The 72,089-nt window shown below is 47.1% G+C and overlaps 1 protein-coding gene across 4 annotated transcripts; it reads right to left on the reverse strand.

Moving 5' to 3' along the window:
* Nucleotides 1-17,751: 17,751 nt before the first annotated feature.
* LOC137420855 (uncharacterized) lies at nucleotides 17,752-58,796 on the reverse strand. Of its 4 annotated transcripts, none has more exons than XM_068106307.2 (7): nucleotides 58,624-58,796; nucleotides 58,320-58,446; nucleotides 49,485-49,797; nucleotides 48,485-48,613; nucleotides 47,822-48,168; nucleotides 47,564-47,724; nucleotides 17,752-18,268 (listed from the first exon to the last, which is right to left on the reverse strand). In XM_068106307.2, the coding sequence occupies exons 3-7, from the start codon at nucleotides 49,650-49,652 to the stop codon at nucleotides 17,943-17,945; spliced, it is 1,131 nt and encodes a 376-aa protein (XP_067962408.2). In that variant the 5' UTR covers nucleotides 49,653-49,797; nucleotides 58,320-58,446; nucleotides 58,624-58,796; the 3' UTR covers nucleotides 17,752-17,942. The 4 variants fall into 4 exon arrangements, with proteins under 4 accessions (XP_067962408.2, XP_067962411.2, XP_078628379.1 ...); XM_068106310.2 differs by having other exon boundaries at nucleotides 58,546-58,673; XM_078772253.1 differs by lacking the exon at nucleotides 58,320-58,446 and having other exon boundaries at nucleotides 58,624-58,701.
* Between the last annotated feature and the right edge of the window lie 13,293 nt (nucleotides 58,797-72,089).

Here is a 72,089-nt window from a genome sequence, read left to right on the forward strand (position 1 = left end):
TCATCATCATTTTTTTATCAGTATTTGAGGAGGGCATCTTTTGATCATTTGATCATCATCATTTTTGATCAGTATTTGGGGAGGGCATCTTTTGATCATTTGATCATCATCATTTTTGATCAGTATTTGAGGAGGGTATTTGATCAGTATTTGATCATTTGATCATCATCATTTTTTTATCAGTATTTGAGGAGGGCATCTTTTGATCATTTGATCATCATAATTTTTGATCAGTATTTGGGGAGGGCATCTTTTGATCATTTGATCATCATTTTTGATCAGTATTTGAGGAGGGCATCTTTTGATCATTTGATCATCGTCATTTTTGATCAGTATTTGAGGAGGGCATCTTTTGATCAATTGATCATCATCATTTTAAAATCATTATTTGGGGAGGGCATCATTTGATCATCATCATTTTTCATCAGTATTTGGGGAGGGCATCTTTTGATCATTTGATCATCATCCATTTTTGATCAGTATTTGGGGAGGGTATGTTTTGATCATTTGATCATCATCATTTTTTGATCAGTATTTGAGGAGGGCATCTTTTGATCATTTGATCATCATCCATTTTTGATCAGTATTTGGGGAGGTATGTTTTGATCATTTGATCATCATCATTTTTTGATCAGTATTTGAGGAGGCCATCATTTGATCATCATCATTTTTTGATCAGTATTTGAGGAGGCCATCATTTGATCATCATCATTTTTCGATCAGTATTTGAGGAGGGCATCATTTGATCATCATCATTTTTGATCAGTATTTAAGGAGGGCATCTTTTGATCATTTGATCATCATCATTTTTTGATCAGTATTTAAGGAGGGCATCTTTTGATCATTTGATCATCATCATTTTTTGATCAGTATTTGAGGAGGGCATCATTTGATCATCATTTTTGATCAGTATTTGAGGAGGGCATCTTTTGATCGTTTGATCATCATCATTTTTTGATCAGTATTTGACGAGGGCATCATTTTATCATCATCATTTTTTGATCAGTATTTGAGGAGGGCATCTTTTGATTATTTAATCATCATCATTTTTTGATCAGTATTTGAGGAGGGCATATTTTGATCATTTGATCATCATCATTTTTTGATCAGTATTTGAGGAGGGCATCTTTTGATCATTTGATCATCATCATTTTTAAATCAGTATTTGGGGAGGGCATCATTTGATCATCATTTTTCATCAGTATTTGACGAGGGCATCATTTGATCATCATCATTTTTTGATCAGTATTTGAGGAGGGCATCTTTTGATTATTTGATCATCATCATTTATTGATCAGTATTTGAGGAGGGCATCTTTTGATCATTTGATCATCATCATTTTTCATCAGTATTTTGGGAGGGCATCTTTTGATCATTTGATCATCATCATTTTTGATCAGTATTTGGGGAGGGCATCTTTTGATCATTTGATCATCGTCATTTTTTGTTCAGTATTTGAGGAGAGCATCTTTTGATCATCATCATTTTTTATCAGTATTTGGGGAGGGCATCTTTTGATCATTTGATCATCATCCATTTTTGATCAGTATTTGGGGAGGGCATTTTTGATCATTTGATCATCATCATTTTTCATCAGTATTTGAGGAGGGCATCTTTTGATCATTTGATCATCATCATTTTTGGTCAGTATTTGGGGAGCATCACCAACTCCATAACTTTTCACGGCGTTACCAAAAAATACATTTTCATTGTAGATGAGCGAAGGAGATTTAAAGTTGCTTGCTCACAAAAACTGCAGGTGCCTCTTGTGAAGACAGATGATAATTATAAACTTTCTGTTTGGAATCCATCGTGGTCACCGACCGAGTATATGTGCTTAACGGCTGCACATCTGTGAGTGAGCTTAAAAACATCAAAATTAATGGATGCGATGTCGGTGACTTCGGGGAAAATGTGGCGTCAACAGATAAAGTTATTCGTTATAGTCTGGTTCCTTTTTCAATAAATAATAATGTTGGTGGCAAATTGGGGTAATACCCGGTATGGTATGCAAGTGTTTTAACCTAATTTTAGGGTGTTAAACCTGAATAAATTGTATGCCGGGCTCAATTTTCACACTTTCAGCCTCGAAAATGAAAAGACAAAATGGCCGTCATTATCTCCACCACCAAAGGTCTTTATGTTTTCACCCCTGTCTGTCAGTCTCTTTGTTTGTCCATTTGTGAACAAAATACCTTAAAAAGTGGTGGACTGATTCAGACGAAATTTAGCAGATATGTAGCGTATGTGACAAGGACGAAATGATTAGATTTTGGTGAAGATTCGGATTCGGATCCGGCTACTATAATTTTTTAAGTGATTCTGCACCATTGGGAGATTGGGCCAAAAATGATACATAGCAGGATATCTCAAAACGTTGTGGACGGATTTGCACGACACTTTGTGGAGAGGTTGGGTGTCTGACAAGGACGATTCGATTCGATTTTGGTGAAGATCTGAAGATGGATTCGGATATGAGAATTATTTAATTTTCTAAGTGATTCTTCACCATTGGGAGATAGGGCTAAAACCAACATATAGCAGGATATCTCAAAAAGTTATGGATGGATTTTGACGAAACCTGGTGGACAGGTTGTTTGTGTGACAAGGAAGAATCGATTCAATTTTGGTGAGGATCCGGATCCGGATCCAGCTCGTATAATTTTTTAAAAGTGATTCTTCACCATTGAGTGATATGGCCAACCAGGTGGAGGTATGTATGCTCTCTACTGAGTGCCGTTCTAGTTAGAAAATGATATTTGGCACGAGTTTGATCCATATGAGACCTATACTCTTGTATTTGGTGTCCAAATCCATTTCTTTATAGTCATCAGGTTTAATGATGATGTATGCATGTAATATTTTCTGGCGGCCATCTTGGATTGGATTCCAATCACCATTTTGGCCTTGCCTTTGCTATTGAAGATGTTCTCTCCTAACAGCGCATCTCAACTAGAGACACAATCGGCACTCAATTAGTGTTCTCCACAATCCGCGGACATGAGATGCATAAAATGTCCATGAACGTTCGGAACTGCTGTTGAGCTGAATTCCGCTGTTTAAATTTTGAAATTCGGTTCAGGTTAACTTGTAGGGCGTATCGCATTTTGGTTTTAAAACGTGTTCGGAAATTAAATAAAGGCACGAACACCGCCTGAAGAAGTCTGTATGAGAGTAGAGGGGGAAGTTGGAGGGGGGTTAGGAGGATGTAGTTCCCTGTACAGAGAGAGTCCAGACATGGCTAAACAGCAGTCCCAACTGCTAAAACAAACTAGATGGTACTCATAGAATACTTACCCTGTGCAGTCAACTTGGTGTGAGCCAACTCTTCTGTTTTTGAATGTTTCTGGTTTTTTTTGATCCAATATGGCTGCCAGACCAGGTGAGCGATGACATCATAAACTTATATTCTCCAAATAATTGTTGCATAGATCATGCTCAATAAATTTCAAACTGATCAGACTAAGCGTTGTCCCTGTCGAATGATGACGTCATAATTATGGCACCAATGACATCATCATTAACATCTTATTCCCTATGGTGCGTACTTGACAATGAGCCATGTTTCAATTTTTTCCATAGAGCGGTTTTGGAGATAGAGGTGCAACATTTTTCGGTTTTTCAAGATGGCGCCTGTAACACGCGACCTATGACGTCATGATTATCATTGAAATATTCTAAAGGAGGAGGTGCTCCTATGGTGAAAATTTCATGTCAATCGGACCAACGGTTGCCGAGAAAATGAATTTTTAAAATGCTGACACGGCATACACTTTACTGAAATGCAAACGCAAATGTTATATTTTCGTCAAAAATCGTCGGAATTTCGCCAAATCTGTTTTGGTCGTGTGTTAATATAGCTCAGCGATTGACAAATCTGAAATCAGAATTTTATTTGAGGTCAAAATGACCCCGTGAGGTCGCTCCGTACTTTTCCTGCTCGGCATGTGCAGTGTGATAAATTAATTACATGCCCACTCTAGAAGACTTCGTCTTCCTCACACATTAACAACTTCTAGCTTACAGACCGTACATCCAATCATCATGAAATTTTGCACACTTGTTACACTGCATTACCTCTTCTATAATATAAAGTTTCACATCGATCAATGAAGCGGTTCAAGAGATATACATTTTTTATATTTTCGTTTAATTAATTTATATCTGCCAAACCACGTGACCTATCGCAAATTCCAAAAGGTCATTTTAGTAGACTGATATTCTGAATACATCTGTGAAGTTTCCCCTCGATAGGATCAAAAATGAGGGAGGAGCTAGGTTTTAAAAGTTCATGCTTAAAAACGTCAAAACTCCAAAACCGTGTGACACATGACGTCATGCTCGCTGACTTTTTTGTTCGGCACGGGCATGCGATTCTGTCTGCAAAGTTTTGCCTTGATCTGTTCAGTCATTTTGGAGAAAATTTGATTTTAGTGGTTTTTCAGGCTTCTCACTCAAAACAATATGGCAGCCGAACCACGTGACCTACGACGTCATTATAATTTCATTTCTGCATCAATTAGAGCACCGAGAAATGCTCAAGAAATTTCATCATCGGATAAAGTTTTTTACTTGTAGAATGATGACGTCATAATGGCGGCACCTATGATGTCATCATTCACATATGTTATTCCGCATGGAGAGTTCTTTGCAATGAGACCTGTCTCAATTACTTCTATGGTGGTTTTTGAGATATAGAGGTGCAAAGTTTTTTGTTTTTTCCCAAGATGGCGCCCGTACCACGTGACCTGTGACGTCATGATTATCATTAAAATATTCTACAGGAGGAGGCCCTCCTGTGGTGAAAATTTCATGTCAATCGGACCAACGGTTGCCGAGAAAATGAATTTTTTTAATGCTTACACGGCACACACTTTACTTTACTGAAATGCAGACACGTACGTACGTACCTGAATGCTTAACCCTGCTTTTCACTTCGCAAGGGCAGGGTAAAAATTCATTTGCTAAAAAATGTCGCCGAGCATCTCCGGGTGGTGCTTAGTATGACCTCTTTTGGGGGGCAGCAAATTTGTTTTGTTGCACTATCATCTATCAACACTTCTGAGGACAATTCCCCATGGCACATTGAAAGCGCAAGCGAAGGGAGGGGCTGAACTGTGCAAATGGCCCCGCCCTCCGCTTGCTGACCAATGGTTGCAGTCAATGATGTCCCAGGGAGAGGGTTCTGACTAAAAGGAGCGCATTGCATGCCGGGAAACTAAACTCGAAGACAAGGCAGCAAGGCGTTCACGGCTCATTCCTGTGCTGGGAAGGCCTCGTGATGGTGGTAAGCGTGCGTTCGTTTACACTACACTCATCAAGTGTTCCATCCAACCTTCACGGTTTGACCTCGTCGTCATGGTCACGACAAAGTCGTCATTGCTAATCACCATTAAAGGGGAACCCAAAGACAAGAAAAATCTGAAAGCCATTGAAAATCATCACGGTCTAATTTGAAGGGGGTTTTCAATCACAAAGTGTCGAAAATAGCCCTAGAATATCGATTTTCGATTTCACCAGTGACGTCACATCATGATCTCACCTCAATCCAAATGGCGACTTCCATAGAGAAACGGCTTATTCCGAGCTCGGATTCCGATGCTGATTTCTCCATCATTAGCAACTCTGAAGGTTCTCAGTATGTTGAAACGGATCAGTGGGAGTGTAAAGAAGCTATTGGAGACAAGATTAGTGAAAGAAACACTTTTGGAGGAATTTGTGTAAAAGTCAGACCTCAAAACTGAGCATCAGGGTATATATATGGGTGGTAGTTTATGGAATGTCTAGGTTTTTGAGCTCTTCAGATGCGTAGGGCAACAAGGTGGCAGTGATGTTAGGCAGGACATCCAGTGAGGTGAGTTCGGTCGCCGGCAGACCAACACAGGTGTTCGATTCACCACTCAAATTGCCCGTGTCCATATGCTGGTAGCTCGGCAGCGACGGTGTTACAGTTTTGTGCGACGGCTGTTTCTTGCACTTAATCGTGGGAATGGCATCCTCTCACAATCGTGGCGAATAACCACAAGATATAGCCATCTCCATTTTATAACAGTTCTCTGTAAAACGTTCTGACCACAAAAGCGAACATTTTGTAGGCCCCATCCATACTCGGGTATTTCGAACAAACCTCGTCCAATTTCTGGCAACCCTCGGATCTTTTGGCCATTGATGTAGTATGAAATCATCTCGGTTTGTATTACTACAACCACCAAGGATGCATCATCGAGGATTATTTGTAGAAATTCGGAAATTATTCACCGTTTCAGTTAAATCGTTCGTTGATGTTATCCATAGACAATACAGAAGTGGCGGTCGCTTTCACTAGGTGACGTCACGGCTAATGCGAAGAAGAAGAAGATTCGACTTTTCATCGCAAAATTACCCACTTTATAAATTGAAAATAGGAAAAGACATCTATTTTGTAGGGTATCAAGGGATAGATTAGCGTCAAGGTGGTCTGAGCATTTGGTTTCCCCTTTAAGCCTCATCCCGACCCTTTATCTTAAGCATGAGCATTTTGTGCACCACTCTATATAAAACGAAGTTTCTACCACATAGCGTTTTGCCGGTCCTAGGAGACGCCATGACAGTCCAAAGAACCAGCGGCGGTTCCAGACGTATCAGACCAGTTACGGAAGGTAGTCCAGAGGCCCGTAAGGAACATACCTTGTTTTGGAACCGTTCCGAAGACGGTGCGGCCGGAAGTTCCAAGTTACGGGTTCGGTGTTTGTGCGTGAGAATTTGAGTTTTGTAAAGCCTGGAGGTGTTTGTAAAGTTTGCGGGCTCACAGCGCCTCAACCGGGACCCTCAGAGAGCCTCGTCCAGTACGGTCGCGTAGACCGCAGACGTATCTACGACCTCTGCCATTTAGGGGTACATCGGACCCTCCACTGGGGTGCCAGAACCCGACAAAGTCAGTGCCTGGTTCTACTTTTCCACTTCCGCGATCGCATCTATGACTCACGGCGCTCGGTTTGAGTTCCAACTACGTAGCGCAGCTCACGCAGAGCCCTCAGCGTGGCTCGGTGGGTATCTTCCGGTACACCGTATGTAGGACCTTCGTAATTTGGAGGTACCACAGTCACAGACCCTCCATGGAGATGCTATGAGCCACCAAAGTAGGTGCCGCGTTCAAGTTTTCCGCTCTCGGCGAGTTTCTAACTATGTAGTCTGACTCACCCAACACTGCCCTCAGCAAGGGTCGGTGGATATCATCATGTAGTGTGAACAGAATCTACGGGCTCCATAATTTACGGGTACCCCAGACCCTCCGTGGGAGCGCTGCAGAGCACCAAAATAGATCCCGCGATCACAACAACTTTCAGGTCAGGTCAGTGCCACTGGTAACATGTAACCCAGTGATACATGCCGCATGGTCGGGTAGTCGGCAACTAAGATGACTACTCTCACTGGCATGCCAGTGGGGAGGGTGACTGACACCCTGCAGGACTAAAAACAATACCTGTTAAAGGGTGGAAACCTCGGAGTGCATTGGTTTTTGTAGAATAGCTTATGAATAGTTACAAGTTTCCTTGTTTTGGTGTCTAAGTTGTTTATCTCCAATTGTGGCCAGTTTATAATTGCACAGCTATACTGGAATACCGGTACTGCAAGTTGGTTTATAGCTTTGATTTTGTTCATTGGTGAGAGGGCTGATTTCAAATTAGTCTTATTATGCGTAGGTACTCTTTGCTGATTATTTCACACATTTTTTGTGTTGTATTCTGAGGTATTTTAGATCATCCATGTACAGTAGATGTGTCACCTTTATAGGATCTTTGGCCATTTTCTGTTGCAAGTTAGATTGTATCCATGTCCTTGTTCATTGATGAGGTTACTCAGTGGGTCCAGAGCCAGACAAAACAGGCCTGGGGAAAGGCTGTCACCTTGTAAGATACCATGTCATATCTTTACCCCTGAGATTTCAATTTTTCCTTCCAAGTGAGGTAGAATCAGCGTTGCATTCCAGAGCATCATTGCTTTCTCTATCACTGTAACTATTTGGGGGTTAACTTTGTAAACTTGCATGCATTTTATAATCCATGAATGTGGGACACTAGCAAAGGCTTTTTATATGCCTCCGCCGACAAAGTCGCCGGAGGCATTATGTTTTCGGGTTGTCCGTCCACCCGGGATAAACCTCGTTTTTCTCAGCAAACATATGTCCGATTGAGATGAATCTTTCAGGGTATGAGTGACACCCATGCAGAATGTTTTGTTATGATAATTGTGACGTTATAGGTCACGTGGTATGGCAGCCATCTTGGATTAAAAGCAAATAATTAAAAAATTATTTATCAGAAACCGCTGAATGGAAAAATTTGAAACTTGCCACATTCTCAAGTACTCCCAATGGGGAACAAAAGCATGATAATGATGACATCATAGGTGAAGTGGTGTACCAGCCAAAAATCTTTTAATCGAATTCCTTATCCTAAAAATCTGAAATTGCATGCACATGATCTATGACCCATTTGTATTGAAATATTAAATTTATGACATCATTGGTCACATGGTTTGGTAGCCATATTGGATTGAAGGAAAATATTAAATAATTTTATCTCTGAAACCGCTCACCCTATCAATGCGAAATTTTACAAATATCATCTCACACCACTGTTGCATATAGTTTGAAAATGATTATGTCATTGGTCACGTGGTTTGGCAGCCATTTTGGATAGAAAAATGAACCTTATCCAATCAACACGAAACTTCACAAATGTGATCCACCACCCATACATATGCAGAGTAATGGCATTTACCCGTTGTGGGACTATGCGGAGGCATATTGGCGACACAGTCACATTGTTCTAGTTTCTAATCTATCCAGGCTGTGGATAGGTTGGTTTGTCAAATACTGGAATTTTCGAGTATGGTCTTCTTTAATAACACTAACATTAATTTTTGAGTATGGTCTTGTTTAATAACAAATGGTCTATCGTTCCATTACACCCTCTCTTACATCCTTTCTGTTCTGTCTCTAAAGCTCCTTGTTGAGTGAGGTGTTCGTAAATTTCATCAGTAATTAATCCTGTTAAAAGTTCGTATGTTGTTGGTAAACATGTTATTGGTCTATACTTGTGGGGTAGATGGGTTTCATTAGATTTTGGGATGAGAAGAGTGTTGCCTTCTGTGAACCATTGATCCATTGGCTGTTCCCCTTTGACGATTTCATTAAATGCTCGAGCATAGTGAGGGTGGAGAGCATACAGTTGCTTTAATCAAAAGTTTGGTATCCCATCTAGGTCGGGGCTTTTGAAGTTTGCAATCTTTGCAAGTTGTTGTCTTATCTTATCTGCATAAATTATTTACTGGGGGCATTTCCTCGAGATGTCGTTTCTTCTCTTCCAGGTTTTGGATCCAAACTGCTTCCTTGTGTTTTCTTTTGTCTTCGTATATCCCTTTCCAGAATTTTTCAAGATCCTCTTTTTTAGGGGGAGTTGCCACGTTTTGTTTGTTTCCCTAGTTCTCTGTATAAGTTTTTTGCTATCTTCTGTTGTTGGCCTCATCATAGTTTTTTTTTTCCCCCTGCTATTTGTTGAATTTGGAGCTTATTATGAGCAGTCCATGTTTGTAGCCAATTGGTTTCGATGTTGTATTTCTTTTTTTTGAGTTTTGGACATGTTTCACCTCTTCAATTGTCCTATTTGTCCCGTTTCCTTCCTCAGTTGATCTCTCTGCTGCCACTTGGCCCTGTAATAATAATAATAATAATTCATTTATTTTGTATAGCGCTTTTCAAGAAGCCCAAAGGCGCTTTGACAGAGTGGAAAACATAATGCATAACAATACATGAAAACAACAATTGCAAAAAGACAAGAATCAATAGGGAAATATTTAAAGCAAAAGGAGGGAGAAGGAGAAGAGATAGTCAGGGGTTAAATGCTGTGGGTTGAATGTTGAATGCAGTGTTGAACAGGTGGGTCTTTAGTGATGTTTTGAATGTGGTGAGTGAGGAGGAGTCTCTGATGGTGTGAGGTAGTGAGTTCCAGAGGGTGGGAGCAGCGATGGAGAAGGCCCTGTCCCCCCAGGATCTGAATTTGGTCCGGATGGAGGGGGTCAGGAGGTTGGTACCAGCAGTGCGGAGGTTGTGGGTGGGAGTGTGTCTGGAGAGGAGGTCAGCCAGGTAGGATGGAGCCAGGTTATGAAGGGCTTTGTATGTCAAGAGGAGGATTTTGTACTGGATTCTCTGGGGGATGGGGAGCCAGTGAAGCTTGTAAAGGACGGGGGTGATGTGGTCACGGGTCCGGGAATGGGTGAGTAGACGGGCAGCGGAGTTCTGAATGTATTGGAGTTTATTGGTGATTTTTGAGGGTGAACCATAGAGGAGGCTATTGCAGTAATCCAGACTGTAGTGGGGCAACTTAGCATAACAATTGTGCATTTTGTGAGGAAAGCACCAAATTTGGCACACTAGTAGACTATCATATTATGAAAAGATCTGGATATTGGGCCATCTCAGATTCAGAGATTTGATTTTTGCAAGATTTCGATTCGATTGGGATCGAAGAGAACACCTTCTTCGTCTTCTGTACAGTGAAGTTGCCAGCCCTGAATTTTCTGGCTACATCTGGGTGCTTCATTGGGAGTGCAACCATGTCCCTCAGGTGAACAGGGACCCACCTGGCATAGTGTGTGTGGTCTAAGGCATGGAACCATGGGACCAGTTCCGTCAGGGCATCAAGGTACATCGTGAATGAAGCCTGCCGCAGAGAACGCACGTAGACCAGTACCAACATCTCTAGTTGCCCAGTACTGAAATTTGGGAATGTCTTCTCCTCTCTGGTGACACCAGTCTTCGAACTCAGGCAGGTCTTCTGCATCATCAGCATATGTCATACAGTGGCGTTCATACGCACGGTGTTGCAGGATGTGCAGTGCCTCTGCAGTGATTTGTTGAGCTCTTCTTGTGCGGGTGACGTGGGCAGCTTGCAGGAAGGAGTCGGCCGTCCCTGGCGTTGCAATCTCAGCTTGCAAATCTGCAAAATCTGCAAATCTTGCAAAAATCAAATCTCTGAATCTGAGATGGCCCAATATCCAGATCTTTTCATAATATGATAGTCTACTAGTGTGCCAAATTTGGTGCTTTCCTCACAAAATGCACAATTGTTATGCTATATTTAGCTTAGCTGCCGGACTACTGAGGTCTCCTTTGAGGATACGACACAATAATTTATGTCCTTTCGCCGAGCACTTTTGCATTCCAATGGCTACCTATGTTTTTTGTATCGCTCTTGATCATCGCCCAATTGTGCTATTCTCTATGCTATCACTGATAGTATTGATATGGCGCCGTCTCGACACCCAACTACTGATTTTATGGTTTTTGGAGATATTCATGTTCATGTACAGATGCTCCTGGTGTCAGTGCATTTAACTTTGCTGTCACATGACCTTACTCAGATAATCTCAGCTCCGACTTAAATTCCTGCTGGAGTTACTGATAACAGGTATCTTCTTGATTTGTTTTTGTGTTCAAATCCTGGGGATTGTACATTGAAGTTTGGGTTTCTTATTCTTCACCAACAACATATGTCCATCTAACTGTCTTCCCATATAGCAAGGCTGACTGGGGGCCCGATGCCTTGCGTTCCTTTCTTGCCGATGTTCACTGGAACTCAATCCTTTGTCACAACCATCTGAAGCTGCCAAGGAAGTTACTGAGTAGATCCGTGTTGGTCTGGACCTCTTTCTCCCTTCTCTGACCTACCAAGTGAAACAACACTCTCAAAGCAACATATTTTTCTAATATATTTTTCCCATCTTGACACCACGCGTTCCACGATCATCACACCCAGTAGTCCGGCAGCTAAGCTAAATATAGCATAACAATTGTGCATTTTGTGAGGAAAGCACCAAATTTGGCACACTAGTAGACTATCATATTATGAAAAGATCTGGATATTGGGCCATCTCAGATGCAGAGATTTGATTTTTGCAAGATTTGCAGATTTGCAAGCTGAGATTGCAACGCCAGGGACGGCCGACTCCTTCCTGCGAGCTGCCCACGTCACCCGCACAAGAAGAGCTCATCAAATCACTGCAGCGGCACTGCACATCCTGCAACACCGTGCGTATGAACGCCACTGTATGACATATGCTGATGATGCAGAAGACCTGCCTGAGTTCGAAGACTGATGTCACCAGAGAGGAGAAGACATTCCCAACTTTCAGTACTGGGCAACTGTGCTGGAACTAGAGATGTTGGTACTGGTCTACGTGCGTTCTCTGCGGAAGGCTTCATTCACGATGTACCTTGATGCCCTGACGGAACTGGTCCCATGGTTCCATGCCTTAGACCACACACACTATGCCAGGTGGGTCCCTGTTCACCTGAAGGACATGGTTGCACTCCCAATGAAGCACCCAGATGTAGCCAGAAAATTCAGGACTGGCAACTTCACTGTACAGAAGCCGAAGAAGGTGTTCTCTTCGATCCCAATCGAATCGAAATCTTGCAAAAATCAAATCTCTGAATCTGAGATGGCCCAATATCCAGATCTTTTCATAATATGATAGTCTACTAGTGTGCCAAATTTGGTGTTTTCCTCACAAAATGCACAATTGTTATGCTAAGTTGCCCCACTACAGGAAAGTTGCGAAGATTATTCAAAGGCTTGACGTTTCAAAATCTACTGGACCAGATAGAATCCCTGCAATTACTCTGAAGATGTGTTCACCTGTACTGTCTTCTGTTCTCTCAAAACTGTATTCCTTGTGTCTATCAACGTCTGTTTCCACTTAGCTGGAAGCAGGCTTCTGTAGTCCCTGTCTTTAAAGGCTCCGGTGAGAAATGGGATCCTCCTAACTATCGGCCTGTTAGGCCTCTATCCATTATAAGCAAAGTTTTTGAACCCTTGATCAAACAACAACTCGTGACTCATATGGAAACCCACAACCTCCGAACTGATTTTAAACCTTCTAAGCACCTTGATGACACAAAATGGGAGTCCGGTGGCTCAAGCTTGAGAATGAACACCAAAAGCAAGAACTGTGCCACGTTTTGCAAAAATCGCATTGAAATGATATTGCTTGAAATGCACCATTTTGGCAAACCGGAAGATTCTGCTTTTGCCACATTTGTGATGAACAAGCTCAATGAAAGTTTTCTCCGATGAAGGGTTAACGTCCGAAACGTCAGCTTCTCCTTGTTTCCCATCGGTTGGCTTTGCGCAAACATCCTGTCGATATTTCATCCATCGTCCTCCCCTATCATCGTCCTACGGTGCCCGGAGGGCGTGAATGGTGTTGGTGTCCTGTTTTCTGAGGAGTTTGTAGACAGTGTGGTGAGTGTGACTAGAGTGAGTGATAGGTTGATGATGGTGAAAATGATGATTGGAAAGCTCTTGGTGAACGTCATCTCGGGATATGCTCCGCAGGTTGGTCGAAGCGATGAAGAGAAGGACAAGTTCTGGTGTGCGATAGAGAAGCTGATGGAAAACGTGAAAGATGAGGAAGTTGTTGTGGTGGGAGGAGACCTGAATGGACATGTGGGAAGGAGTATGGATGGTTTTGAGGGAGTTCATGGGGGTTACGGATATGGTGTGAGAAATGGAGAAGGTGTAAGGATTTTGGAGTTTGCTGATGGAGCTGATTTGTTGATTTGTAATACTCAGTTCCAGAAAGAGGACAATAAGCTTGTTACATACACGTCAGGTGGGTCGACGACAACCGTTGACTACCTGATGGTGCGTCGGCGAGGTAGGGGGCACCTCCGGGACACAAAGGTGATCCCGGGGGAGGAGGCTGTTTCACAGCACCACTTGGTTGTCTGCGACATAAGGGTGAAAGGTGCGAGGAGAGCTCGGCGGGTGAAGTACCAACCGAGAATGAAGGTGTGGAGGTTGAAAGAGGTGACAGTAAGGGAGGCATTAAAAGAGAGGCTGAGTAGGGTAGAGGATGATGTGGTTGAGCTTGAAAGTGGTTGGATGTCAATGAAAACTAGTCTGTTGGGAGCCGTTGGTGAGGTATGTGGATGGACAAAAGGACCACCGAGGCACTCGGAAACATGGTGGTGGGATGTTGAGGTTGGAAAGAGGATTGACGAGAAGGGGAAGAAGTTCAAAGAGGGGCAGAAGGCGAAGGGTACGGGAGCAGAAACAGCAGAGCATGAAAGTTATAAGGCAGCCAGGAAGGCTGCAAAGAAAGAGGTAGCAAAGGCGCAGGAGGCATGTAGGAAAATGTTTGGAGAACGCTTGGATTCGGAAGAGGGTCAGAAAGCAGTATTCAGGATTGCAAAGCAGATAGCGAAAGAGAGGTGTGATGTGATGGGGGTGAGTTGCTTGAAGGATGAAGTGGGACAAATCGTTGTCGACCCAGATGGAATTAAAGGAAGATGGAAAAGATATATGGAAATGCTGTTGAATACAGAGAATGAATGGGATGGCAACATAGAGAGTAACCCAGTTTTAGGACCGGCAGAGAAGATAACTGAGAAGGAAGTTGAGGAAGCGATAAAAGCAATGAAGAGTGGAAAAGCGGGAGGGCCGACGGGAGTTGTGGGAGATATGTTGAAGGCAGCAGGAAGTTGGGGTGTGAAGAGAATGACAGAGATCTGTAATCTGGTGGTGAAAGAAGGCCGCATTCCAGTGGATTGGGAACTGAGTACCCTCGTCCCTCTATACAAGGGGAAAGGTGACCCTCTGGAGTGTGGCTCGTACCGAGCGATAAAGTTATTGGAGCATGGAATGAAGGTATTGGAAAGGGTGTTGGAGAGGAGGATAAGGAAGAAAGTGAAGATCGACGAAATGCAGTTTGGATTTATGCCAGGAAGAGGAACGACAGATGCGCTTTTCATTGTGAGGCAGTTGCAGGAGAAGTACATGGATAAGAGGAATAAGTTGTTTTTTGGGTTTGTTGATCTGGAGAAAGCATTCGATAGGGTTCCACGCAAAGTATTGACATGGGCATTGAGGAAGTTAGGAGTGGAGGAATGGTTGATCAGAGTAGTGATGGCAATGTACAAAAGAGCACGCACAGCTGTAAGGACGAAGGACGGGAACAGTGGTGAGTTTGAGGTGAAGGTGGGAGTGCATCAGGGGTCGGTACTAAGTCCACTACTATTTGTAGCTGTGATGGAGGTGCTGGCTCAGACCGTAAAGGAGGGTTTACCGTGATCTGTATGCAGATGTATGCAGATGATCTGGTGTTGATTGCGGAAAGTATGGATGGACTGAAGGAAAAGATGAACAAGTGGAAGGAATGTATGGAGACAAAAGGTCTGAAGGTGAATATCGGAAAGACAAAGGTGATGGCAAGTGGTAAAGCATGTGGTGAGGTGGAAAGAACTGGGAAGTGGCCGTGTGCTGTGTGCAGGAAGGGTGTCGGAGTGAACTCCATTCAATGTACAATGTGTGCTGAGTGGGTTCATCAAAAATGTAGTGGTCTGAGAGGGTCATTAACCAGTGTGGCAGCTACATTCAAATGTAAGGTGTGCACAGAGGGAGCTGCAGATGGAGGAAATGTTGAGTTGGATCTTGGAGACGGCGTGAAGCTGGAAGGTGTGAAAACATTTTGCTACCTCGGAGACATGCTGAATGGAGAAGGTGGATCAGACTCGGCAACGGTTGCTCGAGTGAGATGTGCATGGAAGAAGTTTCGGGAACTGAGTGGCGTGCTGATGAGGAGGAGAGTGTCGCTGAAGCTGAAGGGAAAGGTGTATGCTGCATGTGTGAGAAGTGTTATGATTTATGGGAGCGAGACATGGGTAATGAACGTAGAGCAGCAACGAAGGCTGGAAAGGGTGGAAATGCGAATGGTTCGATGGATGTGCGGAGTATCGTTGAGAGAGAGGAAGACAAATGATGAATTGCGAAAGATGATGGGAATATTGCCTGTGATTGATGCTGTGAAGAGGAACAGGTTGAGATGGTTTGGTCATGTATTGAGGAAGGATGAAAGTGACTGGTTGAGAAGAGTGATGGAAGTTAATGTAGAAGGAAGTAGAGGACGGAGAAGACCGAGAAAGACTTGGCTAAAGATGGTGGAAGAAGAAATGCGGGCAAGGGGGTTAACAAGGAGAGATGCAGAAAATATGGCAAAATGGAGAAGATTGTCATGGGGACCGCAAGGCTAACCCCCGCTCTAGCAGGGAACATGGCCTTAAAATGCATGTTGTTGTTGTTGTTGTTGTTGTCCTCCCCTATCAGGAAGTGATGTTCCATGGGGTCAATTTTGAGGGTTTTGTTATGCTCAATTTTACTTTCATAAATGCACAGGATGGCCCACAAAATGATGAAACATTTACCTGTAATTAAATAGTTTTAATGTGTATAAAACAACAGTATTCATCAACTATGAACAATAATCTTTGGATTATGTTTGCGTCATGAGCAACATGTTCAATTGTGTCCCTTTCGTCTCTGCTCTTGATTTGCCGAGACTGATTCGCTGGAGTGACGAAGTCCTTTATCCATCTCTGGTGTGTGTACCGATAGTGCAGATGCTTCTTCGATTCAAACTCAGCACCTTTTTCTTGAAATAGCCTGAAATTGAAGAATTGTGTTTTTGCAGTGCTCATCGTGCCCAAATGAAACTGAAGCGTTATCGCAACAGTACGACCCTTCCACTCAAGCAATAGAAAACTTTCTTCCTCTTGATCTGTTAATTTCTTACTCTTTCTTACTCTTGATCTGTTTTCTTACTCTTGATCCAACCTGCAAATAAAAATAAACAATCATTTTGTGAACCATCCTGTATGATTACCTCTGCCACCAAAGGTGTGGATGGAGGTTATGTTTTCACCCCTGTCTGTTTGTGAACAGAATATCTCAAAAGGTTGTGGACAGATTCGGACAAAATTTGGCAGAGATGTAGCGTATGTGATAAGTACGAAATTATTAGATTTTGGTGAAGTTCTGGATTCGGATCCAGCTACTAGAATTTTTAAAGTGATTCTTCACCATTGGGAGATCGGGCCAAAAACTATATGTAGCATGATATCTCAAAAGGTTATGGGTCGATTTGAACGAAACTCGGTGGACCGGTTGGGTGTCTGACAAGGACAAATGGATTCGATTTTGGTGAATATCTGAATATGGATTCGGATATGATAATTATTTAATTTTTAATTGATTCTTCACCATTGGGAGATAGGGCCAAAAACGATACATAACAGGATCTCAAAAAGTTATGGACGGGTTTGGACAAAACTTGGTGGACGGGTTGTGTGTGTGACAAAGAAGAATCGATTCAATTTTGATGAAGATCTGAATATGGATTCGGATATGAGAATTTTTAAAGTGATTCTTCACCATTGAGTGATATGGCCAACCAGGTGGAGGTATGCTCTCTCCTGAATGCCGTTCTAGTTATTTATGCTTTTCTTTTTCCTAAATCTCTGCTATGCATATCTGACCATAAGTCCCAATACATAGTTACTGGTTCACTAAAAACTGGCACTTCCTCTTGTCCCTCGACAAGAAGCACCTTAGCAATGACTAGCCTTTCATGTACGAAGGAGATCAATGTGATTTGAATGTGCTACACATGAACTGTTTAAACCATCTTCTTGACGCAGGTCTATGCAACCACACGAGTAATGCAGGCAAGACCACATTACAAAGATTAGCATTCTGTAATGGTAAAAAAAACAATTAGGCGGCCCATTTTGCTTGTAGCCGCCTAAATGGATTGTGGGTCAAGGCAGGTTCATCAAATTCAAGAAAGCCTCTCGGCTTCACCCCAAACATACCTGTGCATCCATCATTTAAATACACGACGAATCACATTTAAAAGCCCATTGCGGATTAGTAAAATTACATCAATAATTTATTCCGTTTTAATTACAAAACATCCACTTTTTCAGGTACATGTTTACAAGCCTTTTTTTTTCTTTTTCAATCTAGTCGTGTTCTAAAACTCGCGAGACCTTCACACTCCATCAGGCTCTTTGTTCAGCTACTAGCTAACAAACTAGCAAATTCTTTATCACACCCGTCTCGTTACTCTCCTCTATTATCCCCATTACCTTCATTCAATCCTGTCCACTCTCCATCATATACCCACTTTCTCTGAAATTGTTCCCTCTCCAAGGCTACCAGCTCCCATTTCATCTCCAAAAGCTCCTTCTCATTTTGCAGCAGGTCTCTCTCCAATTTTAAATTTTCCATCTTTGCTGCATGTTCTCGTTTCGCAAACTCCAGTAAAGAGCTTTCCAGTTCTCTCCGCTCAGTCCGTACTCGTCCCATGCCTTCCAGCTGTTCTCTCCTCATTCGTCCCCAACGCTCTCCATCTGACCCTCGGCCGGGCACGAATCCCCACCCCCGGCCTAAGGAGGAAACGGCAAAACATGCAGAAAAATTGAGAAATCGAGGTGTCAATACTTTACAAAGCATGGATGATAATTTGTGATGTTTAAGGTGTATTGCGTAACAAATTCCGGGTCACCTGGGGGATCAGAAATAGGAGCTCTTTTTCCCCCTTTTTATTCCATTTTGCTTAAATCGTTTTGCCTTCAGTGTACCCCATCCCATGATGTAGTAAGTAGATTGATTGCGTTTCATTGTGTTCGACTTTGTGACATTTTTCTATGGGGCTGTCAAGCTTCCAAAAAACACGAGCTTGCAGGCCTCAGACTGGCAGGCTGTCAGTGGGATTTAGTAGTCTACTTGCCAAGCCTATAGAGCCCTCTTGTGAACCCGGAAATGTTGAGTACCCCAACGTTTTAAGTTATAAATGTACAGTATGGGTCCCCAGCACTTAGAAACTGCCGGATGCTAACTTGCATATGTTGGGAAATTAGCAAAATTAGCATTAATAGCATTAACCCTATCAAACATAGGCCTGGGACACTGAAATTTCTGTTTCGCTCTATTGCTCCGTTTGAATGCTTTGTGAGCAAACTATTTGAAGGATCTGTATGAAATTTGGACATAATACACTTAGACAGATATGCTCCCCCTGCCCACCCTGATACAGTGCTCAGTACCATTGCCTACTTAGACACATCACTGAGGCAGCTTGGCATGAGCCACAGTCATATCACGTTTGACATGCAGCTGTACGTGATCGCTTGCCTGATCAAGTGGAGTGATCTGCAGCGATGGTCATCAGTGGTTCTCAGACCTGGGATGATGCACACTCTCATGTCATTCATCGGCTCAATCGGACAACTGATTAATTCAACAGGTATGGAGGAGCTAGTCGGTGCATCATTTGGAGGCCTGAAATCCATCTTCAATGGGAAGGCCTGGCCCAAGGCTATGCGAGCCTTCCGTATGGTTGTGTCTGCTCTTCTTCATGACTTCTTAGAGGAGGGAGAGAAGACTCACGAGCAGATAACGGCATTCCTGGAGAAAGCCAGAGAGCACCCCACAGGCCAGCTATGGGTGGATTGTTTCATCACCCCTACCCTAATAGCTCACAGGTTCTGGCGAGCAGAAAGAGAGGGTGATTGGATGCTGCAACAACACTGCCTTGAAGAGATGCTGCCCTATTTCTTTGCTGCCGGTCATCACCACTACGCAAGATGGATCACATGGCATCTGCGCGACATGCAGTACCTTCCTGCTACTGCCAAGGATGACCTTTACGCTGGAAGCCATGTGTGCCGCCACTTTGATGGTGCAGCTGCAGTGAGTGGAGACATGTTTGGGGAGCAGTCATGCATCAAGCAAGGGAAGGGAGTAGGAGGCATGAAGGGCATCTCCACCAACCCTGAGCAGGTCGCCGTGTGGATCCAATCTTTCGGCATCTGCTCCTATCTCTCCAAGTCATTGGATGAGATTTACGACGATGCTGAAGCACCGGATAAGACAATGAAGCCCAACAGACACAAAGAAGAGGGTAAAGGACGGCGGGAATTGGACGTGGAGGACCGGGCTAAAATCCTGAGGGTGCTACAGGAAAACTCCCATCCACTCACCATAGAGACCCTCACCATATCATAAATGGCCAGGTGGCAGATGAAAAGGTGAATGTGCAAGATGCATTGAAGATCGGACAGGACATGAGCACACTGTTCTCTTCATCACTTCCTGAGAGATTTCATGCGCCCATCTCAAATAAGGTGGTGACAATGACATTCACCAAAAAAAGAGTGAAGGTCAATGCGAAGATCATATGTGACCTTGAGGCGTTGTTTGTTCGGCTGCTGGTGGTGGGGAGCAAGAGAAGAATGGAGCTCTCTGCCCTCTTTGACTACGAGCTCGGCCCGGGCCCTGCATCCATCATCGATGAGTATGGATGCCTCAGGAAGGGTAACAAGTCTGTGATCGTCCAGCGTCTTGGAATCCTTGCCCCCAATCCCCACCCACCACATGTTGTACTCGTTGATGCATCGCAGCTCATCTACCACGTGGTGTGGCCATCGTCAGGCACTGTGGCTGACCTCGCAGCCAGCATGGGGCGCCGGCTTAATCGCTACATCACCCAAACATTTGTCATCTTTGACCGGTATGAGCAAGTCTCTGCCAAAGACCACGAAAGGCAGAGAAGAGCTGGGGAGAGCTCAACAGAGTACCGACTCTCACTGACAACCCCTCTACCTAGCCGCGACAAAGTGATGAAGAACAAGACAAACAAACGGAGACTGGGTGAGCTCCTGTGCACACACAGCATAGGAGATCACATCAAGATGGTCAGCAAAGCAGACAGTATTGTCACTCATGACGAGGCTGATGTCTCCCTCATCTCATACATGTTGGATGCAGCCAGTCGCGGAGCTGAAACTGTCCGCATTCTCAGCGACGGCAGTGATGTTTTCGTACTCATGGTCTATTGGTGCTGGAAGGTGGGTATCACATGTAACCTGCAGATGGAGAGATGGGATGGCACTATTCTCAACATCAATTCGACAGTAGAGAATCTCGGTGAGCAGTGTCGCTCCATCCTGGCTATGCATGCTCTCTCCGGATGTGACACCACCTCCTATCCCGCGGGGGAAAGGGAAGGTGTCCGCACTCAAGGCCATGAGAGTAGTACCTGGTGACCTGCTTCACTTCATCGGAGAGGAGGGAGCTACTGATTTACAGATTACAGAGGCAGTGAGTGGTTTCTTCCTGGCTCTGTACAACGAGAGGGAGTCGGCATCTCTGAACGTCGCCAAATATGACATCTACCGAAAGCGCAAAACCCCCCCAGCACTGAAGACACTGCCTCCTACAGAGCGCAACACTCTCCTCCATGGACGGCGTGCCCATCTACAGGTGCTGCTTTGGAAAGCAGCAGACTGCCCTGACCCACCAGCTGTGGACATAACAGAGTTTGGATGGAATAAGAAGGAAGGCGAGAAGGGAGAGGAAGTCACCATGCCCATCCTGGATGCAAGCCCCGTTGCTCCTCCTGCCGTGTTGGAAATGATCAGCTGTAGCTGCAAAGCTGGGTTAAAGCCCTCTTTAACAGCAAAGTGCAGCTGCGTAGCTGCAGGCCTGGCCTGTACCAGCTACTGCTTCTGCAAAGGCTCTGATAGTACATGTTGCAACACACTCACACACTCACAGCAAGAAGAGCAATATGACAAGAATGTAGACTCAGGAGAAGAAGATGAAGACGATGAGGATGAGTTTTATGATGAGGATATGCTTTATAACAGTGCAGAGTAGTAGAAGTGCAAGACGCTCTTTCTTGATGGAAGTTTTATGTTGTGTAACTAGTGCACATATTTTTCAGCTCTGATAATTTTGGGTATACTTGTGTTTTAATTTTGAGGATATTATTTACCCATAATCATATTATTCTAGTTTGGTATGGTACTTGCCTTTGTTACCTCTAATACCTGTGAATAAAAGTGGAGCAATAGAGCGAAACAGAAATTTCAGTGTCCCAGGCCTATGTTTGATAGGGTTAATGCTATTAATGCTAATTTTGCTAATTTCCCAACATATGCAAGTTAGCATCCGGCAGTTTCTAAGTGCTGGGGACCCATACTGTACATTTCTAACTTAAAACTTTGGGGTACTCAACATTTCCGGGTTCACATTGCTGGCAAGTAGACTATAGGGTCGCTGACGTCACTGGTTCACCCTGTAACACAGTTGGTTGTGATGTTCGGAACTCTGGGTGACTCCCATCACCAGTAGCAAATTAATGCTGGTGCTCATCAGTGCTCTGTGTTTCGACCTACATTGTTATTGTTATACATAAATGATTTGTCTGATTGTATTCCTTCACAATTAGCAATTTACACAGATTATTCCAACACTGTATACTACCTTCTCAGGAACCATGTCTCCTCCATCATGTGGCCAGTGCAGTGTCACTCTAATCAAGACCTAGAGAGTGCGATTAACTGGGGAAATGACTGGCTCGTTCCTTCCAACCAAATGAAGACCCACTTATCTGTGTCCAGCTCAAGAACACCCTGCTTTCCAATCTTGCTATGAATTATTCACCTTTGCATGAACTCACTGTTATCCAACTGCTGGGATTGGATATCAGTTCAAACCTCAGCTGGAAAAACTACATCTATGCAGTCGTGGCTAAAAATAGTCACCCTTGCACTTTCTTCAAATAACTCACAATTTTCTCGAAAAATAAGTCGAAATTGACAAAAGTATTTGGTCTCCACAATTCTTATTTTCACTGTTAATATTACAGAACCTTTGTTTTTAATTCAGAACTTAATACATCCTTTTAAATCAAAAAATAAAAAGAAATGGCATTGACAAAATTATTGACACCCAAGACTTAACATTTGGTATCACAACCTTTGGACAAAATAATGTAGTCAAGCGCTTCCTGTAGCCATGAATGAGCTTCCTACACCTCTCTACTGGCAGTTTGGTCCACTCTTCTTGTGCAAACTGCTCCAGTTCTCCCAGATTTGAAGAGTGCCTTCTCCCAATTGCTGTTTTCAGATCTCCCCACAGTTGTTCAATGGGATTTAGATCTGGACTCATTGCTAGCCACTTCAGAACAGTCCAGCGTTTGTCTTCAACCATTCCTGGGTGCTTTTTGAAGTGTGTGTTGGGTCATTGTCCTGCTGCATGACCCCATGACCTTCCATGGAGACCCAGCTTTCTGACACTGGGTTGAACATTGCGCTCCAAAATTCCTTGGTAATCTCCTGACTTCATGATGCCATGCACCACTCAAGGCACCCAGTGCCAGAGGCAGCACAGCAACCCCAAAACATCACTGAACCTCCTCCATGTTTGACTGTAGGGAAGGTGTTCTTTTCTTTGAAGGCTTCATTTTGTTTTCTGTAAACATAGAGATGATGTGCTTTACCGTAAAGTTCTAATTTGGTCTCATTTGTCGACAGGACATTCTCCCAGAAGGATTTTGGCTTGTTCAGGTGTGTTTTGGCAAACTCCAGTCAGGCGTTCTCTGCAGTGGGGTCCTCCTGGGTCTCCTACAATAGAACCCCCTTTCATTGAGTTGGTGACGGATGGTGCGCGTTGAAACTGTCGTACCTTGTGTCTGAAGGTCAGCATGAATCTGTTTGGTAGTTGATCGAGGTGCTTTCTCCACCATTCGAGAAAAACCTTCTATGCAATATTCGATCAGGTTTTCTCTTGCGTCCACATCCAGGGAGGTTGGATATAGTACCATGGGCCTTAAGCTTCCTGATATCATAGCATATGGTGGACACAGAAACATCAAGGTCTCTGGAGATGGACTTTTAGCCTTGAGATTGTCCATGCTTGGCTACAATCCTGTGTCTGACCTCCTCAGACAATTCTCTGGTTTTCTTTCTTTTCTCCATGCTCATTGCGGTACACACAGTGACACAAAACAGCAGAATGACTCCTTTTCTCTATTCAAAATGGTTGAATGAGTGATTTTTATATTGCAGGCACCTGCAACTTACCAGAAGTGAATTCAATTCCAAAGTAAAGGAGAATCACCTGCTTGAAATCTAATTATTTCTAACAACTTATAAAAAGGTGCCAATAATATTGTCTGGGCCATTTTAGGAATTCTGTGTAGAATAAGCTAAGATTGTGATTTTTTCAGCTTTTTTTGTTTTGTTCCACTGCAAACCAAAGAAGTACATATGTGGATACCAAAATATTTTTTAATTTCAACAATTTTCTGGAAGAAATGGTGCATTGTTTGAAAAAAGTGCAAGGGTGCCGGTATTTTTGACCACGATTGTACTAACTTTTCTGAAGGGTTGGCACATGTGTGACATTGACGATAAAGTCATAAAAGGTGAAAGGAAGAAGATACAATTAATATGCAAGCACATGTACTGCGATTACTAATTTCACAGACCCAATTATTCCCACCTCGTGAGGTCGGCCATGGAAAGTTTTTGGCCCAAGTCTTTCACAAACCAGCTAGTCAAGTTTGACGTTTAACTGAAGGTGCAGGAATTTGTAATTTGACCAGTGTGCTGGCGATAACTTGCTTACTGTTCACAAAATATCGTCAGATCTTTAATGTCCACAAACTGCTCGTGGCGTACGGAACACCTGGCTTAACGTCAAGCCGAGAGACAGTGCACTTTGTGATGCAACGCCCTGCCCGTAAAGGGGCATCCAAGAGTTTATAGTCGGGTCGGGAATCAAACTCAGGTTAGACTAGCTCAAGGCAAGTGCGCTACCTCTGTAATATCCATTTTGATGGTAAAGAAAGAAAAATTACAATTTAACAGAATAATTGATGGCAGATTTTTTCTTTTTTTTATCACAGAAAATGGTCATAATGTGAATATGATGCCATCAGAAAGACCCTTTATTGCAGTATTAATCATTCAACTAGCGTTTGATGGCTCATGCCGAAACTTGGCAATACAAACAAACATATACATACATACATACATACATACATACATATATATATATATATATATATATATATATATATATATATATATATATATATATATATATATATATATACATATATATATATATATATATATATAATATATATATATATATTGTTGCGGTTTTTAGAACATTCACATGTAAATTTAGTAGGAAATTCCCTTATAAATGACCCCTGTGTATATGTCCCCTTAATTGGCTGTTAATTAAAGATTGCACCTTAGTTAGTCCATGTACAACACGTAGGACACTTTAGGTTTAGGACCTCTCTATAGTTATGTCATTATTATGTGTTCCAGATAAGGCTGTGTTTCCAATAGTTGACTCTACGTTGCATCAATCAAATAAGATAGGTCCCTTTCAGTTCCCCAATCATCTCTTCAAAAGTGCCAGTAACAGTTGGGCTGTTTTCGTTGGCGTTCGTCGCCATTGCATTGGGCTGTTTTCTTCGCCCCAAACTCCATTACGCACGAGGCCAAGAACGGAGAAAAGCGGGGAGGAGCCGCCAGAGCACGGGCGTGGCACCACCTCGTCATCAAAGGTGGAGTCAGAGAGCCCTTAACAACCAACCAGGGCTCGGTGGGCATGGCTTCATAGGCCGTGGCAAGAAACGTCTGGTGAGTTCGAGAGGGTTCCAAGGGCGTGGTAATAAAACCCTTGGCGAGAGGCCCCCACCTAGAGACGCGTGAGGAGGTTCAAGAGAGTCGGTAAGAGGCAGATGAGTGAGGGAGCACGACCCAAGAAGTTGAGAGAGGAGGGAGAGAGGATCGACCATTCATTTCTTGGCGCGAACATCCTGCGGCGAGTGAGAGTCGGCACGCTCGTGGGCGATACCAACCAACACTGACGACCGGGTTTTCGCCACTGAACCGGAGCGTGGACACTCAAGCGGGACCTCGACGTCGTGCCGCGATCCCCGGACCTCCCTGCCACCCGTTCCGCAGACCGTTTGCCCTTCTCATCCCTCCAGCCATTCCTGCCTGCAATTCCCTATTCGTGTGAGTCTGTTTGTGTTGTCCTGTGGGTTTAAGTAAGACTGTTTTAAGGATTTGCGCTGTGTCTTCTTCTGCTTCTGTAAATTACTTTCGTTCCCTTCTTCCTTGGTTTTGGTTTTTGTGTAAATAATTAATAAATCCCTGTTCCTTCTTATTCTTTGGTTTCTTTCTCATCCGATCGCTTTAGTGATTTCCCCATTGAGTACCTGTGGCGCGATTTCAGCCGAACCGCTTACAATCGGGTTTAGTCTTTTGTTAATGGCCCGCGTCGCAGCTCGCTTCGCTCGGCGCAATACATATATTATGCTGCGGCCCGGGCAGGAGTATTTCCTCGCGTACCGGAAGGCGCTGGTACTTAGGTCATAGGAAGTATTGGCCTACTACCCTATTCAGCGCTGACCGGGCGTGACGTCATACCCCCAGGACCGGTCGGACGGCCAGCTTAACAAGACAAGGGGATTAACCCCCCCTTGCTAATGGGAGTGCCGTCCCCAGGATCCGTAACAATTGGTGTCTGGGAGTGGGATTCGACCCTAAGTGCGCTTAACGCACTCAAAATTTTGAGCGGCCGAAATTTTATTATAAGATCTAAATTAAAGTCGTACTATGGATGATCAAGGTGATCGGATGCCGGTAGGGGAGTTAGAAGAGGAGTTAGAGGTAACCCAGGACCCCAGGGAGGAATTGGAAGAGGAGAGCAATACGAATGCGGCAGAGGGGATTTCAGGCGCACAAGATGGCGGCCTCACGCACGAAGTTAGAGGCGCACAAAATGGCGCCTCGCACGTGGCTGCGGCAGCCACGCCCGCGGCGCCGATGGACTGGGGCCTATTTATGGAGCAAATAAGGGCCTTTATGGTCGAGACGGGTGAGGGAATGGAAGGCAGAATGAGTGAGCGATTGGGAAGCCAAATCTGGGGGCTCGACGGCAAAATCAGGGGGCTGGAAGCCAAATTTGAGGGTTTAGACAACAAATTTGAGGGGTTAGACAACAGGTTGGAAGGGCTAGAAGGTAAATTGGGGGGCCAACTGGAGGACGTGGGTAATCAAATTGGGGAAATGAAGGATGGGTTAACGGGGTTGGAAAATAGAATGGCCACCCAGGAGAACCAAATGGAAGGGGTAAAGAATGGGTTAGAAAACAATATAGAAGGCAAATTGAGGGAAATAGGGGAGCAATCCGCCCGGGAAATTAAACAAATGGGGGATCAGATAGAGGAGGTAAAAATTGGGTTAGACACCAAATTGGACACCCACAAGGGGGATTTGGAGCAGATGAGGGCGGCATCTACAAAGGAAATAGGAGAGATGGGGGAGGATATAAGGCGCAGGGTGAGCGAAGAGGTCGCGGGGGTACGTGAGGAGGTAAAGCGGGGTGAGGAGCGCATGGAGAAAGAGGTGAGGAACAGTACGGCTAGGTTACAGGGGGGCATAGAAGACCTGACGCGGGGAGTAGAGCAGCTGACAGTGGGACAAAAGGAGTTAGGGGAGCAGGTGGAAAAGAACACGGCGGTAATAGGGGGGTTGAAAGCGACGCAGAAAGAAATAAAGAACTAATAGCGACTAAAAAGGAATGTCAGACGGTACATGAGGGACTGACGAAGAGGTTAGAAGAGGTGGTCGAGGCAATGGAGACAAAAGAACAGGAAGTCAGGACGCACATAGAAACGACCAAGGTGGCCTTAGAGGAAGAAATCGAGGGGGCGCACCGGGAAATAAAAGACGTGAAACAAAAAGAGTGGAAGAGGGGGTAAGTGAAATTAAGAAGAGACGGAGGGAGACTAAGAAGGAGATAAAGGAGGAGGTGATGGAATTGGTGCAAGGTCTGTGCTCACAGCGTGATGATGTGCTTACTGACCAAATAAAGAGTTTGCAGGTGGCGGAGGAGGAGCGAAAGAGAAGAGGTGCCGAGGTGAGTGGCGATATGCTCGGGAATGTATATGGTGTGAGGGGAGATTCAGTGAGCTTGGGTGTTGGTCTAGACCCGGGCGTTCGTGAAAGGCCGCTGGTGAGGTGTGCGACTGGTGCAGAGTGTGTGGAAAGAGGTGTGCAAGGATGTCCGACTATGGGGTGTGTGAGGAAAAAGTGTGCGCCGAGGAGTGAGTGTGCTGTCGAGAGTGAGAGTGAACGCACGACAGAGTGTGGTGGTGAGAGTGACACGGAGGGTGAGTTGGTGGTGGTGCGGGTACGGGAGGGCACATTGAAGTGCGTGATTAGGTGTGCAAACGAGTGCACACCAATGGTTGTCACAGAGGATGTGACCGAGGAGTGGGCGCGAGGAGGTGTGTTGACGAAGTGTGCGAACGACGAGTGTGCGAGGAGGTGTGCGGTGGTCAGGTGTGTAACGACGTCTGAGTGGAATGAGAGTACCTGGGTGGTGTGTAAGAGAAAGTGCAATAACAAAGTGTATGGAGACACCTGGATGTGTGAATAAGGAACGGAACGCATGGTGTGAGCATGCAAGTGAAGCATCGACGTTAAACGGAGCAGCGGTTAGACCGACGTTTAGCCGACGCGAGCCCTCGGTCCGTGCCGGGCTTTGGGTACTGCGGGGACCGGCGGCGGTCGTAATCACGGCGGTTTCAAAAGAACCGCCGTGCGCGATCCGCGCCGGGCCTCGCCCTGCACGGTCGCGTCCGCGCTCTGCTAAGCGGAGCGGGCGGCCCGGTGTGAGGGAAGGTAGGAAGGGTCAGGGCGGCGACCCCTTGTGGTTGCGGCGTTCCAGCCGGGCGAGATTGGGCCATCGGGCGGGAGACCGAAAGGCTCCGCGCCGAGGTGGACCATGGAATCTCGGCCCGAGTAAACCTCCTCCCCTGAACCGAGTGCCGGATGGACCCAACCGCGGTAGACGAACCACCCGCATTCATTGCTTGGCTTTGCGAAGCCGAGTTTTAATGATGTAACGATGCACCGAGAGGCTCAAGTTTAATGGACTGTGATGATGATAGTGTTTTGATTCGAAATTGGGAATAATGAATAGGATTGGCAGTAATGATTGGCAAATTTGATGGGTAAAAATGATTGGCAAATTTGATTGGCAAGAATTGGATGGGCGAAATTGATAGTGGGAGATGCCCGAGGTAGAGGGATGGCAAATCCACTATCCCTCACATCCATCCGGGCACATGAGCTATAGTTTATGGGGTTTGGCAGTGCAAGCTCGCCGAGGGCGGGTTAGGATAAATGGATTAGGGATCTAGAACAATGACAGTAGGTAACTTTAGATTTAAGTAGTGACATTGTACCTGTAGAGGGGACGTAGCAGCTTAGTGGATTATAATAACGAGGGAGCGCAATAGTATAAGGGAAGACGGGGAGCGCGAGTTTCAGAAGTGAGTAGTTAGATCAGATGATGCTGTGTGTGTGTGTAGAAAGAGTATTGAGCAGAGTATTGTGAGTGTGGGTGAATGGCATTGTAGTGAATGAAGAAGCCTGGGAGGAATGGAGGGTGCAAGAGCCACCAGGTGTGTGTGTGAGCACAGGTGTGCAAGTGAACAGGGGTATGGAGAATGGTTGGATGAAATGAATGGTCTGGGATACATGGAGTATGGATTGGATGGTGTGGAGTGAGTATGGTGGAAAACATGGAGTGGAGTGGTTGGTGCGAGGGTAGTGGATGGGGAAGATGGACCCCTATCACGAATACCCGGGGAGGGTAGTTTAAGAGTAGGTAGAGGGTGTAGGTAAATTGTGGTGGATATTGGCATCTGTGGTGCGTGTGGTAGAATGGTGTTTGGATGGGTGCATTAGTGACGTGGAAATGGCTGGGCGTGTGGCCTGTTAGTGTGTATGGTTAAATGGGCACTCCGCTACTGTGAGGATGTCAGCCAGGTGAGGCCGCAGGTGGGCTCTGGGAGCCGGTAGTCGTTCATTGGGGCCCGAGGATCCGGAGGACGGACCCGGGTAGCCCAGTGCCAGAGAGGGCACCGAGGGGGTAAGTGCCAGGGAGGGCCTTCCCCAGTTAGATAGGTTAGGATAAGGAGCAGGTAAGCTCGGAGGCAACTGCAGTGGCGGAGGTGTGCAGATGAGTAGACCTGCTAGGGGAGCCACACGACCCAGTCCTGAAATTGTGCAAAGGCACAGGGAGTTGAATCGGGGGGAGTGAGACCCCAAATTGATGAGCACCACAGTTTGGTCAATGGGAGTTCGGTTTTTAGAACCGCATTGAGTAAGACGGCCAATGGTTTGGCAGGGAAAGACCCCGGGTAGTGTAAAGTGTGTTAATGTCACTTAGAAAGTAGTTAGGATTAAAAATCTCCTCGCACCATCTGCATCCACTCACCTGCGGTGACGACAGGACTCGACACCATACCATGGTTTTGTTATTTTTCTTGTGCAGATGTTTTTGGGCATGTGAGACGCATCATGACGTGGGTGAGACATTGTGCTGGTTGTTCCATCTCTTCCTCCTTATGAGGAATTGATGATGAATTGGGTGATGGCAAATTTGGATTAGAGGGATTGTGGATGAATTTGGATTAGGGGAGATATGGGGAAGATGAGACAATAGAGACGAATTTGTAAAAATTGTGTAAATACGGGGTAAGGGGCGAGGGTAGAGTAGGTGACGGGGGGGTGACGTACGTTAGGGACGAGCTTTCTCCGCTCGATCTCCAGGCGCACCTCACCTCTGCATTGCCTTTATTGATGTGTACCCTTGCGCCCTTACCCATCGCTGACTCTGCTTTGTCTTCCTCCCTACCCATGGACCGTGCTCTCTGGGCACTGAGGGAGAGCGTGCGGGAGCCGCATCTGTGTGCCCGAGCCGCCGCTGCCAGCTGCCTGGATCGATGCACCACCTTATGGACCGCACGTCTTGCGGCCAAGCACCGCACTTATGGACCACGGTACTGTGGCCGAGCACCACTGAAGGACCCCACGTGTTGGGGCCTGGCCCCTCTGCTGGGACCGGCCACGATGGCCCAGGAAAGTTTGCTTGCGGACCACGGTGAGGTGGCCCCTTTTGCCCTACAGGTGGACCACCCTTAGTTGGCCCCTGTGGGCCCCAAATAAAAATGGACGCGTTTGGTGCCTTTTTATTATTGTGCAAATAGGCAGAAAGCCACAAGAAGGTGAACATCAAGAAAGAACAGGAAGAGAGATCGGCCAGCAGAGGGAGCAGCAAGAACAAGACCATCAGTTTGTTTTTTTATTGTGTGTGTGCAATGTAGCACTGGATGGTGCTTGATGGTGCTTATTGGTGCTTGCATGCTCGGGGATGCATTGCAATATCAATTCTGCATCCCCGGGCATGTAGAGGTGGTGTATCGGTGCAGTGCATGCTTTTTCCTCCCTCCCGCAGGATTCTCTTTGTTTCCCAAAAAATGACAGGTCCTGGGTCGCAATGTAAATACAATTGGTGTTGTGTAAATAATGCTCCCCACCGTACATGTATAGTTTGAGAATAATTCCGCAATTCGGTTAATTGTGGGTGTGAATCTGTTAGGTAGGGTGCAACGTAGCAGGCGGGACATATTTAACTCTTCTAAAAATGTCGCACTCAGGGGAGAAGTTAATAGTAGAGGGGATTACACCTGAGTGTCACATTAAGTTAAAGTTTTTTTCGGCCCGAGACGTGCCGTGAGGAATGAGGGTGCTGTGTTGCGGTTATTAGAACCTTCACATGTAAATTTAGTAGTAAATTCCCTTATAAATTACCCCTGTGTACATGTCCCCTTACTTGGCTGTTAATTGAAGATTGCACCTTAGTTAGTCCATGTACAACACGTAGGACACTTTAGGACCTCTCTATAGTTATGTCATTATTATGTGTTCCAGGTAAGGCTGTGTTTCCAATAGTTGATTCTACGTTGCATCAATCAAATAAGATAGGTCCCTTTCAGTTCCCCAATCATCTCTTCAAAAGTGCCAGTAACAGTTGGGCTGTTTTCGGCAGCGTTCGTCGCCGTTGCATTGGGCTGTTTTCTTCGCCCCAAACTCAATTACGCACGAGGCCAAGAACGGAGAGAAGCCACCAGAGCACGGGCATGGCACCACATCGTCATCAAAGGTGGAGCCAGAGAGCCCTTAACAACCAACCAGGGCTCGGTGGGCATGGCTCGATAGGGCGTGGCAAGAAACGTCTGGTGAGTTCGAGAGGGTTCTAAGGGCGTGGTAATAAAAACGCTTGGCGCGAGGCCCCCACGAGAGACGCGTGAGGAGGTTCAAGAGGGTCGGTAAGAGGCAGATGAGTGAGGGAGCACGACCCAAGAAGTTGAGAGAGGAGGGAGAGAGGATCGACCATTCACTTATTGGCGCGAACAACCAGCGGCGAGTGAGAGTCGGCACGCTCGTGTGCGACACCAACCAGCACTTACAAGCGGGTTTTCGCCACTGAACCGAAGCGTGGACACTCAAGCGGGACCTCGACGTCGTGCCGCGATCCCCGGACCTCGCTGCCGCCCGTTCCGCGGACCGTCTGCCCTTCTCATCCCTCCAGCCATTCCTGCCTGCAATTCCCTATTCGTGTGAGTCTGTTTGTGTTGTCCTGTGGGTTTAAGTAAGACTGTTTTAAGGCTGCGCTGCGCTTTAAGTAAGAGTTTAAGTAAGACTGTGCTGGGTCTTCTTCTTCTTCTGTAAATTACTTTCGTTCCCTTCTTCCTTGGTTTTGGTTTTTGTGTAAATAAATAAGAAATCCCTGTTCCTTCTTATTCTTTGGTTTCTTTCTCGTCCGATCGCTTTAGTGATTTCCCCATTGAGTACCTGTGGCGCGATTTCGGCCGAACCGCTTACAATCGGGTTTAGTCTTTTGTTAACGGCCCGCGTCGCAGCTCGCTTCGCTCGGTGCAATACATCTATTACGCTGCGGCCCGGGCAGGAGTATTTCCTCGCGTACCGGAAGACGCTGGTACTTAGGTCATAGGAAGGATTGACCTATTACCCTATTCAGCGCTGACCGGGCGTGACGTCATACACCCAGGACTGGTCGGAAGGCCAGCTTAACAAGACAAGGGGATTAACCCCCCCTTGCTAACGGGAGTGCCGTCCCCCGGATCTGTAAATATATATGTATATATATATATATATACAGACTTGGCATTTAATATGGAATATTTTTTTGTGGGGGTGAACTTACTTTTCAAGATGACTTGGAACCAAAAGTTCATTAGAATTATGTTGAAATTATTCTAGATTTGTTAATGTGACCTTTAAAAGAAACAAAAACCACATTTGACATTTTGAAGCAAATAAATTGATCCTTGAAAGTGATGTAAACTGATATGGAACTCCATTCACGGACAGTACTGTTAAACTTCTGTACGTTTTCCAGAAGTATCTCTTTATTTTGCACATTAGCCAAAAAAATTCAACAAAAACAAAAGTTAAATCATGACTGGGATTACGGACAGTAAAATTACAGTTCAGTACTTCGTGTAACCCCCACGAGCATTCAGGAGAGCACGTACACGTCGAGGCATGCTGTTCACGAGATTTGCCAAGGTTTGCACAGGAATCGCTTGCCATGCAGTGACAATAGCCTGCTGCAATTCACGCACAGAGGTTGGCTGCTGGTCCAAGTTGTCGATTTGACGCGTTAATTCTGCCCACAAGTTCTCTATCGGATTCATATCCGGGGAAATGGCAGACCACTCCATATGCTCTACACCAGGGTCAGCAAGAAAGTGTTGGATCATGCGAGCACGATGAGGCCGTGCATTGTCATCTTGGAAGACAAAGTTTCCTCGAAAGGCTGCACGAGCAAATGGAAGCAATGTTTCTTCCAGAATGGCCTTGTACTTGAACTGGTTCAGCTTTCCATTCAGAACAACCAGGTCAGTTTTGCCCCCTGCATGAAAAGCAGCCCAAACGGTCACCCCACCACCTCCAGCTTGGACTCTTGGCACGATACAATCTTCGTTGTAGGCTCCACGCACTTGTCTGCGCACTCGGACGCGGCCATTTTGACGATAGACCAGAAATATAGACTCGTCACTGAAGGTCACGTGATTCCAGTGTCCTGGCTGCCATTGACGGTGCTCTCTGGCCCACCTCAATCGGCGCTGGCTGTGTTGTCTGGTCAGGCGTGGCTTTCTCAGGGGACGCCTGGCACGATAGCCTGCTTGAACCAGTCGTTGGTTGACTAGCCTTCTGGATACAGGCACATTTGTCAGTTGCTGCCACTCAGCCCGAAGCCGATTAGCTGACGTGGTACGCCCATTGCGGACTAACCGGTGCAGCTGGCGATCATGCCTCCTTGTGGTTCTGCGGGGACGTCCTGGCCTCGGTATTGGAGTAGGGACACCCCCTCTGAGCATTTCGTTTCAGGATTTTTGACACCTGACCTTGAGTGATACCATACTGCCAAGCAATAGCACGCTGTTTCATGCCGGAATTTCGTAAAGCCACCACTCCATGACAAACAGCATTGTCTAGTTGACGGACCATCTCCAGAGGAAGCGGTAATAACTTTTGTAGACGTGCAGCAGTTGTTTTCCACTAATACATAACGCAAAAACCCTTATATACCTGATTGTGAAGCGCATCGTCAAATGTACCTTTCTTTACATTTAGTCACGCCACCAGTGATATAATCCTGTTATTGACTTCTTGCTGCGACAGCCAATCAGTGACATGGTTCTTTTAACAAATAAATCACCGAAGCGTAAAAGAAACTCACCAGATTGATATACTGAGTTCAGAAAGTAAACCCGTCAAGATAAAAAAAATAATCCATATTAAATGCCAAGTCTGTATGTATGTGTGTGTGTATATATATGTATATATATATAGATATATATATAGATATATATATATATCCCCCCTAATCATGCCATATATATATATATATATATATATATATATATATATATATATATATATATATATATATATATATATATATATAGTGATATAATCCACAATCCAATATATATTATATTGTTGCGGATTTCGGACGTCGGCTCTCCCAAGGGGGGTTTAATCCCCTTGCCCTTTTTCTGGCCGACCCGAGTGCAGGAAGTTATAACGTTCCTTCCGGTCGGTGGTAAATAGGGTTGTTGGTCGAGTCTTAGTCCAATTACCTAAGTACTACCACCGGCCGTAAAGCAAGGAGATAACTCCCGCCCGAACCACGGCGTTAGTGGACACGCCGAGCGAAGCGAGCCGCGATTCGGGCTGTTAGCAAGGACTAAACCCGATTCTGAGCGGTTTCTAATCGTGCCACATTTACCCAATTAGAGAAAAGACGGATGCGATCGAATGGAGAGGAAACCCAGAAAATAGGAAGAACAAAGATTGGTTTATTAACAATTTACAAGGAGAAGAGGAAACGAAAGAATGTACAGGATAGGAAGAGGAAGAGGAAGAACACAGGGCAGCCTTAAACAGTCTTATTCTTAGTACCCAGGACAAACGGGCCCGTCTCACATACACACTCACACGGGGATTGTAGATGGTTGATGGTCACCAGCGAGTCCAGGCTGCAGCCCGGCTCCGGTCCAGGCTCCGATCCAGTGGACGAAACCCGGCAGGCAGCTCCGTGGGTAGTTGGAACGCGAACGGCCAATTAGATATCGGGGGGAAGGCTGGTGTCCTGCATACGTAATATGCGTACTATTCGCGCCAAACGCCCCCTCTCCAATGTCCTCTGAATCAGCACGCTTCCTTGCAGTCCTCACAGTCCTCTTGCAAAGCGCGTTTCCAACCAGATCTCTTAATACACGCTGCCGCTGTAAGTCCTCGCTGGCAAATCCTGCTTTAATCAGTGCCAGCGAGTAAGTCCTCCTTTAATAAGGTCCTCCTTTAATCAGCCCCACTGCATCAGTCCTCCGGTAAGTTCTTTCATCAAGCGTGCCGTATATCTCATCAGTCCTGTGAAAGGGCTTTGCGTTCGCTTTTATATCTCAACCAAGCGATCACTCCGCGAGCCCCAAAGCCACGCCTGTCGGCGATGTCACTTCAGCCCTGGTTGGCTGGTTATCGCTTACCGGCCACGCCCTGATGGTGGGTTGACGTGGCCACTCCTTCTTCCTGGCGCTCCACCCCCTTTTTCCGGGCCTTACCTCGTGGCTTATGGCGGCGTTGAGCGAGCGCTAAGGCAGCTGCTGCTGGCTGAGGTGCATAACACTTGGGAGGGGCCATGAGGCAGGGCATGTAATGGCGTCGCTTGGAGAGGGAGGCTTTCAAAATGGACGAAAGGGCCTACTCCTTATTTGATAGACACAACGCAGATTCAACTATTGGAAACACGGCCTTATCTAAACACATACTAATGAAATAACTGAAATCCTATGGTGGCCTACGTGTTGCTTGTGGCCTAACTATGGGGTGCAACCTTTAACCCTTTAATGATGTCATATTTATTTACAAGAGTGTGGGTTCTCAAAACCGCAACAATATATATATACAGTCACGTGAAAAAATAAGTACACCCCATGTAAAGTTTTGACTTTTTCAACATATTTCAACATACAGCTATTTGATAATCATTTCAACAATATTGATAGATAAAGGTGATATAATATAACAAATATCATGAAACATTTACATTTTGTAGTCCATTGTATAATTTAAATAAACATAAATGCAAATTTCGCATGTGGAAAAAGTAAGTACACCCTTGGCTCTAATAGGTGGTATTTCCCCCTTTGGCAGAAACAACCTCAAGTAGGCGTTTCTTATAACTGTCTACCAGTCTCTGACATCGACTGGGAGAAATTTTTGCCCACTCCTCCATGCAGAATTCTTTCAGCTGTGTGATGTTTGAGGGGTTTCTTGCATGCACAGCTCGTTTCAAATCCTCCCACAACATCTCGATGGGATTTAGATCCTGGCTTTGACTTGGCCATTCCAGAACCCTCCATTTCTTTCTTTTCAGCCATTCCTTGTTGGATTTCCTGGTATGTTTAGGGTCATTGTCATGTTGCAAGGTCGACCTTCGGTTGAGCTTCAACTTGCCGACAGATGGCCTCACATTATCCTCAAGCACCCTCTGGTACAATGAAGAATTTATAGTGGATTATATGATGGTGAGCTGCCCAGGCCCTGATGCAGCAAAGCTGCCCCAAACCATAATATTTCCACCACCATGCTTTACAGTTGGTATCAGGTTCTTGTGGTCAAATGCTGTCTTTGATTTTCGCCAAACATGTCTTCTGGTACTGTGGCCAAATAGCTCTACCTTTGACTCATCTGTCCAGAGCACATTGTTCCAGAAGCGCTGGTCTTTGCCTAGGTGTTCATTGGCAAACTTTAGTCTTGCCCTGATGTTCTTTCTGGACAGCAAAGGTTTCCTCCTGGCACACCTCCCATGTAGATCAAATTTGTGCAGCCTCTTTATAATGGTAGACTCGTGCACTTTGACATCAACAGTGGGAAGAGCTACCTGTAGGTCCTGTGATGACATTCTGGGGTTCTTAGACTTCTTTCAGCATCTTGCGGTCTGTTCTCGGGTTGAACTTGCTGGGGTGGCCTGGCCTGAACAAGTTGGCAGTTGTTTGGAATCTTCTCCACTTGTAGATGATCTTCCGGACAGTCGAATGATTGATTTCAAATTGTTTGGAGATCTTTTTAAATCCCTTCCCAGACTCGTAGGCATCTATAACCTTCTTTCTGAAGGCCTCAGAGAGCTCTTTTGATCTTGGCATGGTGACGCCGCACACTTCAACAACAAAGAGCAAACCAAACTAAATGTCTGAGGTTTAAATAAGACAGGTTCCTCCAAGATAATCTCTAACGATGTTCTAATCATTTGCACCTGAGCTGGTGCACCTGATTCTAATTTTAGGTATTTGAAGTAGTGATAAATGTAGAGGTGTACTTACTTTTTCCACATGCGAAATTTGCATTTGTTTATTTAAATGATACAATGGACTACAAAATGTAAATGTTTCATGATATTTGTTATACTATATCACCTTTATCTATCAATATTGTTGAAATGAAGATCAAATAGCTGTATATTGAAATATGTTGAAAAAGTCAAAACTTTACATGGGGTGTACTTACTTTTTCACGTGACTGTATATTGTTACGGATTCATCACTTCCGTTGTTGTGGTTTCATCCACTGTAAACATTTTTGATTGCATGTACTATTATTGTTGTCGTTTAAAGAAAATAGATTACTATTTGCAAAAGGAAAAAAAGTTAATGTTTTAAATGAAACCGGAACCGGACGACGACGAAGAGGAAGTGGAGAAAGGGAAGGCGGACCGAGTGAGTTCGACAAGAAAGCCGAGCTGCCTTGAGGTCTGAGCGAACGTTGACGAACGAGAGTCACGAGTGAACTTTGGGTTTCCCAGGAAAGGGATTCCTGCGACAGAGTTGTTATCGCTGTGACAGATCAACCTGCGTGACAGGTTTTGTGGCTGATTCCGGAGAGAATCATCAGTGCCGTTACGCCACGAGAACGGGCCGTCAGCCATTTTGACTCGCGCAGGACTTGCGCTTTGCTCAAAGTTTCATCTTGCTTCAACCATTTTCACCACATTCAGACGTTAATCTGGTGTGTGTGTGTGTGCAACGTGGCTTTTGAAGGTTAATTTGCGGTTCGCCGACTGTGAGCCGTGAAACGTCCATACTCGAGGGTGTGATTTCCCAGTCGTCTGGAGGGCGCCTTTGGATTTCCCCGTCGCCTTGAGGGCACCTTTGCGCAGCTTTGGCCGCGTGACTGTGACTGTCATCCGAACGGGATTCTGGTCTTGATTGGACATTGTTCTGACGATCGCTGCAGCGGATCGACTTTGGCTTGAAGCCGGAATCAACTTTCGCTTGAAGCCGGGATTAGAGACATAGGGATTCTTCTTCTTTTCGCTCACTTTGAGCACAGTGAGTTATATTGTACGAACCTGATGGTACCAATAGGAAATATATATTGGTTGTACAATTGATTACTATTGTTGTTGTACTGTTATTCTTGTGTGATCTTAATACAATATTTGTTTGTTGGTAACAATTGGTGTGGCTTCACCATTGATCGTTGACAAACAGAATAATACATTTTGTGCCGTGACTCCTCTCGGGGCTCGGAGGTACACCGTGACCAGGGGGTTTGGGGAGGAGCACGTAACAATATATACAGTGCATTCAGAAAGTATTCAGACCCCTTCACTTTTTTCACATTTTGTTATGTTGCAGCCTTATGCTGAAATCATTTAAATTCATTTTTTTCCCTCATCAATCTACACTCAATACCCCATAATGACAAAGAAAACATCATTTTAGAAAGTTTTGCAAATTTATTAAAAAGAAAAAACTGAAATATCACATTGACATAAGTATTCATACCCTTTGCTATGACACTTGAAATTTAGCTCAGGTGCCTCCCATTTCTCTTGATCATCTTTGAGATGTTTCTTCACCTTGATTTGAGTCCACCTGTGGTAAATTCAATTGATTGGACATGATTTGAAAATGCACACACATGTCTATATAAGGTCTCACAGCTGACAATGCATATCAGAGCAAAAACCAAGCCATGAGGTCGTAGGAACTGCCTGCAGAGCTCAGAGACAGGATTGGGTCGAGGCACAGATCTGGGAAGGCCTACAAAAAAAATTCTGCTGCATTGAAGGTTCCCAAGAGCACAGTGGCCTCCATAATTCTTAAATGGAAGAAGTTTGGAACAACCAGGACTCTGCTCAGTTTGGCCGGGCGGCCAGCTCTAGGAAATCGGGGGAGAAGGGCCTTGGTAAGAGAGGTGACCAAGAACCCGATGGTCACTCTGGCTGAGCTCCAGAGATCCTGCGTGGAGATGGGAGAAACTTCCAGAAGGACAACCATCACTGCAACACTCCACCGATCTGGGCTTTATGGCAGAATGGCAAGACGGAAGCCTCTCCTCAGTGAAAGACACTTATTATGGCACATTATGACACTGATTATGGCACATGAAAGCCCGCTTGGAGTTTGCAAAAAAGCACCTAAAGGACTCTCAGACTGTGAGAAACAAGATTCTGTGGGCTTTCAGGTGTGGGAGGCATGGGAGGCACCTGAGCTAAATTTCAAGTGTCATAGCAAAGGGTATGAATATTTATGTCAATGTGATATTTCAGTTTTTTCTTTTTAATAAATTCGCAAAACTTTCTAAAATCCTGATTTGTCTTTGTCGTTATGGGGTATCGAGTGTAGATTGATGAGGGAAAAAAAGGAATTTAAACGATTTCAGCATCAGGCTGCAACATAAGAAAATGTGAAAGGTGGAAATGTATGGAGACAAAAGGTCTGAAGGTGAATATCGGAACCGGTGAGGGATTAGACAAGAAATTAGAGGGGTTAGACAATGGGATAGAAGGGGTGAAACATGGGTTAATGGGGGTGGAAAATAGAATGGCTGCCCAGGAGAATCAGATAGAGGGAGTGAAAAATGGGTTAGAGGGGTTAGAAAACAGTATGGAAGGCAAATTGAGGGACATGAGGGACCAAGCGGAAAGGGAAGTTAAAAAAATGGGGCAGCAGATAGAGGGGGTCAGAATGGGGGTAGAAACCAAACTGGATGCTCACAGGGAGGAAATGGAACAGATGAGGGTGGCATCTGGGCAGGAGATGCAAGTGATGGGAGAAGAGATCAGAAGAGGTGTGAGTGAGGAGGTCGGAGGAGTGCGCGAGGAGGTGAGGCACTGTAAGGAGCGCATGGAGAAGGAGGTGAGAAAGGGGACTGTAAAGTTACAAGGGGGCATAGAGGACCTGACGCAGGAGGTGGAACAGCTGACGGTGGGACAGACTGAGTTAGTGGAGCAGGTACAAAGGAACACTGCGGTACTAGGAGGGTTAAAAGCGACACAAAACGACATAAAAAACGACTTGATAGCGACAAAGAGGCAATGTCAGATGGTACGTGAGGGACTGACAACGAGGTTGGACGAGGTGACAGAGGTAATGGAGACAAAGGACCGGCAGGTGAGGACGCACATGGAAACGGTCAAGGTAGCCTTAGAGGACGAACTTGAGGAGACGTACCGGGAAATAAAAGAGGTGAAGCAGAAATTAGAAGAAGTGGAAGAAGGGGTGAGCGAAATTAAGAAGCGACGGAGAGGGGATAAGAAAGAGATAAAAGAGGAGATAAAAGAATTGGTCCAAAGTCTGTGTTCGGATCGTGATGATGTGCTCATTAACCGGATGAGGGATTCGCAGGTGATGGAGGAGAAGCGAAGAGGAAGAGGACCCGGTGTAAGTGGTGACCAATATGGTCGTGCGTATGATGCGCCAGGTGATTTAATGAGCTTGGGGGTCGAGATGGACCCGGGTGTTCGTGAGAGGCCGTTGGTGAAGTGTGCGACAGGTCTGGTGTGCGAAAAAGGAGGTGTGCGAGAAAGTCCGACTCTGGGGTGTGTGAGGAAAAAGTGCGTGCCAAGGAGTGAGGGTGCTGTCGAGAGTGAGTCGGTCGTAGCGCGTGTGCGAGGGAGCACATGGAAGCGCGTAGTGAGGAGTGTTACGGAGGGTGTAAAGGGAGAATGCATGCCTGTGGTGAGTGTTACAGAGGATGTAACGGGAGAGGGTGTGCGAGAAAGATGTGTGACGGACAGGTACATGGGGAAAGAGTGCGCTGTCAAAGGCAAGGAAGAATGCACGCCTGTGGTGAGTGTTACAGAGGGTGTGACGGGAGTGTGCGCGCAAGAGTGTGCGCGAGAAAGGTGTGTAACGGACAGGTGCATGAGGAAAGAGTGCGCTGTCGGGAGTAAGGGTGAGTGCGCTGTCAAGAATGGAGGTGAGAGTAGTAAGAGTGACACGGAGCGTGAGTTGGTTGTGACAGGTGAGAAAGGAAGCACACCTGGAATGGTAGAGCGTGTGTGGGAATGCACGCTGGAATTGGTAGTGAGGCACGTGGTTGGGTGTGCGAGTGAGGGCACACCTGTGATTGTCACAGAGGAGGTGACCGAGGAGGGGGCGCGAAGAGGTGTGTTGGTGAGGTGTGCGACCAACGAATGTGTGCCAAAGTGTTCGGTGGTCAGGTGTGTGACCAAGGCTGTGAGTGGAATGAGTGTACCGGGGTGTGTTAGAGAAGGTACGACGAGGAGCATGGAAACGGCTGGATGTATGAGCACGAAAGGGGTAGCGTATGCTTGTAAGCATCCAGGTGAGGCATCGACGGTAACCGAGTTAGAGGTTAGAACGACTTATAGCCGAATCGGGCCCTCGGTGCGCGTCGGGCAGCTTCGCGTGCCGCGAGGACCAGTGGGGATCCGAACCACGGCGGTTTCGAAAGAACCGCCGTACGCGATCCACGCCGGGCCGCGCTTTGAACGGCCGCGTCCGTGCTCCACTAGGCGGAGCGGGCAGCCCGATAGGAAGGGTCGTCATGGCGACCACTTTCTATTGAGACGTGCCGGCAGGTCGAGATCCGGACATTGGATGGCTCCGCGCCGAGGTGGTGCGTGGGACCTCGGCCCGGGTAAACCTCCTTCCCTGCACCGAATGCGGGACGTATCCAGCCGCTGGCACCACGCAACCCGCATTCATGGCTTGGCTGTACGAAGCCGAGCTTTAGAAGTTAATTGGCGCACCGAGAGGCATTAGTGAGTAGACTGTGTGATGAGGTTAGTGTTTTGGACCCAAAATTAGAAAAAAACAAAATTTGACGATTGGCAAAGGATTGGCAGTAATGATTGGCAGATGATGAGTAGTGATTGGCAAATTTTTGATTTGTTGAAATTTGATGTGCAAAATTGGTAGTGGGAGACGCCCGATGTGGTGGGATGGCAACTCTGTCATCCCTCACAAAAGGGGGGGCAAAGGAGCTATAGTTTATGGGGTGTATGGCAGTGAAAACTAGCCCGGGTGGGTTAGGTTATATTGTGTGTAGGGATCTAGCGAAGATGACATTAGGTGACGTTAAGGTTAGATAGTGACTGATACCTGTAGTGGGGACGTAGTAGCTTAGTGGTTGATAATGACGAGGGAGCGCAATAGTTTAAAGGGACGACTGGGAAGCGCAAGTTTCAGAGGGGAGTAGTTAGATGAGATGATGCTGTGTGAGAACTGGACAGGTGTGTGGAGCAGTGTATGAGTAGTGAGTGTTGTGGATCAGCGCGAATGCGCTTGGGGAGAGAAGGGTGCAGGTGGCACCAGGTGTGAGAGCACAGGTGTGCAAGTACAGGTGTGTGGAATACATGGAGTATTGGAATGAGTGGTGTGGAGAGAGTTGGAGTAAGTGGTACGGAGTGGTGTGCATGGTGCGAAGGTGTGGATGGGGGAAGAGTGGACCCCTTTCACGAGTACCCGGGGCGGGTAGTGTAAGTGTTAGGTAGAGGGTATAGGTAAATTGTGGTTGGATATTGGCATTTGTGGTGCGGTTGCAGAATGGTATTGTGGATGGGTGCATTAGTGTTGTGGAAATGGCTGGGCGTGTAGCCTGTTTGTGTGTGTAGTTGGTTTGGGCACTCCACCACTGTGAGGATGTCGGCCAGGTGAGGCCGCAGGTGGGCTCTGGGAGCCGTTAGTGTGAGTGGGTGCCTGAGGATCCCGGGTGTGGATCGGGCAGCCCGTGCCAGAGAGGGCACTGAGGGGGTGAGAGTGCGAGAGGGCCTTCCCCAGTTAGTTAGGTTAGGGTGAGGAGCAGGTAAGCTCGGGTGGCAACTACAGTGGTGGAGGTGTGCAGGTGGGTAGACCTGCTGGGAGAGCTACACGTCACAGCCCAGAAATTGTGCGAGAGCACCGAGTGTTGAATCGGGGGAGTGAGACCCCAAATTGAGAAGCACCACAGTTTGGTCAATGGGAATTGGTTTTTAGAACCCATAGTGTAAGTTGGCCAATGGATTGGCAGGGAAAGACCCCGGGTAATGTAACGTTGTTAAAGTCATTTAGGAAATAGTTAGGATTGATGAACCTGTCGCACCATACGCAGCCACTTACCTGTGGTGATGATGACTCCACACCTGTGTTTCTTTTGTTCTGTGTTGCAGGAAATAAGAATTGCTGTTTGGATTTGTGAGACGCATCACGACGTGGATGAGACATTGGGGTGATTCCATCTCTCCCTCCTTAGGAGGGACTGATGATGAATTGGTGATGGCAAATTTTGATGTTGAGTTGGAAATGGCAAATTTTGATGAGAGTTGGAAATGGCAAATTTGATTGGTTAGGAGGGAGAGAAGACGAATTTGGTTTATGGGAGGAACGGGGAAGACAGTAGGGACGTTTGTTGATGTGTAAAGTAGATGTTTATGGGTAGTGTTGTGTTTTGTGGATACAGTAAGGGGTAAGGGAGGGGCAATGTAGGTTACCTGGTGGGGGGGGGGGGGGGGCGTACGGTAGGAACGTACCTGTCTCACCTGGTTCCCATGTGCCCCCAGTGTGCATCACCTTGTATTGCGTGCACTTTTGCGCCCTTACCACCTTACTCACTTGTCTTCTTCTTTTGTCTCCCACCTCCGAGGATCTGGCTTTGGGGCAGAGAGAGAGGAGAGAGAGGTGCTGGCTCTGCAGTTGTGGGCCTGTACTTTCGCTGCTTGCTGCCTGGATCGATACACCATATGGACCGCAATTTTTGTGGCCGCCCACCATGGACCGCAGTTCTTTTGCGGCCAAGCACCGCCCGTTGATGGACCTCTGGGTCAACGTGGCACCTATGCCATACAGGTGAACCACATAGTTGGCCCCCTGACGGCCACAATTTAGAAATGGACGCGGTTGGCGCCTTTCTTTATTTTTGAAGGAAGCCAGAACACCAAGTGGGCTCCAAGGCAAGACCAGCGGCAGAACATCGGCCGGCTGCGACACCACCGGTGATTATTGAACACTTTATTGGTGCACCGGATGGTGCTGACTGTGTGTATGGGGTGGTGCTTTTGGTGCTTGGATGGGGTGCTCTGCACATTATTAAAGGCCGTAAGGCCACAGGGCACTCGTGGGTTGGTGTATCGATGCTGGCATGCGTGCTCTCTCTATGCATAACATCTGCATGTGTTCCTCCAAAAACAGGTCCTGGATCGTAGTGTAAATATCAGTGTAGTCTTGTATAAATGATGCTCCCTACCGGCTGTATGTTTAGTTTGAGGATTCTTTCCGCGATTCGGTTATCCTGTGGGTGTGTTTCTGTGAGGAGAAGGGTGCAACGTCGCAGGGGGACATATTTACTTATTTGTGAACATCTGTAAAACTGTCGCACTCAGGGTTGAGTTAATAGTAGAGGGAACTACATCTGAGTGCCACACTAAAGTAAGTAAAAATTTATCAGGTCGGGACGCCCCGAGGTAGAGAAGGGTGCAATGTTGCGGATATGAGATTGGCCTCCATCCATATCCGCTTGTAAATATTCCCCTATTTCCCCAATACTTCCCAACTATCCCCAATCCCCCATTCCCTAGTCCCATTGTCTGTAAACAACACTCTGTAGCCCCGACCTTCCCCTATTTCCCCCATTAAATGTCGCATCCAGGTTCACCGCATCTCACGTAGACAACTATAGGACATCTTGCTAGTTATTCTTAGTCTATGTCAGTTAAGGACTCGTTTCCATTAATTCTGACTCTTCGTTGCACCAGAATGTGATTGTATGGCACCGTTAGAAAGTTTAGGACCTCCCAATACCTCCCCGCAGCTCTTCCTCATGGTACAACAACAACAACAACAACAGTGGCGGCGGCGCGGGGAGTGTGCGTCCTCACTCCGGCTTGGTTAGCCGCCATTGAACATGTGCTCCGACGGGGTTACCACGCAGGGGCTCGCTGTCAGCTCCTCGTCAAGGGCGGAGCCCGGTAACCCCCCGCACCCAATGGAAGCGGCGGACCGATTCCATCTGGGGTGGAGACAACGAGCCGAGGGCGTGTCACTCCCCGCTGGGCATGCGCAGGGAGAGGGAGGTGACGTCAGATGCGCCGACACCACAGAGAGAGAAGACGCCACCTCCAAGCGCTGAATACCTCCCCGAATCTCTGGACCGGACCGCATTTGATTCTGCCCCTGAGCCAAGGTGCACCTTGAGCTATCGACTGCCTGTCCTTCCCTGCCATCAATCCCCGTGTTAGTCAGTCTTGTCCCGTTTGTCTGTGGTCTGTCAGGGATAGATAAGACTGTGTCTAAGTGCCCATCTTTCTGTGCTTTACCTCTTACCGTGTAATCTACCCGTTTCTGCATCACCAATATTATATCCTCCTCCGGAGGTCTTGAGAACTGTACCCCTTGTGTCGTTGCATTTATCCCAGCCGTTGTGTCCTTTCCTTCATTGATTTAGCATAGCGCGACTTGGTCAACGTCGAGTGGAATCGGGCGGGATAGGGTTCTAATCGGGGAGTAACTGTGCGGACGCGGTAATACCAAACCGCTCGGTAAACTAACATCTAAAACCGCGTCTGTAACAATATATATATATATATATATATATATATAGATATAATTATATATACACACACACACACACACACACACACACACACACACACACACACACACACACACACACACACACACACACACACACACACACACACACACACACACACACTTATATAAACAGTGATGGCTGTCTGTGGTTACACCAATTGGCTGGTGTGAGGCTAAGTGCAATGTGCTTCGGTGGCACAGACACTCAAGTAATGAGTATGTTAAATCAGATATCAAATGAAAGTGACAACGAAATAGCGAAAGCAAAAAAAAACTGAAAAGGAAATTAAAGCCGTTTAAAAAGGATAGAGCACGGGCATGAAGAGAGGAGAGGAAGGTGTGGGAGTGCAGGTGGGGTAGTGGGGGAGAGGGAAGTGGGGGAGAGGTGAGTGGGGGAGACAGCAGGATGTGAGAGAAGGGATAGGGGTCACGAAGGAAGAGGGGAGTGGTGGAAAGAGAGAGTGGGAGGGAGAAGAGTGGGGGAGGGAGAAGAGTGGGGGAGGGAGAAGAGTGGGGGAGGGAGAAGAGTGGGGGAGGGAGAGTGGAGTGGGGAGAGTGGAGTGGGGGAGGGAGAGTGGAGTGGGGGAGGAAGAGTGGAGTGGGGGAGGAAGAGTGGAGTGGGGGAGGAAGAGTGGAGTGGGGGAGGAAGAGTGGAGTGGGGGAGGGAGAGTGGAGTGGGGGAGGGAGAGTGGAGTGGGGGAGGGAGAGGAGTGAATGAGGGAGAGGAGTGGGGGAGGGAGAGAGTGGGGGAGGGAGAGTGGAGTGGGGGAGGGAGAGTGGAGTGGGGGAGGGAGAGTGGAGTGGGGGAGGGAGAGTGGAGTGGGGGAGGAAGAGTGGAGTGGGGGAGGAAGAGTGGAGTGGGGGAGGAAGAGTGGAGTGGGGGAGGAAGAGTGGAGTGGGGGAGGAAGAGTGGAGTGGGGGAGGAAGAGTGGAGTGGGGGAGGGAGAGTGGAGTGGGGGAGGGAGAGGAGTGAATGAGGGAGAGGAGTGGGGGAGGGAGAGAGTGGGGGAGGGAGAGTGGAGGGGGGAAGGGAGAGGAGTGGTGGAGAGAGGGGAGTGGGGAAGGGGAGTGTGGAAGGGGCAGGGGAGTGGGGAAGGGGCAGGGGAGTGGGGAAGGGACAGGGGAGTGGGGAAGGGACAGGGGAGTGGGGAAGGGACAGGGGAGTGGGGAAGGGGCAGGAGAGTGGGGAGGGACAGGGGAGTGGGGAAGGGACAGGGCAGTGGGGAAGGGACAGGGGAGTGGGGAAGGGACAGGGGAGTGGGGAAGGGACAGGGGAGTGGGGAAGGGACAGGGGAGTGGGGAAGGGACAGGGGAGTGGGGGAAGGAGTAGAGAGGGGAGAAGGGAAAGAAGAGAGAGGAGGGGGATACTTCTTCTAGCTTTTCCTGTCACTTGTGACAAGTACTCTTCCTCATGTTAAATAACACCAGGGAAAATACAACCATCATTTATACGCAAAACATTACTCCAACCCTAATTTGAGCACTTCCAACCAATAAATATTCTTGTCTAACCCCCGCGGTTAACCCCCGCTCTAGCAGGGAAAATGGCCTTAAAATGCATGTTGTTGTTGTTGTAACCAATAAATATTCTTACCACCAAATCGGCCAAAGGTTGTCGCGCGGGATCTTAATGTTGGAGCAGGATGAGCTGGGACAGTAAGTGAACCGCTTGGGAGAGAAGAGGCTTGGGGCTGTGTTGACAGTGAAAGAGAGATGACTGATGATATGCTTGGGCTGGGACCCTTGTCTGTTCGGCTGAAATAGGACAGAAGAAAGGGGGAAAAAAAAAAATCTTCCTTGTCTTTCCACTTGATCTTAGTGCATCAATTTGGCTCCATAAACATTGACTCACCCATTATCACAGGCCTTCTTCTTGTCCTCAGACTCCACCTTGATCCCATTAGGTGTTTGGGACATTGGACTTTGGGGAGATGGAGAACTAGCTGAGATAGCGAAGGAGTTGGTAGAAATGCCTGAAGAATCCATAGGAGATGGTGAGTTGGAAGGAACTGGATAAGGAGGGAAAATAGATGAGGGAATCGAAGTAATTATGGGGCTCACGAGCCCTGGGGGGTTAGAAGAAAGGGCTAATGAGCTAGGGGGAACCAGTGGGGAAGCTGGAGAAACTGAGGGGGAGGTATCCTGTTTATGGTGAATAGAAGGGTCATGATGTGGAAGGGAGCCAGGAGAATTGAGGACCTGAGAGAGAAGTAGGAGATAAAAGTCAATTCCCACAGAAATGAACATCAAACATGACTTAAGAAGTTGCGGGTGTTATAAAAGGATGTCTAATCAACAACCAAATAGCAATATCAAAGTAAATTATTTCATCAGCATACTTCATTATTGTTCATTGCAGGATGCAATTTGTTCATCCATTTTAATACAAGAACCTCAACAAATTTTGTTAACTTGCACATCCCAATTTGTTTTTGGCCAAATAAACCTCTTCCACCTTCACCTTTCATCTTAAACACACTTCTCTATGTCCTGATGGGTAAAAAAAAGTTCTCACCAACATCTCCCGCTTTGCACGAAGCTTGAGCCGTTTCCATAATGAGCGAAGCTGCCAAGGTGCTCTTTGGACACCACGGTTTCCTATCGCCATGTTGTACCTTCGAGCCAGGCGCTGCCAGGCCGCAGTCTACATAAACACGGTAAGAATACAATCATAGCCACATGATTCTAACCACATATCGTACTTTTATAATGGTACAGTTCATTCATTGGCAAACACAGTAGCAAATAACCAACAACAGATGCCATTCACTGTGGACAATGCCCATTGGAAACCCTTGCATCAGTCCATGGTCTTCTTATAACCAACTCTAAATTCCATCTTTATTATGTTTTACCTTAACACCTTCCCTGGAAAACCCCCCAAGTAGAATCATTCAAATATGTTAAGATATTAACTTCACTGTACATTGTATTTTCAATATTAAAGAAGGTTGATGGTTTGAATGACAATGGTCCCAGGTGACTGATTTCATATTCGTGATATAATTGGGTAACACCCTCACCTCGCACCTCCGACCTCTCCCTCAGCAATCTCAATCAGAACAAAATGTGAGGTTTACTCTCGTGAATAATCACTAGGTGCACTCTTTTGGGGAGGAAGCCCTCTCTTGGGGAAATATTGTCAGGTCAATATTTCGTCAGGAAGCGTGGGGATTTGCGATGGCACGCCATCAACTTCGCTCTAATTGAAGTAATCAATATTTCCCTTCTTTCATTTTTTTTCTATCTGAAATCAACAAAATACTTGAGAAAGAAAAACAACATTAGAAAACTATTTTGCCATCAACTGGTCATAAGTTTTTAAATACAAAACAAAGAACCCATCTAAGACACGTAAAAAAGGTGGAATGGAATTGCAACACAATAGTTCGACAATAATCTGACAAGGTTTCTCAGAAAATAAAAATTTTGTAAATCAAAAAGTACACAATTCAATTTATATTTCATCACCCCTCGGGGACAAAGACGACGAGTGGTGAAACACAATGAAATACCTTATCACAGAGGGAAACTCCATGACAGGTTCCTGTTCCAGCTCCAGATCCAGCCTCAGGGCCAGATCCAGCCTCCAAAACTGCAATTTCACTCCGAACCAAAGAAAGAAAAAGCTCCTTCTCTTTGTCGGTGTAGTTTTCAGTTCGATTCCGCCTATACGAAGCCATCGTGCCGAATCATTTGACCAAGTATGCCTCGTATTTCGGCCTATGTCAATAAGGCGATTGCTCTATCGATCCACTTTCCCCTGTGTCTATATCATTAGGAAACATCTGCACCTTCGTTTGTCTTCTTTCTTCCTTTCCCTCTGAACTGTGGGTAATGGTGAGGAAAGGAAGAAAGAGATGTGATAAAACGGGGTTTAAAAAGGCACCAGCCATACGTCTTTCATCGATAATCAGAAAGCTTGATAGTATCAAAACAATGCATTGCAAAATTCTCTTTAAAGCAACCGAAGTATCATATCAGGTGTTTCTCCTTTTACTTATTCTTTTTTTTTTTTTTTTTTTTGTATACAGAATCGAGGCTCGTGAAAGAGCTAACACATTGAACATGAAAATATGCACAGACACATAAAACATGCAATGAAGGGAGCGGGAGACAAGAAGGGGAGAGAGAGGGAAGTACACAAGCACAACAACAGCAAAGAACAGGGACGTTGATCTGTGGAAGGGGGAGGGCTGGGGGAGGAGGAAGGGGTACACGGTATAAGGCAAATGAACACTTCTAGGAATTTCAGGAAAGAAGTTGGAGATTGAAAGAGGCGGATTTGGGGTGTTTTAACAGGGTTAGAAAAGATCAAGGTTTTGGATGGGGGATGAAGAGATGGTGGTGAACAGCTGTTTTAAAGACCTGGAGGGAGGAGTGGGATTGAAGAGAGTGTGGGAGTTTGTTCCAGAGGCGGGAGGAAAGAGGAATGAAGGAGTGAAGGTGAGCAGAGAGTCTTGATTTTGGCAGTTTCACCAGAAGAGGGTTCCTGGCAGATCTTGTGCGTCCTGCAGGAATATTTGGGGGACAAAGTACAGAGAACGCAGGGGGAGCAAGGCCGTAGAGGAGTCTGTAGAAGACAGAAAGACCATCTACCTGCCTGCTGTGAGAGAGAGAGAAAGGCTCTTAGAATCAGCTTCATCGTGGGAGATTCCAATGATTCTGAATGCTTTGGTTTCAACAGCGTGAAGCAAAGCTAGGCAGGAGCACTCCTGTGAGGCTTTGTACCTCCTGTGAGGCAGGAGCACCAGCCCAGAGGGGAGAGCAATATTCCATTGAGCTGCGGATGAAAGCTTTGTATGTGGCGAGGAGCTCAGGTGTGCCAAGGAAGGACTTCGCACAACGGAGGATGCCCAGTCAGCAACTGGCTTTGGAGGCCAGCTTGGAAATGTGTTTTTCCCAGGAAAGATTATGGCAGATAGTGAGACCCAAAAGCTTGAGTGACAGAACTTCTTCAAGAGGATTGTTCAGAAAGTAGATGGGAGGGTTGTCCAGACGGTCTTTTCGGAGAGACAAAGTGAGAGTGTGAGAATCTCACTCTGTCTCTCCTAAACTTTTTCTGAGTTTAGGCAACTAACAATATCATTACCCATAAATAATCCATTATTTGCCGTTAAAGATGATCATTTGTGGCAAATAACCTTCCAACAATTTAATGGCATGAAGAACCACCTTTAGAGGCCAATTTTCCCCGCAGAGCAGGGGTTGGCCTTTTTTGGGCACCGTGGTCCCCTTTTTGAAGCAATGTTTTATGGCCGGATGCCCTTCCTGCCGCCAACCATGTTAGTCGCCTCTTGTGACACACAGGGAATTACCAGTGAACTGGTACTCAATTTGCCGACCTCGGAAGGATGACAGACTGAGTCAACCCCCCTGGTGTTAATTCAGCGATCAACTGGGATTCGAACCCCGGATCCTGGGGAGATTAAATCAAGAATACAAAATAGATCAGTGTTACGCTATCACGGCCAAATGAGATCTAAGTCTGAATCAGGATGATTGTAATGTGCAAATAATGGACAAAAATTTTAGAAACACCAGAGTACACGGGCCATACAACATATATACAAAGGATGGGGCCACCACACATACGTGACCGGCTGGCGAAATATGCAAATCTCCCGGCAGTCCTCTCGTCGGGTATATATAATCGGGCTGCGGCTCTATTCCAGTATTAAGGGTCACAAGAGGAGATCTAAGTGACTTCGAACAGGGTGTAATTGGTGGTGCGCGTTTCTCAGGTGCTTCAGTGGCAAAGGCTGCAGAAATGTCACGAGGAACTCTCTCGAAGATGTCAGCCTGGGAAAATAAGGAAGGACGTCATCATCGAAGGGAAACCGTGGCCGGAAGTGCATGCTCGACAAGCGTGACGCACGATCATTAGTCGGGACTGCTAGGCGAAACAGGAGAGCAATGGAGGACAAACTGCGTGCCTAGTCCAATGTGGGTCATGAACATCCTGTATCGTCAAAAACAGTCAGAATGGAACTTCACATTGTGGGATACCATAACCGGGATGCTATGCACAAATCGTTCGTAACACCAGTCACCTGAAACCTTGTCTGGCCTTTCCTGTTTGTGCCAAAAACTATTTGTACAAATTATTGGTGGGCGTATTGTATTTTTCTCCTTTAATGGAAGATCCCAACTGCCACAACCTGTCGAATTATATATCCTGTACTTCTTTATTGGCAATAATTATTCCCCATGTTGTGGGGTTGGCAAGGGAATGTTTTTTGGCACATGTCCTTCATGAAGAGGCTGGCCAGGACTAACGTTCCTGAAGGTAACAGGAATTTTAAATTTGTTCATGGTGCTGGTGGTAACTCACTTACTCTTTGCTAATTACACTGTGGGATGTCTAAAGTGCAGCAACAATGCATAGGTTGATGCATCACCTTGCAGGTGAAACAACAAGATGCGTTTATAGCTGGGTTGAGATCGAAATCCAGGTTAGAGGGCTCAACGGTGAGTGTGCATACCTCGAAGCTACCCTGCCAGCCCTAAATACATTTATTTCAGTCTTTCCTATTTCAACCCAAGCACAATTATTTAAAAAACAAAGCAATACACACTATAAAATTTATTTATTTTTCGTACATGTAAAAATACACACAGCTTGGATTTGGTGTACCATACTCTTTACAGAGTGTCGGTGCTGCCGAAGACATTTGTTGGCAAGTGTTATAATGGGTGGTTTGCCATTGCCTTAGTTGGGGCAAGAAATTGTTATTTGTTCAGGATGCAGGCGATAACTCGCGTACTCTCCACGAAGGACACAGTGGGTTCTTAAAGGTCCAGCAACGAATACTGGTAGAAGGGCTAACATTCATCCGAGGTGCGGCACACACTTTGAAGAATCACTCTATCTGTAAAACACCAAAATGACAACTTTATAGCTGGGAATAGGATTCGAACCCAGGTTTGACAGCTTAGAGGAGTGTGCGCGCACCTCCAGAGTATAGGCCATCCTGACAGTATATACGAGTTTATCTTACTATAATTCACCAAATGTCCGTCTGTCCGTTTGAAGGTACCGCAAAAACGGCTCAACCGATCGCAACGATATTTTGGGTGGGTATTCCTGGGACCCCTGGGAGTAAAATAGGCTATTTTGTTTTTCCAATTTTTCCAATTTTCCAGTTTTTCCAAACACAATGGAATAATATTTACCGATATGAACAGTGATGTGGCTTTTGTTGAAATTCTACAAATACTGTTTATTCTACATACCAGGAGAGAGTAGATCGACTCCTGATGAACTCTTCCTATATAAACGTGTGGCTCCGAAGTAACATGGCAGCGTGTGCAAAGCGACTGAGGAACAGGTGTAGCGGCCGCTTCCGTGTTACAGATTCGGCGCGCACTCTTCACACATAAACGTGCGACTGAGAAAGACGTGCAGCGGCCGCTTCCGTTTTGCAGAATTAAATCTTTTTTCAAAATGGGCGCCATGTACTGTTTAGATTTTGATGATTTGCGTGTGATATGATTCAACGGATGTTTATATGAATCGTTTAAAATAAAAAAAGCCTTCAATTTCTGATATTTTGCCTTTTCATTTGGGCTTCCTAATTGAAGCCCCGCCCATAGGGCGGGTACCGTTGCTTGTATATATAATATGTAATTTGTATGGCCATGGTTCTGGTGGCAATGTTTACATTTTTGTGAAACGATAATGTGGGGTTTTAACATCTACCAGGAAAGACAAGCAGACAGAGCGCACACCTTATTAACATCCACCCTACCATGGAGGACACCCACCTTAACATCCACACTACCTAGGAACCCCACCTAAAGATCCACCCTACCATGGAGGACACCTACCTTAACATCCACCCTACCGAGGACACCCACCTTAATATCCACCCTACTGTGGAGGACATCCACCTTAATATCCACCCTACCGAGGAAGACACCCACCTTAACATCCACCCTACCTAGGAAGACACCCACCTTAACATCCACCCTACCTAGGACACCCACCTTAACATCCACCCTACTTTGGAGGGCACCCACCTTAACATCCACCCTACCTAGGAGTAGAGTCCCTGTGTAGAGAGAGTTGCGACATGAAGAGTCCGAAAAAAATTGGTCACATGGTCTGTGGACGCCATGTTGTTTCCTGTCCGATCTTCGCGTGTTTCTGGCCTTGCATTGAATACATACGAGGCACGCTCTATTTTATTGTCTGGCTTTGTTTGTTGTCTTTAATAATACTTAATAATGTGAGTATTGTCTTTAATACTCACACTCATTCTAATGACGCCAAATACTTAAGATCACACGCTGATAACGTGATAAGACTCTCCTTGTCTGTAATAGAACTCATATGGGGTCAAAGCCTTTTGCAACTCAGTACCTGCCCTCTGGAACAAACTACCTATAACTATTCGGACCTCACACAACATAAAAACTTTCAAATCAAAACTCAAAACACATTTATTTCCAAAGTAACTTAATTGTATTTTTTGAAAAGTAGCTTTAAGTCGTATTCTTCTAAGATTGTGTAATGTAAGTTGTAGTCTTCAAGGTATGTTGTGAAGCGCTTTGTTCATTTCATGCTAAGGCGCTATATAAATACTGTTATTATTAAGGGACCAAAGGTACCCTTTTGAAATTGCTCAGATTATTATTACTAGGGCATGCCCGTACTATATATAAGCTAGGACGTGCCCGTACGTGGGTGCCCGTTCCTTGCCAAAAAAAAAAAAAAAAAAAAATTTGTGTAGGGGTGTGTGTGTGTAAACATCCTAGGGCGTGCCCGTACGTGGGTGCAAAAAAACATGCGTGCAAACAACAACAACAAAAAAAAAACTTTGAAACCACGTGGCAGTAACGACCACAGAACCCCCCCCCCCCCCCCCCTCTATTTACATGAATGGTTTGGTCCATTCGCAACGACCACAGAACCCCCCCCTCTATTTACATGCAATGGTTTGGTCCATTCGCAACGCCAAAGCGAACGGCGAACGGCTAAATCGCCATAGCTCGGTAAGTACTTGTCCGATTAATTTCAAACCTTGAAAAGGCACATCCTCGGGTCCCCAGCAATATACCTGGCAAGTTTAAAGTATATCGGACCCGTGGTTGTCGAGAAACAGCGGTCACAGACAAACAAACAAACGTACAAACGTACAAACGTACAAACGTACAAACGTACAAACAAACACACAGAGATTACTGGAATTATAGATAGATTATTCTGATTCCATGAAAATTTGTTGGCTACCTACAGGTCACACCTTTCATCGTAGGAATTTGAAACTTTGACCATGTATGGGATACCATCTGACTTGATGCATATCCTAAGTATGACGTCATAGGTCACGTTATGTGGCGGCCATTAGTGAAAATCTTAAAAACCTATCTCCTCCTTCATTTTTCGACCTATTCAGTTGAAACCTGGCACACATATACTACACCCCAAGGCAAAGAACGCTCTTTTCTCCGATTTTTAATTTTTTGCTTAATTAGTCTATGGCGTGCCAATTAAAAAAGTGCTGACTCTGCATTTTATTATTTAATTAATATTGTGATGCCATGAATTTTGTATCGACCTACAGGCCAAACCGTTGGTCAGATGAACTTGATACCTTGACCAATTATAGTAGGTCACTTGATTGGATGTATATCATAACTATGACGTCATAGGTCATGTGACATGGCAGCCATGTTGGATTTAATGCTAACCTTTAAAATGCATCCCTGCCTTCATTTTTCGATCGATTGAGTTGAAACTTTGACCACTTATGGTATGGCACGTGATTGTATATATATCATAACTATGACGGCATAGGTCATGTGACCTGGCGGCCATATTGGATTTTTTGAAAACCTTTAAAATGGATCCCTGCCTTCATTTTTCGATCGATTCAGTTCAAACTTTGACCACTTATAGTATGGCACTCGATCGGATGCATATCCTAATTATGACGTCATAGGTCACGTGACATGGCGGGATGGAGCGGTATGGTCCCCGGATCATCACTGCCTGCAGTTTTAATTGTTATTATTATTATGTACACTAGGGCATGCCCGTACTATATATATATCTAAAATTATATCCCCCCCCTCTATTTACATGAAATGGTTTGGTCCAAAGCGAACGGCTTGCGGAGTTTGGTAAAGAAATCGCCATAGCGTGCACAAACGCGCAGGAAAGCGAAAGAATCGCAAATTAGTTTTAATTAGTTTTAAAACATAGTTTAACGCCAACATAGTTTGCCAACGTGAAATAAATGAATACGCTCTCAAATGTGCCGTCCGAGGCAGAGTCTGTTCGGCACGTTCGGCACACGTGATAGCTCGCTGCTCTCTGATTGGTTGAATCGTTTTTTGGACATAGCTCGGTAACTACTTGTCCGATTAATATGAAACCTTGAAAAGGCACATCCTCGGGTCCCCAGCAATATACCTGGCAAGTTTAAAGTATATCGGACCCGTGGTTGTCGAGAAACAGCGGTCACAGACAAACACACAGACATACACACATACACACACACACACACACACACAGAGATTACTGGAATTATAGATAGACTAGGGCATGCCCGTACTATATCTATATCTAAAATTATATCCCCCCCCTCTATTTACATGAAATGGTTTGGTCCAAAGCGAACGGCTTGCGAGTACGGTGACAATCCCCCCCCTCTATTTACATGAAATGGTTTGGTCCAAAGCGAACGGCTTGCGAGTACGGTGACAATCCCCCCCCCCTCTATTTACATGAAATGGTTTGGTCCAAAGCGAACGGCTTGCGAGTACGGTGACAATCCCCCCCCCTCTATTTACATGCAATGGTTTGGTCCAAAGCGAACGGCTTGCGGAGTTTGGTGAAGAAATCGCCATAGCTCGCTAACTACTTGTCCGATTAATATGAAACCTTGAAAAGGCACATCCTCGGGTCCCCAGTAATATACCTGGCAAGTTGCAAGTATATCGGACCGGTAGTTGTCGCGAAACAGCGGTCACAGACAAACATACATACATACATACATACAAACATACAAACATACAAACATACACACAGAGATTACTGGAATTATAGATAGATGTATGTAATTTGGAATAGTTTAGATGTACACCATACAACTAATTGTACATTGCTATGAAAAACGGGTATGTTTTACATGCATACTCTTCCATTGCAAGTCTGGATTACAATTTCTGGGCCTTTCATATAATTACAATTTAATTGTGCATATGTATTTCTCCCGGTGCACCTACATGAAAAGTTAAATTACTTTTTAATTTTCATATTTAAAATCAACATTTCTGTCATTTGTCAAGATGGTTTTAAGGCAATCTTGTTATAATAATAGGAATTTATTCAGCGTAAATTGCAGGAGCCTCTAAGCGCTTAGAAAAGAGAAGAAAGCCAACGCGATGAATATACAAATACAAATTATACAAGAAGAAAACCTAAGATATAATCAGGTGTAGGCATTTTCAAATAAATGAGTCTTTAACAGAGATTTGACAATGTTCACATTGTCAGCTTTGTGTGCATGCATGCTAGTCAAGAAAGTAAGACGCAAGAGAGCAAGGTCGTCCAGAAAATGATAGGCACTTCCTGTCCCCTCTTTCCCTTTTATTCCTTTTCCCCCTCTCCTCCCTCTCCTCCCTCTCCTCCCCACATAAAACTACATTTTTGAACAAAGATTATTGCAATAAACAAAATCCGATTCTTATCTTGGACTAAGAGAAAATCATATCAAAAGCGAGGGGCACGGTGCAAATCACAAATTACACAAGGTAGGCACTCAAATTTTGTACTAGGTTACGCACAATGTATACACACGAGCGGGCAGTGCACTCGTGTGTGGCGCAAACAATGGAAACAAAATGGCTTCTAATTCCGGGTTGTCGTAACTCTCTCTATACAGGGACTCTACCTAGGAGGACACCCACCTTAACATCCACCCTACCTAGGAGGACACCCACCTCAACATCCACCCTACCTAGGACACCCACCTTAACATCCACCCTACCTAGGACACCCACCTTAACATCCACCCTACCTAGGAAGACACCCACCTCAACATCCACCCTACCTAGGACACCCACCTTAATATCCACCCTACCTAGGAAGACACCCACCTAGCAGCAAAGTCTAGGATTAGGAAGCACCAGAGTAGCAGTTTCCTGTTTAGTTGAGACTCGAACCGAGTATATTAAACAGGTCCAAAGCGAGTTCGCTGATACTGTGATATCTGGAGTCGTATAAAGTATAAACCCGAACGACGGTACAACAGTTATAAAATGTAAGCAAACAACTGCAATTGACTAAGTGACAGCGATTATGACGTAATGGATGCCTGAACAAAAACCACAGTAAATACCTCAAGGCCTCAGCACACAGTTCGGGTAGTGCGATACGCGCCACGAGTGTCGCGCCACGGACCTCTTCTTGTACTTCAAGTTCAATGTCCCACGATACGACACCGTTTAACTTTAAGGCCTGGTAACCTGCATTATTAAACAGGTTACACCGACCGAAATGAACATTGGGGTTGTACCTCCAAATCAAATTAATATTAATGAGCTGCAAGTCCTACTCATTCTTACCTGCAGCCGCATATAAACACCACAGTATGGGTTTTGACTACAAACAAAATGTGGATGATCTAATATTCTTACACTTACAGTCTGCCTCCGATAGCCTTGAAAGATGGGTGCTTTCTCCACACACACTTGGTCAGTTGGTCTACAAGGACGTGATCTGAAATATTTTATTACGCTCAGTAGTGAAATATAAACTGTCCATGTCTGCAAAGACTTATAGGTGATGCAAGTAAATCGCTCCCATAAAATGTTTCGTGATTTCAAAAAAAAATCATCATGCTAACTACACCGCCAAGGATAGGTTTACAGTTTATTGTTACGTCGCGCTCGCGAAGCGAAACTCGAGGTTAAGGTTCAGCAATTAGGGCACGTTTGCCCATCCGCCAGTCTTATCGGTTAACGATCGAGGAACAACTTATTTAAATGGAATGGTATATTTTGAAAATGAATCGGAAAACAAACCAGTCGTTTTGAATACTTCGTCTCTGAATTTGACCAGATTGCGCATGCGCAGAGAGGAGAGAACGTATTTATCGTCTGTCTGGGTCAAACAAAATTGAAAATCATTCCAAACAGGAAAGTTACTGTTTCTGAGGACGTCATAAAAAAAAGCATGACAGGCACGAATAACTAATGTAACGTGTTAGATAAGGCGGTGTAATAGAAACCGTGCCAATGGCGGTTTAGTTCCAGAATTAATTAATTAATGTGACTTTTACGATCTTTATTTTATTGCAATGGAACTAGAAGATTACCCACCCCCTGTGTAGGTCGAGTTTGTGCATCACTTGCTGAAAAAGTATCGTGTTTGACTACAAATGTTTGTGTGGTGTGCACTTAAAAGGTTCCAGATGGTCTAAATATAAAGGTCTAAACTAAAGGGTATACTGTAGCGTGGTGCTACGCACGCAACTTGTTTGCCAACGAAGGTAAGCCACAACGCGTAGGGTCAAAAGGGTCTTTATTCAATAGCTCAAACTGTAGCACTGACGACTGACGTGCTCGGGGCTGCGCGCCCCGTGCATATCCCGAGGCCCCGCCTACCCCTCGGGCATGGCCGACACCCTCTTGGTGCGCGGAATGATGTCACCGCGCCAGCGAGCCATCGTGTCCGCCACACGCGCCCCCCCAGAATTCCCGCGCACCTGAAGGGTCAGTTTGCGGGGCAAACGGATGACCCGGCCGAAGCGCCCTCTGGCGGCTGGCGGCGTCTGGGATGGCAGGATGTCATCTGGGATGCCCCCGGCGGCACCTGGGATGGGTGCAGGACCGAGGGGGGGGGGGCGTGCCGGCAGGGCTGGGCTGGGCGGTGCCAGAGGTCCGCCCGCCGGGGGGCGGCCCCGACGCGGGGGCCGAGCCACTGGCGGGGGGTGGTCCACGTCGAGGTGGGCCGGCTTGAGGCGGTCCACGGAAACGCGGTCAGGAGTACCGCCGATGTCGAGGGTGAAGTGTTTCGCCCCGGTCTCCAGCACGCGGAAGGGCCCGTCGTACGGGGGCCGCAGCGATGTCCGGTGGGCGTCGTGGCTGACGAACACGTACTCCGCCGTGCGAAGCTCCGGGCGACGTGCGTTGGCGGGCACACGTGGTGCGCCGTCGGCACCGGGGCGAACCTCCGGGCGGTCTCCTGCAGTGCGGAGCGCTGCTGCGCCGCGGACCATGGTGCCGTGGAGTCGGGGAGGAACTCGCCCGGGACACCCGCAGCGGTTGTCCGAAGACCAACTCCGCCGCGGATGCGTGCAGGTCGTCCTTGGGCGCCGTCCGGAGGCCCAGCAGGACCCAGGGGAGCCTGTCGACCCAGCCGCCGTCGTGGAGGGTGGCCCGGAGCGCGGCCTTCAAGGAGCGGTGGAAGCGCTCGCACAGGCCGTTGGCCTGGGGATGGTAGGCCGTGGTGCGGTGCAGCTGGATGCCGAGCCCCCGCGCGGCCGCCCCCCAGAGCTCCGAGGTGAACTGGGGGCCGCGGTCGGACGAGATGTCCGAGGGGGTGCCGAACCGGGCAACCCAGGTGGCGATGAACGCCTGCGCAACGTCCGCCGCCGTCATCGCCGCCAAAGGCATGACCTCCGGCCACCGGGTGGTGCGGTCCACCATGGTGAGGATATGGGTGAAACCCCGCGAGGGGGGCAGAGGTCCCACCAAGTCCACGTGAACGTAAGGTCGAACCGACGTTCGGGCACCGTGAACGGGGCCAATGGGGCCTGGGTGTGGCGGTGCACCTTCGCGCGCTGGCACGCGAGGCACGTCCTGGTCCAATCGCGGACGGCCTTCCGGAGGCCATGCCAGACGAACTTGTCGGCGACCAGCCTCTGGGAGGCCTTCGTGCCTGGGTGGGACAGGCCGTGGATGGCGTCAAAAACCCGGCGCTAACCCGCAGGCACGATGGGGCGAGGCCTCCCGAGGGAGACGTCGCACAAGAGGGCCGTGCCCGTGCCGTCGAACGGCACCTCGGTGATGCGGAGGCCCGTGACGGCGGTCCGCAAGGCCTGGACATCGGGGTCGGCGGTCTGGTCCGCCGCCATCCGGGCATAGTCGATCCCAAGGTGGACCGCTTGGGCGACGGACCGGGAAAGGCAATCCGCCACCGGGTTGTCCTTTCGCGTGACGTGCCGGATGTCCGTCGTGTACTCGGACACGGCCGAGAGGTGACGCTGCTGCCGGGCCGACCATGGCTCGGCGACCTTGGCCATCGCGAAGACCAGGGGCTTGTGGTCGACGAAGGCCATGAACGAACGGCCCTCGAGCAGATGGTGGAAGTGCCGGACCGCCAGGTGGAGCCCGAGCAACTCGCGGTCGAAGGTGCTGTACCAGCGTTCGTGCGGGCGAAGCTGCCGGCTGAAAAATGCCAGCGGTTGCCAAGCGCCACGCACCCATTGCTCGTGCACCGCGCCCACCGCGTAGTCCGACGCGTCGGTGGTGAGGGCGATCGGTGCATCGAGTGCCGGGTGCGCGAGCCTGGTGGCATTAGCCAAGGCGAGCTTCGTGCCCGCGAACGCCGCGTCCATCTGCTCGGTCCAAACAACGTCACCTTTGCCCGGCTTCCCCCGGAGGGCCTCGTGCAGGGAGCGCAGGAGCTGGGCGACACGGGGCAGGAAACGGTGGTAAAAGTTCACCATGCCCAGGAACTCCTGGAGCCCCCTGATCGTGCGGGGGCGCGGAAACCCCTTGACCGCCTCCACCTTTGCCGGTAAGGGGGTGGCCCCGTGCCTGGTGACGCGGTGCCCCAAAAAGTCGATTTCGGCGACGTTGAACCGGCACTTGGCGGGGTTTACGATCAGGCCATGCTGGCCCAGGCATTCGAAGAGCGTGCGGAGGTGGCGGAGGTACTCTTCGCGGGACGCGCTTGCGACGAGGATGTCGTCCAGGTAGACGTAAACACAATCCAAGTCGCGCAAGACGCTGTCCATCAACGATTGGAACGCCTGAGCCGCATCCTTCAACCCGAAGGGCATCCGAAGAAACTCGAAGAGGCCGAATGGTGTAATGACGGCCGTCTTCGGTATGTCCTCCGGCCTGACGGGGACCTGGTGGTACCCGCGGAAGAGGTCCACTTTAGAAAAGAAGGACATTTTCACCAACCGGGTGGAAAAGTCCTGAATGTGAGGGACCGGGTAGCGGTCGGGGGTGGTGGCATCATTGAGGCGGCGGTAGTCTCCGCACGGCCGCCATCCCATGCCGGGCTTCGGCACGATGTGCAGTGGCGATGCCCAAGCGCTCTTGGAGCGCCGTATGATGCCCAGCCGCTCCAGCGTAGCGAACTCCGCCTTCGCCACTGCGAGCTTTGTCGGCTCGAGGCGGCGTGCCCGGGCGTAGACCGGTGGCCTGACGGTGGGGATGTGATGTTCCACCCCGTGCTTCACGGCCACCGCCGAGAAGGTGGGCCGGGAAGCTGGCGAGGAGGCGGGTGAACTCGTCCGCTGCCGGAAGCATACAGACCAACCTCGCTGGGACCGAACCGCTCAGCAAGCCGCTTGGCGAGCCGCTCGGTGAGCCGCTCAGGGAGCTGCCCAATGAACTGCTCAGCGCGCAAGCAAGCGAGCTGAACGTTTCCGCCTGGACGAGGCGTCTATGCTTCACATCCACCAACAACCCGTTTGCACATAGGAAGTCCGCATCGAGCAATGCCATGGGCACGCTGGCGGTTACGAACGTCCATTGAAAGCGTTGCCCTCCGAACCGCAGGGAGAGGCAGCGCTTCCCGAATGTGCGTATGGGTGTACCGTTGGCTGCAAGCAACGCGGGGCCCCGGCCCCGAGGAATAACGCTCACCTGTGCGCCTGTGTCGCAGAGGAAGCGACGCCCGGAAAAGGTGTCCATGACAAAAAGGAGGCTGCCGGAAGGGCCGACGCTCAAAGCCGCTACCGAGCGCCGGCCTGGGAGTTTCCCGACTTGCCAAACGAGCACGGCGGGCAACAATTCCTAGCCTTGTGGTCAAACCTGGCGTGGAAACGGCACCAGGTTTGCGGCGGAGGCAGAGGCCGCGGCTTTCGCGGTGGTGGTGGGCAGGGCGTGGTGGCGGCCACGAGGTGTGCATCGGCATCAGCCTCGGGATCCACGAGGTGTGCATCAGCATCAGCCTCGGGATCCGCGACGGCTGCACCGACTCTCGCCCGCGTGTCACAAGCCGCGAAAAACTTGTCGGCCTCGACGGCCAGAGCGCGGGGTTCCTTTATTTTGGAACCGGCCAACGCGAGGCATACCTGTGCCGGTAGCTGGCGTAGAAAGAGCGCCCGGAATAAAAAATCCGGGGCTTTGTCACCCAGCAGCGAAAGCATGTAGTCCATCCGGGCCGATGGTCGTGTGTCGCCGAGTTCGGGAAGGTCCAGGAGGCAGTCGGCCCGCTCGCACTCCGTGAGGCCGAACGTGGCGATGAGACGCTTGAGCACCTCGTACCTGTGGTCGGCCGGTGGGTTCCGCAGGACAGACACGACTCGGGCGGCTGTGCCGGGCCCGAGGGTGGCGATGACGTGGTAATAACGCGTCTCATCCGCCGTTACGCCTCGAAGTTGGAACTGTGCCTCGGCCTGCACGAACCATACTTCGGCCTGAGCTTCCCAAAACTCAGGGAGCTTCACCGCTACCGCGTTGTTGGCCATGGCGTGTTCTGTGGTCAGCGACGGCTGAACCAAAAGGGGTCACCAATGTAGCGTGGTGCTACGCACGCAACTTGTTTGCCAACGAAGGTAACCCACAACGCGTAGGGTCAAAAGAGTCTTTATTCAATAGCTCAAACTGTAGCACTGACGTGCTCGGGGCTGCGCGCCCCGTGTATATCCCAAGGCCCCGCCTACCCCTCGGGCGTGGCCGACACCCTCTTGGTGCGCGGAATGATGTCACCGCGCCAGCGAGCCATCGTGTCCGCCACAATACCGTACATGCCAGGTAGGTAGTTATTGTCTAAAGTGTTGAGAGCGTCTAATCTCACAAGCCCATAAAAAGGGTCTAAAATGGTCCAAGTAGTCTAAAGCTCTAAATTGTCAAGGGTCCAAGCTGTCTAATCTGCCTGAAAGGGTGTAAGTGGTCGACATGGTGTTACGGTCTAAGGGGTCTAAAGGTACTTAATTGGTGTAAAGGTTTAAAGGGTTTAAAGGGTCTAAAGGGTGAAGGCATCTAAATTCTAAAGGTGTCAAAAGGGTCTTAAAAGTAAAAGGGGTCTCAAGGGTCTTCAGGGTATTTTGGGTCCTCGGTGTTGTTTGGGTATTTGGGTCCTTGGAGTCTTTTTTATCCTTTCGGTCATTTGGTGAAGAATCGTTTAAAAATTCCAGGATCTGGATTTGCATCTGGATCCTGACCAAAACTACGAATCCCTGGCTTTGCCCGGTCACCGATATACACAAAAAAATTCCGAATGATTGCTTCAAAACTGTGGACAAAAATCCTGTGGCAAACAAACAAACAAACAAACAAACAAGAAAGATGTCGTGGTATAGCAGGATACTTGCGAAATCCAAATAAACATTAGTTGCCATGGAAACAGCAATTTGATAATTTGGAAAATTTGACCTCTTAAGTGTTTTACATGATGGAATGTTGTGCAAAACAAATTTGGTTGACACATTTTCTAATTGCTGCCTAATAGGTGTTTTGCACGTTTTGGATGGTAATGACCATGACATTTAACTAATTTTCACCATAATATATGACTGTATATTGCATATGCATACAAATAATCTTTGTACATTTCATTCTGATAATATTGAAAAATTATTGAAGTTTGGCGATCTTAAAATCACCAAAAAATACCATTTGGTTATAATGGAGTGACATTGTGTCATGGACACTGTTTTATTTTTGCCACGTGGAACATGTCTCTTTGCCACGTGGGACATGTCTCTTTGCCACGTGGGTCATGTCTCTCTGCGACGTGGGTCATGTCTCTTTGTCAAGTGGGTCATGTCTCTTTGCCACGTGGGTCATGTCTCTTTGCCACGTGGGACTTGTCTCTTTGCCACGTGGGACATGTCTCTTTGCCACGTTGGACATTTCTCTTTGCCACGTGGGACTTTTCTCTTTGCCACGTGGGACTTTTCTCTTTGCCACGTGGGACTTTTCTCTTTGCCACGTGGGACTTTTCTCTTTGCCACGTGGGGCTTTTCTCTTTGCCAAGTGGGACTTTTCTCTTTGCCACATGGGACTTTTCTCTTTGCCACGTGGGACTTTTCTCTTTGCCACGTGGGACATTTCTCTTTGCCATGTGGGACATTTCTCTTTGCCATGTGGGACATTTCTCTTTGCCACGTGGAACATGTCTCTTCGCCACGTGGGTCATGTCTCTTTGCCACATGGGACATGTCTCTTTGCCACGTGGGACATTTCTCTTTGCCACGTGGGTCATGTCTCTTTGCCACGTGGGTCATGTCGCTTTGCCACATGGGACATGTCTCTATGCCACGTGGGTCATGTCTCTTTGCCACGTGGGTCATGTCTCTTTGCCACGTGGGACATTTCTCTTTACCATGTGGGACATTTCTTTTTGCCACGTGTGACTTGTCTCTGACACATGGGACTTGTCTCTGACACATGGGACTTTTCTCTTTGCCATGTGGGACTTTTCTCTTTGCCACATGGGGCTTTTCTCTTTGCCAAGTGGGACTTTTCTCTTTGCCACGTGGTACTTGTTTCTTTGCCACGTGTGACTGGTCTCTTTGCCATGTGTGACTGGTCTCTTTGCCACGTGCAACTTGGCTATTTGCCATGTGCGACTTTGATCTTTGCCACGTGGGACTTGTCTTTTGCCATGTGCTTGGATCTTTGCCACGTGGAACTTGTCTCTTTGACACGTGGATCTTGTCTCTTTGCCACATGGAACTTGCCTCTCTGCCACGTGTGAATTGTATCTGCCACGTGGGACTTGTCTCTCTGCCACATGAGACTTATTGTATTCCACGTGGGACTTATCCCTATGCTACTAATGATGATTAGAAGAACCTGAGAAAAAGAAAGAGATAATTAAGAAATTAATTATATTTTGCACCGTCTTAGTTTGGTACTGAGGTGGTTTACAAATGGGAGGCCTCTTTGATTATGACTGGTCAAGTCAAGTCCTTGACTGGATCAAGTGTTATTACAGAAGGCCCTCAGGCAGAAGGTCTAATCGGATCTCTGAGGTCTTAGGGGACTAAGAGTTATAAGAGAGTCTACAGGGTCTTAAAAGCTTATAAAAGGTCTGAAGCTTTAAAAAACTTAAAAGGTTATAAAAGGTCTGAAGGGTCCTAGTGGTCTATAGATGCAACGGGTCCTATGGCTCTTTAAGATCTTACAGGTATAAAGGGTGTAAAGGGTTTTTAGGTGTCTTACATGTCTCAAGGGTCTCCAGGGTCTCAATGGTCTTTGGGGTCTAGGTGATCTTCTGGATCTTTGGGGGTATAAGGGGTCTGTGGGTTTAAAGGGTATAAATGGTCTTAAAAGGTCCAAAGGATAAAAAGGGGTCTAAAAAGTGTAAAGGGCTGTAAAGTTCTACATGTCCAAAAGGTATTGTGGTGCGGACGGCTCTGTGAAGACAGAACGTCCACAGATGGAATTGAGCTTAACGAGGCGTCCGGGTCAATGGCGGATTTGCTATACACACCCAGGAGGAAGGAGAGAAGAGGCAGAAATGGCGAGATTTACTTGGCGGTCCGCACGCAGTCTTCAACCTGCGAAGTGATTAAATTCATGCGAACACGGAATTATGTACAAAAAGAAACGATTTATTTTACGGAACCCGAGAACAATGGACGCGATGGTAAGTAAATAATGTTCCTAAATCGGGATCCCGCACACCTCACTTCACATACAAGACAAATGGAAGGATAATCGAAAGGAACCGTTGTGTGCGCGTTTGTGCTTATCTGTCTGGATGTGATGTCAGGAATCGTTCAGGCTCGTCGTTCAGGCCCCGAGCATGCAGTCCGGGCATGGCTCCGTTCCTCGGGAACTGTTCGGCCGTCGGCGCGACCAGGCCTCGATGACACCTCTCGCTTGCGCGCTACTGGGCCAACGTCTACGTCTGCCGGTGCGCGGCAAGCCTCTCGGCCCCGCGCGATGAATAACCAGGGCGGATGATCGTCGGTGCTCAACAGGCAGAGGTCCACATGGGAACAAGAAGGCAAGAGAAAGGCGGAGGCGGGGATAGGCAGAGGCAAAGGGGCGAAGAGAGACGAAGTAAGAGAGGGTCAAAGAACGAAGAGGCAGAGTCGATCTTCTTTTACTTTTATCAGATGTCCCCTGACATCAGCTCTCTATCTCCCCCAATCAGTGCGTCATTTATTGGTGGTCTTTCGCGCCTTCTCAAGTCACTGGCGCTTCTCCTTCAATCAGCGCGTCGCTTGTTGTGGCTCTTTCACGCCTTCCGCACTGATTGGCCGTGGTGTCATCGGTCGGTGGCCAATCAGTGTGTCGCTCCTTCACCTTCCTTACCCCCAATCACAGGGAAGCTTTTTGTCCCTTCCCTGACCAATCACACATCCTTTTCTGCTCTGCCAATTGGTGGCCTGCTCTTTGCCTGCCCCTCCCCTGGCCAATCATGAGTTCTCCCTGGACGTGGCTCTCAGCCTGCCTGCGCGATGTTTGCTGGCCATGGTGTACTACTGCGCGGCCGCTGCTTGTTGGCTTTTCCGTTCAGTCTAATCGTCTTGTGGCGGAGGGGGAATTTAATCAACTAGGGCATGCCCGTACTATATCTATATCTAAAATTATATCCCCCCCCCTCTATTTACATGAAATGGTTTGGTCCATGAAATGTTTTGGTCCATTCGCAACGCCAAAGCGAACGGCGAACGCTATACATGAAATGGTTTGGTTCATGAAATGTTTTGGTTCATTCGCAACGCCAAAGCGAACGGCGAACGGCTTGCGAGTACAGTGACAATCCCCCCCCCCCCCCCCTCTATTTACATGAAATGGTTTTAATTAGTTTTAAAACATAGTTTAACGCCAACATATGGCATGCCCGTACCCGTACTATCCGTAATGGCGCACGCTCTCACAGGAGCTCCGGAAGGTCGCATATCGCAGGAAAGCGAAAGAATCGCAAATTAGTTTTAATTAGTTTTAAAACATCGTTTAACGCCAACATAGCGCCAACATAGTTTGCCGACGGGAAATAAATGAATACGCTCTCAAATGTGCCATCCGAGGCAGAGTCTGTTCGCCACGTTCGGCACACGTGATAGCTCGCTGCTCTCTGATTGGTTGAATCGTTTTTTGGACATAGCTCGGTAACTACTTCTGCGATTAATTTAAAACCTTGAAAAGGCACATCCTCGGGTCCCCAGCAATATACCTGGCAAGTTTCAAGTATATCGGACCCGTGGTTGTCGAGAAACAGCGGTCACAGACAAACACACACACAGACACACACACACACACACACACAGAGATTGCTGGAATTATAGATAGATGTGGTGCACTAATGGATCTAGCTAATGTAGTATGTGAGTGCGTTGCTATAAGGGACACAGGTATGATCACAGAGGTTTCACATACAATGGAGTCTTATCCTTATTCCCTAGAACTATTTATCAGGCCCCATTCTTCGTAATGGGGACGAAGACACATCTTAATCCGACAAACCGCCTAAACACAGAACTTATTTCATCAAGATTGTTCTAACTCGACAGACGAAGCATGATAACTATGCAGATCTACCTATCTATGCAGATACCCAACCGACATAACAGTATTGTAGCGACCCATGGATCCCCCAAGCAAGACCAGCATCAGAATCTCCTTGCTCCAGCCGGTGACGTCACCGGCGGGGATCCGCGGCGCCAGAGTGGCTGGTCACGTGACCACCAAAGCGTGCAGCGCGTGCGGGTATAATCAGCTACACCTGTCGATCACGTGACCACCGAAGCACGCCTCGCTTGAGAGGCGTGGCTTTCGGTTTCGGTTTCGGTTTCTGGTTGTGCTTTATAATGCAGCCCGATAAACGGGCTTTACAGTGTTCCCGAGTTGGTTTTACGAATAAATATCTTCTCGGACGAGTTTGTGCCTTGCCATTCTTTTGTCCGTATCATGCTGGAGCCCGCATGATACGGATGATACGGCGGACGGCTTGCTGTGCCTTCACCCAGCAGACGCCAATACGATGGCGTCGTATCGGCCGTTAATCGGATCCTTTTGGGCCCCAACGTCGGCTAATTCAGATTTTTCGAGTATGGCTGTACGTGATAAGACAGACAGACAGATAAGACAGATAAGAAGACAGACTTCCGGTTCCTCGGGCGAGTGAGGCGTGCTTCGAGCTCTCCACGGCATCGAAGTTTGAGTGTTTTCCCATTCTTGTCTTTGTCAAATTTCCACTGGTTATTTTGCTGTGTACGTGTTATTGTGTGTTTCTAGTTGGTGTTGGTTTGTGGTTCGTGCAAACTTGTGTGTAGTTAATCGTTTTCTGAGTCGTACCTCGTGCGCGGCCTGGGACTTGGGGCTTCCCTCCCCCCGTCGGTGTTTTGTCGGTTTGGTTTATTTCCTTCGCTGTATTGCTTGTTTCTTTTATTTTGTTTTCTCCCCCTCACCTCACCTCCCTAGACAAATAATTATATATTGATTCTTTCTCTCCTCCCGGACACGTGCTTGTTCGCTCTCCTCCTCGTCTTGGCTTGTGCCCCGCCCCCTGTATCTCGTTTTCTTCCGCCTCTGCTCCTTCTTTGTCAAATCCACGTTCTCGCTTGGAGACTTTTCCCGGATTTTTTTTTTTTTCATCGTTCTGTTTGGATATTGTTGGAATATGTTTAAACCGCAGCCGTGATGCTGACGCGCCCCCCCCCCCCCCCCCCAGAATTTACATGTTTTAAACGTTTCCCAGTGTGTACCCTGGTCAGAATAGGTACACCGTATCCCTGCGTGTCGTAAGAGACGACTAAGAGGGTTGGCGTCAGGAAGGGCATCCGGCCATAAAAACATTGCCTCAAAAAGAGAACCATGACAATCACAAGTACATATGGGCAGGGTGCAGCCCGAAGTGGAGATCGGTTTCTCAGGTTTGGGACATGGAATGTGGGGACAATGACAGGGAGATCAGGAGAAGTGGTGGAAGTATTGGTCAGAAGAAGAGTGGACATATGTTGTGTGCAAGAGACGAGATGGAAGGGAAGTGGTGTGAGAATGGTGAAGGGTAGGCAGGGACAGAAATACAAGTTTGTGTGGCAAGGGTGCCCGGAGGGCGTGAATGGTGTTGGTGTCCTGTTTTCTGAGGAGTTTGTAGACAGTGTGGTGAGTGTGACTAGAGTGAGTGATAGGTTGATGATGGTGAAAATGATGATTGGAAAGCTCTTGGTGAACGTCATCTCGGGATATGCTCCGCAGGTTGGTCGAAGCGATGAAGAGAAGGACAAGTTCTGGTGTGCGATAGAGAAGCTGATGGAAAACGTGAAAGATGAGGAAGTTGTTGTGGTGGGAGGAGACCTGAATGGACATGTGGGAAGGAGTATGGATGGTTTTGAGGGAGTTCATGGGGGTTACGGATATGGTGTGAGAAATGGAGAAGGTGAAAGGATTTTGGAGTTTGCTGATGGAGCTGATTTGTTGATTTGTAATACTCGGTTCCAGAAAGAGGACAATAAGCTTGTTACATACACGTCAGGTGGGTCGACGACAACCGTTGACTACCTGATGGTGCGTCGGCGAGATAAGGGGCACCTCCGGGACACAAAGGTGATCCCGGGGGAGGAGGCTGTTTCACAGCACCACTTGGTTGTCTGCGACATAAGGGTGAAAGGTGCGAGGAGAGCTCGGCGGGTGAAGTACCAACCGAGAATGAAGGTGTGGAGGTTGAAAGAGGTGACAGTAAGGGAGGCATTAAAAGAGAGGCTGAGTAGGGTAGAGGATGATGTGGTTGAGCTTGAAAGTGGTTGGATGTCAATGAAAGCTAGTCTGTTGGGAGCCGTTGGTGAGGTATGTGGATGGACAAAAGGACCACCGAGGCACTCGGAAACATGGTGGTGGGATGTTGAGGTTGGAAAGAGGATTGACGAGAAGAGGAAGAAGTTCAAAGAGTGGCAGAAGGCGAAGGGTACGGGAGCAGAAACAGCAGAGCATGAAAGTTATAAGGCAGCCAGGAAGGCTGCAAAGAAAGAGGTAGCAAAGGCGCAGGAGGCATGTAGGAAAATGTTCGGAGAACGCTTGGATTCGGAAGAGGGTCAGAAAGCAGTATTCAGGATTGCAAAGCAGATAGCGAAAGAGAGGTGTGATGTGATGGGGGTGAGTTGCTTGAAGGATGAAGTGGGACAAATCGTTGTCGACCCAGATGGAATTAAAGGAAGATGGAAAAGATATATGGAAATGCTGTTGAATACAGAGAATGAATGGGATGGCAACATAGAGAGTAACCCAGTTTTAGGACCGGCAGAGAAGATAACTGAGAAGGAAGTTGAGGAAGCGATAAAAGCAATGAAGAGTGGAAAAGCGGGAGGGCCGACGGGAGTTGTGGGAGATATGTTGAAGGCAGCAGGAAGTTGGGGGTGTGAAGAGAATGACAGAGATCTGTAATCTGGTGGTGAAAGAAGGCCGCATTCCAGTGGATTGGGAACTGAGTACCCTCGTCCCTCTATACAAGGGGAAAGGTGACCCTCTGGAGTGTGGCTTGTACCGAGCGATAAAGTTATTGGAGCATGGAATGAAGGTATTGGAAAGGGTGTTGGAGAGGAGGATAAGGAAGAAAGTGAAGATCGACGAAATGCAGTTTGGATTTATGCCAGGAAGAGGAACGACAGATGCGCTTTTCATTGTGAGGCAGTTGCAGGAGAAGTACATGCATAAGAGGAAGAAGTTGTTTTTTGGGTTTGTTGATCTGGAGAAAGCATTCGATAGGGTTCCACGCAAAGTATTGACATGGGCATTGAGGAAGTTAGGAGTGGAGGAATGGTTGATCAGAGTAGTGATGGCAATGTACAAAAGAGCACGCACAGCTGTAAGGACGAAGGACGGCAACAGTGGTGAGTTTGAGGTGAAGGTGGGAGTGCATCAGGGGTCGGTACTAAGTCCACTACTATTTGTAGCTGTGATGGAGGTGCTGGCTCAGACCGTAAAGGAGGGTTTACCGTGGGAGTTGTTGTATGCAGATGATCTGGTGT

This window comes from Myxine glutinosa, chromosome 2, assembly GCF_964187855.1.
Source record: "Myxine glutinosa chromosome 2, kmMyxGlut1.1, whole genome shotgun sequence".
Taxonomy (NCBI): Eukaryota; Metazoa; Chordata; class Myxini; order Myxiniformes; family Myxinidae; genus Myxine; species Myxine glutinosa.

What these genes read in the sequence shown, in the direction of transcription:
- LOC137420855 (XM_068106307.2), bottom strand. Translation starts at nt 49,652, where the DNA reads ATGGCTTCGTATAGGCGGAATCGAACTGAAAACTACACCGACAAAGAG. An exon ending in AAGAAGGCCTGTGATAATGG is followed by an intron (nt 47,725 to 47,821) that starts GTGAGTCAATGT and finishes GTCCTATTTCAG; the next exon opens with CCGAACAGACAAGGGTCCCA. An exon ending in AACCTTTGGCCGATTTGGTG is followed by an intron (nt 18,269 to 47,563) that starts GTAAGAATATTT and finishes TTTCCTCCTTAG; the next exon opens with GCCGGGGGTGGGGATTCGTG.